This window comes from Cricetulus griseus, chromosome 4, assembly GCF_003668045.3.
Source record: "Cricetulus griseus strain 17A/GY chromosome 4, alternate assembly CriGri-PICRH-1.0, whole genome shotgun sequence".
Lineage (NCBI taxonomy): Eukaryota > Metazoa > Chordata > Mammalia > Rodentia > Cricetidae > Cricetulus > Cricetulus griseus.
In genome coordinates this window covers 194,151,412-194,223,500 of record NC_048597.1, presented here as the reverse complement: position 1 = coordinate 194,223,500, position 72,089 = coordinate 194,151,412, and the positions used below count along the sequence as shown (strand labels likewise).

The 72,089-nt window shown below is 41.0% G+C and overlaps 1 protein-coding gene across 1 annotated transcript; it reads left to right on the top strand.

Moving 5' to 3' along the window:
* Window positions 1–11,877: 11,877 nt before the first annotated feature.
* Elovl4 (ELOVL fatty acid elongase 4) lies at window positions 11,878–40,951 on the top strand. Its single transcript, XM_027411043.2, has 6 exons — window positions 11,878–12,007; window positions 30,050–30,237; window positions 31,967–32,047; window positions 35,014–35,185; window positions 36,390–36,517; window positions 38,814–40,951. The coding sequence occupies exons 1-6, from the start codon at window positions 11,908–11,910 to the stop codon at window positions 39,087–39,089; spliced, it is 945 nt and encodes a 314-aa protein (XP_027266844.1). The 5' UTR covers window positions 11,878–11,907; the 3' UTR covers window positions 39,090–40,951.
* Window positions 40,952–72,089: the final 31,138 nt, after the last annotated feature.

The window sequence follows — 72,089 nt, the reverse complement described above, 5'->3', positions numbered from 1 at the left end:
GCCCAGGCTCTCACAGATGTGGGTGTTTTTATTTAAAAAGACATAGGACAGGATTTTGAAAGAGTTATTTCTTGGGTCCCAAGTTGGGCTATCCATGAAAGTTCCTATTTAGTTATTTCAGGCATCACTGTGTACAAATGAGCATCAGCTACTCAATAGTGGTGATCAAGCATGCATGGTAATTTATGGGTTGGCATGTTTGTGTAAGTCGTGGCCCTGAGTGGCACCTTCACAGGTATGAGGGAGGATCTGGATCAGGGTAGCCCTAAGACTAGTGAGATTTTCTAGGAGCACATTAGGACAGGAAATGACTAAGATGAGCCAGGCCTCTCAAGACTATGCTTAGAGGAAAGTAGATGGGCTGGAGCTGGTCTTTGAATCTCTGCATGGAAAGAGATTCAAAGTATTCCAAGAATGAAATAAATGGCAAGGCAAGGTGGAAGAGCCTGCCTAATTGGGCATCGTTAGCAAACGATGGAACGCACATGATTCATTAACTACTGTTGACCTAGTTTTTTCATGGTAGTCAAATACCTAAGTAAAGATACAAATTATCCCAGTGGCTACTTACATGTTATAACTTACACATCAGTTCATTCCTTTATTCAACATTTGTCATCTGTATAGAGCATTTATTTATTAATAGGACCACAGTACAAGGGTGACTAGGATGCCTTTGCTACCCATCAGTAACTCTTGCCATTGTGTAGTAATCAACTTCATTTTGGTTAGAGGTGGGTTTCAACACACACAAAAATATATCATAGAATACTTGGATGATTGTAACTTTCCCTCATGGAAAGAAATAGGTTTTTGTTGTTGTTGCGTGATATTTTGATCGTGTTCTTTTTGCAGGGAGTTACCCTACTCCCTTGGGGGAGGGGATGAGAAGGCATAGCACCAACGACTCGGGCACTGGAGTCAGTCAGTAGCAGAGCATGCTGCAGACTCATTTATTCAAGAAGTTAGGCCTGCCTTTATACGCCCTCCCAAGGTCCCATTGGCTCCGGCGCTGACTCTGCTGTATGTCCTTTCCCATTGGTGTCTCGGGGTCAGGTGTTTCTCCAGCAGCATCTTTGGGTGTTGAGGCAGGTTTGGGGACTTGGCTCAGGGAGGAAGTACTTGCTCTGCACGCACATGCGGGCTGGCCTGGGCACCTGGGACGGGGCGACTGCGGTTTGGGTAGGCTAGCGACAGTTTCTCCTACATGTTCCGAGAAATAAAGCTTGCTCGGAGTAATAGGGTGGAGTTAACTATTAGCCAATCAAAATTAAGCACAGAGGTTTTTGGAAGACTGAGGACAGCTAGGACAGGAAGTAGTAAGGCAGGGAGGAAAGGGATCTGGTGCTTCCTCTGGAGGAAGGAATGGAGCAGGGAGGAAGAACTCGTGGGTGCTCTGCTTCTTTGATCTTTCAGGCTCTTACCCCAGTATCTGACTCCTGAGTTTTTACTGATAAAGAGCAATTAGATTAACGTTTCAGTTTTTAATGACTATTTCCCTTTTTTAAAAAAAATTTTGTACATTTGAAGAACATTTTAGAACAGTGGTTCTTAACCTTCCTAATGCTGTGACCTTTTAATACGCCTCTTCATGTTGTGGTGACCTCCCAACCATAAAATTACTTTTGTTGCTACTTCATAACTGTAATTTTGCTACTGTTATGAATGATAATGTAAAAATCTGATATGCAGAATATCTGATATATGTGACCTGATGTGAAACGGTTGCTCAAACCCCAAGGGTTTGGAACTCGCAGGCTGAGAACCACTGTTTTAGAGCCTTATATGTAGTATTTAATTCAATTATTGATTAAGAGATATGATTGTATCTTAAGACATTTCTGATTTCTATGTAATCGTATGGCGCAGAACTATTTCAGTAGTAAAAATACCATTCTTTAAATAAACTTAAATATTCATCCCACACAACTGTGTGAAGTAGATAGGGAAGGCATTATCTTCATTTATCAGATGGAGAGACTAACTCTATTGACTTGCCTGTTGCCACACATACCAGGTCAGAGACACACAGAACCAAAGTCTCTCCCAACTGCCAAAAAAAGGGTGCTTTCCACCATAACACAGAACCATCTTACCTGCTGATTGTGAAATCTGTGATCTTTGTGCATAATGTTCTAAAATAGAATCCCACGCTTTAAAGTAAAATAAAATGTGTTAGAAACACACTTCTAACTAGGACCCCATAACATGTACTCAAAATGTGTGTCTTTCCATTATTTATTCTAGGTCAGAAAGTTGTAAGTAAGTAAATGCACACCACCAGAAGCTTTCAAGAATACACAATTTGTGATCCAACTTAGGGAAGTGCCTTAAATTATTTTGTACAAAAAATAATTCTAATAATATAGGGAATGTGAATGAATCTAATATTTTTGCAATAAAATTTTGGAAATGTGTTGATGAGTTATCAGCTCTGCTAGATAAACCTGACTATTGATACTTGAGTCGTTTTTCAACAGAATGATTCTCTCAGTAGATAATGAAGACATAGTATTTCTTCCACCTCCTGCTTCAAAGTCATAAGTAGAAAAAAAAGTTTGGGTGTATGCTATGTCATTTTTAAACCACTGCAACTTAATTCTACATATCCTGTGGTAAGGGCAACACAAGTTGTAAGAATTTGTTTTTCTGTCTCCAAAAAATATGCATTAGCTCCAGAGAGGCAATTGAGTGATATCAATTATGTCATAGAAAAGAAAAAGTTGTTGAAGGCAGTTATGTAGCAGAGCTAGTGTTTGGAAAGTTGTCTCTAGCATTTAGGATGGGATGGGCTTGATCTGGTTGCCCTGGAATAGAGAACAGAGATTCATGTAGGAAGCCAAGCAGGTGATGGTGGGTTGTTATACAGTAGTGGAAAAGAGACATGTTATATACTGAAGGTGTAGTTACACTGAGTGATGAGTCAGACTAGCAGGGGCATGCTGGAGCAGTCTCTTGCTAGCTCATAGGTGCCAAGTGTGAGCATCTCCTTCCAGATCTGCATTCACTGATGAAATTGCTGCTTAGCTTAGTAAAGAGAGAGTATTTAATCATAGAAACAAAAAAAATTGCTGCAAATGAAGCCTTTGAACCCTCTTATTCCCAGGCCCAGTTAATTGTTTACTGGTACAACTATGGCAGCAAAAAGAAAAAAATTATAAATATAAATCATCTAAGACATGGTTTCGGTTATGTGGAGTCCTCCTTGTGTGCCCTCATGCTCAGTTCTTCAAATTCTCTTTTTAAAACTCCATTCAAACTGTTCTCTTTTCAACATCCATTGTTGCCGTTTGCAGCCTAATTGTCTCTTTCTTTTATTTTGTTTTTTCTTTTTTTTTTTTCCGAGATAGGGTTTCTCTGTGGCTTTGGAGGCTGCCCTGGAACTCATTCTTCTAGACCAGGCTGGTCTCGAACTCACAGAGATCTGCCTGCCTCTGCCTCCCGAGATCTGGGATTAAAGGTGTGCACTACCACTGCCCGGCTAATTGTCTCTTTCTTACACCACTCAAAACTTTCCCAACTGCTCTGTGGAGAGTGTTGACTGTTGAAGTGTATCTTTTCAAACATCAAATCAAGGATGCTTTCTAAAACAGATACTGAGTGCTGCCATACTTATTATCTTTGATAACGATTGTATACAGAAAAGGCCCACATGTCTCAGCATGATTTCCTAAGGTCTTTTTCTTGGATACTCCTGCCTTGGTCTTAACACCTGGCAACCTTTCAACACTTCTTATTCTATGTAAAGTGTTGTCCAGATAAGCACAAATTTAATTTGTTACTTTTAAACTTTTTTTAAAGAACATTTTGCATTTATTTGCTGAGAATTTATACATATATACAATGTGTCTTAATCATGTCTAACTTTTACTTTCTCTTGCTGAAGATTGGTTCTTAATATCTCCACTGTGTGAAATGTTATTCTATTTTGTGACAGTTCTGTTAATTTGATGATCCTGGAAGAGAGGCTCAACGAAGGTCTAGTTGCAGTTGGTCTGTGATCATGTCTGTGGGGGATTGTCTTAATTACATTAATTGATGGGAGAAAACTCTGCCCACCGTGGGCACCACTGTTCTCTGAGTTTGGGTTCTGGCTGTGGAAGTATACAGAATAGTTGAGCACAAGTAGGTAAGCAGGAATTTAGTTCTCTCTGCTCCTGACTGTAGATACTTCAAGTACCTGTCCTGACTTCCTTGCAATGAATGGTAACCTGGAATTGTAATTTGAATAACCTCCCCACCCCAATCCCACCCCTGCCTTTTTTTTTTTTTTAACAGTGTTTTTCTGTGTAGCATTGGCTGTCCTGGAACTAGTTCTGTAGACCAGGCTGACCCCAAACTCTTAGAGATCTGCCTGCTTCTGCCTCCCTAGGGCTGGGATTAAATGTGTGGGCCACCACTACTATCAAGCTGTTTTTTTTTTTTTTTTTTTTGACAGGGTTTCTCTGTGTAACAGCCCTAGCTATCCTGGAACTTGCCTTGTAGACCTTCTGCCTCTGTCTCCAAGTGCTGGGATTAAAGGCATGCGCCACCACGCCCGGCAGTTTGCCTCTCTTTTGTTGTCATAAAACACTAAAACAACTAGGAAAGGAAAAGTTTGTTTCATCATATTATTCTATCATGGAGGGAAATTGGGGCAGGAACTAGAGACAGGAACCTGGAGGCAGGAACTGGAGCAGAGACCATGGAGAAAGATTGGTAACTGGCTTGCTTTCCATGGCTTGCTCAATTGGCTTTCTCATACATCCCAAGTCCACTTGCCCAGGGGTGGCACCACCTACAGTGGGCTGGGCCCTCCCACATAAATCAGTAATAAAGAAAATGTCCCACAGACATGCCCATACGCCAATCTGATAAAGACAATTCCTCAATTTAGGTTCCTTCTTCCCAGGTGACTCTAGTTTGTGCCAAATTGCCAGAAACTAGCCAGAACAACTGACCCAGATTTCATTCATTACATTTTGGTCACACTCTTTCCCCTCCTCCAACTTCTCCCAGTTCCTCCCTTATCTACCCAACTTAATTCAAAACACAAACACATCACTATTAAAACATACCCGGTTCTTTCTTGTTCATCCCCAAGATCTCATGTTAATCCACAACATAAAGCATAGCATAGTTTAAAAAGTCCCACAATCTGGACTGGGCAGTGGTGGCTCACACCTTTAATCCCAGCACTGGAGCAGCAGAGGCAGGCGTATCTCTATGAGTTGGAGGCCACCCTGGCCTACAGAGTGAGTTCCAGGGCAGCCAGGGCAGTTAACACAGAAAAATCCTGTCTCGAACAATGAAAACAACAACAACAAAATAGTCCCACAATCTTTAAAAATTCAAACACTTTAGAATTTCAAATCTCTTTGAAATATCTGAAGTCTCTAGCTGTGGGTTACTGTAAAATAAAAATTAAGAAGCAAGTTAAGTAATCGTTTACTCCAAAAGGAAAGGACATAGAGAGCCATCACACTTAATTAACCAAGGAGTAGAAGCCTAACTCCAAATCTTGTGGCAGGGTAGGATTCCCTGAAGTGAGTCCAGGAAGCCATTGGTGAAGGAGTGCTTCAACTGTAATGGAAACCTCAGTATATTGAAGACAACAGGACTTTGGGACAAATACCAAGGACAGGTGTGGAGTGGAGCCAGACTGAGCCTGGGAGTCAAGCTGTGTGTTGCAGATGGCAGAGAAATAATTGTTCCATGTGTTGTAGAATAGTCTGCAATTGGAACTTGTCTGCTATTTCTCACATGAATAGAACTTTGAGGAGCAGGACCAAAAGGCAAGTTCATTTTACCACATCAGGGTTCATATCAACATTCTTGTCATGGTTTTAATACTCATCTTTATCATGCATCTAATTGAGGTTATTCACTGTCGGGTTACCTCTTTCCTATTTCAGTTCTGCACTGCTTGGGAAGAAGTCACCATGTATAGAACACACTTGTACAGTGGATATCATTTGGAGTTTTTGCTGCAAAGGTAATTTTTTTTCAATGCTAAGGATAAAAGAGCATCATGCTAAATTCCCAGCCCCACATAACAAATGTTTCTACACACAATCATTAATATCTATATTAATCTCCAGGTAAGTCTGTACTTTTATTCCAAATTCTAACATAGTGTCACATGACCATTCTAGCCAGTTTCTTATGCTTGTTGATGCATTTACTTCTTTATTAAGAAACCTGCCTTCTGCCATGTGATATCAATTTGCTTTATTATTGAGTTCTAGTGTAAATGTACGGCTGTATCAGAATTAGTGATTCATTCTACAGTGGGAAACAGAAGATACTGCCTATATAAAGCCAATTTGCCTTAGGTTTTTTTGTCTTCCCCCCCCCCTCAAGACAGGATTTCTCCGTGTAGCTTTGTAGACTAGGCTGGCCTTGAACTCACAGAGATCTGCCTGCCTCTACCTCCCAAGTGCTGGGATTGTAGGTGTGCACCATCACTACCTGGCTTTTACCTTAGTTTAAAAAAAATTTTTTTTGAGAATTTCATACAATATAATTCAATCTTACCTTTTCCCCTTCCCCAACTCCTCCCAGATCACCCTTTACCTACATATTCTCTATCCCTCTAGCAAAGCAAAACAAAACAAAAAAAACTAAACCAACCACACACACACACACACACACACTCTCTCTCTCTCTCTCTCTCTCTCTCTCTCTCTCTCTCTCTCTCTCTCAATCATGGAGTTCAATATGTGTTGACCAATTACTCCTGAGCATGGGGTCTACCCTGGAATGTGGTTGATATGCCTAGTGTCACTTCATTGAAGAAAACTGATTTTTCCCCTTGCCCATAGGCTGTCAATTACAAATAGCTTCTTGGCTAAGGGTGGGGCTTTGTGCCCACTTCCCCTGCTTCATTGTGGGGGTTTTATCCGGCTTGAACTTGTCCATGTTTTGTGCATGCAGTCATGGACATGTTCGTATGTATGTACATCTGCACTGTTGTGTCTGTAAAACACTATTTTCTTGAAGTTGTCCACCACCTCTGGCTCTTAAAATATTCTTACCTTCCATTCCACATAGCTCCATGAGCCTTGAGGGGAAAGGAATGATAAAGACATCCAATTGAGGACCGAGTGCTCCAATATCTCTCACTCTCTGTGCGTTGTTCATTTGTGGGTCCATCTCTGTGTTAGTTATCATCTATTTCACAAAGAAGTGTTTCTGATGAAGATTCAGCAATGCACTGGTCTCTGAGTGTAGCAATACATCATCAATAGTACTTTTATTGGTGTGTTCATTTAGCAGAAATATTGTAGGATTTCCCTATGGCCCTTGACCTATCTCGACTCAGATTCTTGACCTCATTAACATTTTTAGGTGTGAGTTCTACTACATGAGGAACTTGAAATCCAATAAAAAAAAGTTATTGGTTACCCTAACAACATTTGTGCCATTATTGTATCAATGGGCACATCTTTCAGGCAAGTTGCTATTGTAGCTCACAGATTCATAGCTGAGTGAACTGCTGATTACCTTTCTCCTCTAATATCGTGAATTGCATCTTTTAGCACTATGAATGCTAGCTAGTAAGGGTGTGTGTGTGAATCTTCCAAGTGAATGCTAGCTGGATATATTCATATCCTATGACATTAAGAACATGTTGTCTTCAGCCATAGGGTCTTATCGTCAGCTTGTAGAGGCTAACTGATGACAGTGCCATTTTGCCTTAACCTTATTATTTATTTTGGTCATCAAATTATACTCTGACCCCATTCAGTGAGATTTTTCTGTGGTAAGTAAGACAAGGAGTTGGATATGAGGTAACCAAGAAAGGTTGTATATTGATAACCATGTCTCCTGGTTAGATTAGAAATTAGATGTGGGCCAGATAGTGGTGGTGCACGCCTTTAATCATAGTACTCAGGAGGCAGAGGCAGGCAGATCTCAAGTTTGAGGCTCTCCTGGTCTACAAGAGTGAGTTCCAGGACAGCCAGGAAACCCCATCTCGAAAAACCAAATTAATAAATAAGCAAATGAATAAGTAAGTTAGATGTGAGGGAATTAAAGGAAATTCCAGCTGGATGTAGACAGATGTATCCACTGACAGAATGCCTCATTCTGGCTAAATATCCTTGAATCTGGAACTAGGTTCTTTATTGACATTAAAAACGAAGGCACCAAGGAACTTTCCAAACTGACATGCATGGACTGTTAATGCAGAGTCTGTAAAATAATTATTTACACTGTTGTTTTGACAAGCCTACCTCACTGTGGCATTTCAAGAGAGTTATGGGAAGAATTACCCTAAAAAGGGTAATAATTCACCATGATTTGGGAGGGGAGGAAGGGTCTTCTTACCCCAGTAAATATGCTGCCCACTTCATAAATATTCATACAAAGTACTTCTTAAAATTCTACACTACACTTGAGGTCAGTCTGTTTGTGTGGAGTGTACTATATCCTCTTTGGCCTGTTTTGTTAAATAAGCTCCTGTTGAAACTGTGTCTTCTCTGAATTCTTCCTTTTAAGAACCTGGAGAAATCTTCACTTGATAGCAGTTCTAAGTATTTGGTAACATTACTACACTCTTTTGTGGCAATCTGCATTTACTTATTTACCTATTTTGTCTGCTGTGTGCAGTCATTTTAAGTAAAAGCCGCTACAAATACCTGTACAAATTCTGTATGTTTGAATATTTGAAGGTACACTATCACATGCATTCCGGGTTCAATGGTCTTAGCAGAAATGGTGTTACACCACTAACTCCATGGGAGTTAGTCAATCCTGAGAAAGCTACCTTTCTCCACATTGCTTGCCTTTTGTGTGGTTTGCTGTCAGGAGTCCTGACGCTACGGTGTCATTCTTTGCTTTGGACATATAAGTGCATTTCTTGCTCAAGTGAATTTCACCTGAGAATAAATAGCTTAAACTTTACAAAGAGCTGCGTGCTCTTGTTGGTTTTAAAAAAAAATTACTTGTATCTGGCCAAAACACCCCCCCAAAACAAACAAACAAAAAACCAACCACTGTCCTCCAGACAGACCTAGGCTCCCTTTTTTTCTTTTTTAAGTCCCAGTCCCAGAAGGCCTCTGTGGGATTTGAGATGGAGGAAAGAGCCATAGAACCATATGCAGGTTTTGGGATGGGCATACATTTGTAATTCAGAAGGTTGCTAGGTCTGTCACATCTAACTGAATCCAACTAAAAGCAACTACCCCATCCTTTGATTGGACATTCCTTCCACCCTACGCATATACCAGCTCATTGCACTTAATCTGCCCTCCACACATCCCTAGGCATGGGCAAAATTTTGCCAGTTTCTTTGCTGTCTTGTAATAAGGATGACTTTACAATGCTTTGTTCACATTTCCATCTGAGGTGCCATTAAAATGGCCTATATTGATTGTCTGTATTTCCACTAACATTCTGCTAGTGACCACTTAGGTTATCCTCATGCAGTCTTCTTCCCCCAGTTCTCTCTTCTGCATCACACTGCTCTAAATGTTCCTAGGAAATCTAGATTTCATAGCTAGTCCTCGAAACTCTTCTGGTCTCTGTTACTTTACTCCAAATCCACTTCCACATTCCAGGTATCTGTAATAGCCATAGACCTGCTTCTCATCATTTTCTGTCTTAGTCTGTTTTATGTTGCTTCAAAAGAGTACCAAAGACTAAGTGACTTACAGAGAACACAGGTTTATTTCCTTATCCTTCTGAAAACCAGGACACCCAAGATCAAGACCCTAGATCTGGTGAGTGTTTTCCCCCCTTGCCATTCCATGGTAAAAAGGTAGATAACTAAGAAATATTTATTGTGAGAGACCAAACTCAAAACTTAAAACTCTTTACAACTTACATTAGTCCATGAAGGTGGAGCCTTTATGACCTACACAACTCCCTGTTGGCCTCGACTACCTTGCTGTATTGGGATTAAGTTTTAACGATGAACCTTGAGAGATCTGTTCAAACCACAGCATCAGGCTTTGGTTCTGGACAATCACTGGAGTTTGTAAACTGCTTGTGAATTAAGTAATGGAGTATAATCTTTCACGTCAGGTAGTAGATCTCAAGAGTGGATACAGCCTAAGACTTTGTTTCTTCTTTGAATGCTTAGACAAAGTTCATAAGTATAAATAGAAATGAGTAAGCTCCCAAGTAAGGCAAAGTGATAAAGTACAGTTGCCATTTGCAACTTACCATTGATCACGGCTTGTCTATGATTTCCTTATGTGACAGGCGCCCCCTAGTGAATAAGGAGCTTAAATTGACCTTTACTGTAAAAGAGGGGCGCCAATGAAATATTTGGATGAAGCTGCTTTAACAATTTCACATAATATTAAATAAGCAAAGATGGAGAGCTTTTGTGAGGTGAGGGTAGGAATCTGTTCTCCTTAAAAATACCCAAGACTCCAAGATAACAGAGAGCTAGCAACCAATATTACAAGCAAAGGGAAAAGCAACTCACACTTAGGTTACAGTTAACTAGGATCATAACTAGGAATTGAGACTTGAGAAATTTTTCAGAGAAACTTCAGTTTGGTAGGTAGGGTTGCCAAATTAATAAATCAGCCATATCACATTGCTGCAGTGGCCTGAGTTATACAACAAATCAGTTACTTTTAATTACCATTTTTCTCCCTGAAGCTCTTTGTACTTAAATAAGTCCCATTATGCTCTTAGAGTGGTGTGAGTGATAATTTTGTCACCATAAATATTTATGACATGCTATTTAGAGTACTGAGTTAGGGCTCAGGCAGTACTCACATTAACAGTGTCAGACATTTGACTAGGTTAAAATAAGCATTTTAAGTCAGCAGGTGGAGAAAAGCTGGAGCAAAAGGAGGTGGCACTTCTGAATAAAGTGCCGATGAAATTGTTATTGGACCATTCACAAAAATTTTGCTTTATGTTGAAAGCTATCAAATTTATATATCCTATCTCTTTTGTTACTTTCCACAGGCGTGGCCTCTTCTATTGCCTCCCATCTTATCTGAACTATTTTTCTTTTTCAAAATGGAAAAAGCATTACTTGGCCCTTCTCTCTCGAGTCGACTGTCCTTTGTTTCCTCAGCATCATTCTTTCAGATTGACCAAGCAGACTTTTTAAACCTATTCTTATGACTCCCTCCTCTCTAAACTTCCAATAGCCTAATTCGGCACAATTACATTGCGATGATGGGTCCACGTACGTGGAGTCCAGTGTTCCAGTACATTCGAGGGTTTAACTCTACGCTTATGTATTTATGGGATGACCACGGACTACTGCCACAGCCGCTGCAAGAGAGAAATGACATTCCTTTTAGAGTGAAACCACCTGCATTTCCTTGTCTGGGTGACACGCACGTGCCAAAGGTGAAGACAGCAAAGGTACAAATGAAATGGAGGTGAATGACAGGCAGGGACCAGAAACGCCTCGCCTACTCATGTTAGTCCACAAACTCCCCTTCTTTTCGGTCCGGTTTCCCACGATGCATCCGGCGGAGCAGAGGTAACCGTGGGCAGGCGGGCAGGGAAGGAGGACACAGGCGCGGGGAGGTGGACTGGGTACGAGGTGTCCCCCTCCGGCGCTCTCGACGCCTGGGTGGCGGCCGGGGGCAAGCCTTAGCGCGCCTGCGCAGACCGGCCACCACTCGCGACCGCAGCATCCCCGCGCCCCGGGCGAGAGGAGGCGCCGCTCCGCCCCGCGCGGCCACGTGATGCGGGCGAGGGGATTGGAGCTGCCGCAGCGCGCGGCGACAGAGAGGAGCAGCGCTGGGCGCTCGCGGCGGGTCCTCCTCCTCCTCCTCCGCCCTCCGGTTTCTTCTCGCCGCTGCTCGCCGCTGCTCGCCGCCTGCATCCCCAGCCGCGGCGCCCGGAGGAGGAGGAGACGCCGCTGCCAGCAGGGTCCCCGCCGCAGTCGCCCACCGACCCTCGGGGCCTCTCTTCTCGCCGCGGCTCGCACCTCTCCGCGCCACGATGGGGCTGCTGGACTCAGAGCCGGGCAGCGTCCTGAACGCGGTGTCCACTGCGCTCAATGACACCGTGGAGTTCTACCGCTGGACGTGGTCCATCGCAGGTACAGGCAAGGGGCCTCACCCATCCTCGATGGGTGCTCTGCGGGCTGCGCACGACGCAGACACTAGTCCCCGGCCTCAGCGCCAGGGAAGGAAGGCCCTGCGCTCCCCACATGGCGCCCTAAGGCTGTTGGGGCACCGGGTCCCCACAGATGCGGTCCCCACAGATGCGGCGGCGGCGCGGGCGCCGCGGTTGTGCACTGGTTAATCTGATGCGAACGTTAAGGCGTCCTCCTCCCTCCCCCCACACTTCCATCTCATCAGCTTCGCGGATGCTGGAGCTGACTTACCAGATGCTGCCAGTGCAGCCAAGGAACCACCGCGCCCTGACTGCCCGCATTTCCCGAGCTCGCCTCAGACTTCTCTTATGCACTGACCCTCCTCGTAGAAAAGAGAGGCCTGGAGACGGAGGGCTCCGATTGTACCTGTCTCTGCTACTTCAGCTTCCTTGAAGGCTTTGACAAAATGCTCATATCTTCTTCCAATAAGCTAACCTCTCTGTAGTATAATTTCTACTGAAAAGTACACTAGCCTTATTTAGCTCCCCGAAGAACAACAGTTTTTTGTGGCTCCCCAGTAGCAAATCTGTTAGGCGAGGGACTGTGGTGGCTTTGCGCAGTGCAGTGCCGTCAGGGGGAGGGGAAGGAAGGCAGTCTTTGGGAAGGGGGTCTCCGCAGCAGCACCTAGAGGTTGGCTCAGAAGCCTGCATAAGAACAGCATAGTGAAATTAGCGAACTTTTCCCTTAGCTTGTGGGGCAGGACTGACATTTGGGTACCTTACGTAGTTTTCCTAGGAGAAGTGATTGTGGCATAAATGTTCACGTTCTTACCATTTCTTCATTTGCTTTGTTGCTTTAAAAAGTTCTCAAAATCTTAAATGTCAGGTTTAAAGGATTCTAGGAATGGTTTTATGATGTGGTTTTTGTTGTCGGTTTGCAAGTGTGACTTTGTATCCTAGCAGAAGAGGATGCTAGCAATATAGGTTATGATAGTTGTCTTCTTTAGAAATGAAAAGTTTTTTTTTTGAAGTTTTTGTGTTTGTTGCTAGGGCAAATGAGACAATGTGTTATATAGCATGAATACAGTACAGCGTTTTGAGGTATGTGCTGTGGACAAAATGCTTGCTGGAACTGTTTCTGTATGAGGCAAACTATTTTAGTTTTTGACATGGAGGCTTTGCTGACTTGTTTAGAAAAGCACCATATTTCTTGGGAGATCACAAATTTGAGCTAGGAGAGGCAGTAGTTCCCAAGTATCACAGCTGGAGATGGCTTAAAGGCAGTTTTTCTTTAATGCTATCACACTGATACCTGCAATACCTGGGGAAGAAGCACCCTTCCCTTCATCTCTGTGATACTGCTCTGAACATTGCGTCAGAGCGTTCCCTTACACAATTGTGCAGAGCTGAACATCAGGCATGCTCGCTGGCAGGTGACAACGTGGTTGAGGTCCTCCTGCTGCCTTGCATCCAGAGCCACACCTAGGAAGGAGTTCTCAGTCCCGTCTCTCAGCCCCTTCCCATCCTGGCACGTACTCATCTTCCCAAGCCCCAGAAAGAAAAGTTGAGAGAGAGAAAAGCTAGAACATAGCTTCCGGTAGTGGTTCATTCTATTTGAATGAGTCTGTGAAAAAAAGATCATGGAGTTGGAAGTTTTGTGTGTCCACTCAAGTGAAAGCTTGACCTACGCTGTGAGGGACCTATAAAAGACCACACTTTCGTGGGCCAGGCTTGAGAAATGAGGAGACACAGGGACACTCAAGTGACCTCTTACTAGCAGGTCAGTGGGAAGATATTCATCCATGCTCTTCACTATCCACTTACGAAACCCGAGACCGCTTGGCTGTGTCTGTAATGAGCTGCCTGGTCTGGAGGTACTTCTTAACCCCCCAGAAGCTCAGTGGCTAGAGCCTGTTTGGCATTGCTGCAACATAAGGAAGACCATTGGTCAGGGTTTTGTTTGTTTGTTTGTTTGTTTTTGCCTTCACACACCTGGAGCTCCTGAGCTTCCTTTATACTTCTGTGTGCTTCATGGGAACCAGGGTCACACTGCCCCCTTCCAAGAACATTCATTTCTTCCATGAGTATTTAAAATCTGGCTAAAGGGGCTACAGGGTAGAAGGGGAGGCTTCTCCAGTGTCGTCGGAGAAAAGTGGATGAGTCACATGTTTGGAAAGAGGGAAATAAAAATGGGTGGGAGACAGGGATGCTCTTGAGAAATGGTGTGGAGTGTGATGAAAGGGTGACATTATTCAGGAAGAGCAAGCTGAGCTAGGCGCCATGCCCCGAGTGCCTCACTGTAGGTGTATGCTGCCCTTTTTCCCTTTTGCTAGTTCCTTGTGTTTTTCCCTTCTTGAAGCTCTTACACGAGCACAAGTAAAGTTGTTCTGTTTCTCATTGTTGTAATATGAAGGTTACAGGTTTGTAGCACATATTTGACAGCCTAAGACATTTTTGTTGAGAGCAAATAGCTTCTGGTAAAATATAACTTCGAACTCTTCTATCAAATGGTGCTATTTAATATTAATAAAACACAGTCAAAGAGAGAGTCTACAAAGTGGGCTTTTCTAACAGCGTGTATCTAGCAAACAGTGAGTTTCTGTGCTGACAGGAACAATATCACTTTTCTTGTATCATTAACAGTTTATATTTTGAAATTTAAGATTTAACAAAACTGTACTTTTAGAAAAAAGGTACAAATAGATTTGAATTTCCCAAACCAAGCATTTCGATGCATGCAGCAAGGCAGCTACTGTTGTTTATATTGGAGGAAAACGTGGACCGAGGTGAAACTTCCTTCCAGTTGCCCATCTTGGAGTTAAAGCTCTGGCCCCCTGGCATTTGGTTTTTTCCTTCTTCGATTTGACTTTGTATGTGTGAGAATGATTAGACTCAAAAAGCATAACTAATTAAACTCATAAAGAAACATTTAAACGGACACATCTACATGGTCTCCCTCTCTGTTAAGTGCTGCTTTATCCCTTCCTGCCCTTTTCCTTCTGGCTGCTCAGTTGCTTCATACATGGGTCCTTGTTTATGTCTCATTGAAGTTAGAACATAAGCAGCCGAGTTCTTGAATTCACTTTGGAAGAGGCAGAAAGGAGTGGCATAGAATGGAGGGTGTTTCCCATAAGACAATGAGAAACTTCAGAAGCCAGGCTGCATTGTATAAGTAAATGCACTTAGGTCATGTATAGTTCTTTATTCCACATGTGTTTGCCATGGAGAATACAGGTCAGGGATAGAGAGGCCACTAGGTCCCAAACTTCTGAAGTCTAGGGGAATCACTGCTATTCTGCCCCCTTGAAATCCTGCTCCGAGTGCCCCGGGACAATCAGAAGAGTCCTTCTCTCCTGTTATCTCAGTGTTCCCACCCTATGTGTCAGTCACGAGTGGCGAAAGCAGCAGGCTAACTGGCTGTGTTTTCTGAGCATTTTATCTATTTCCCGCAGGCTCCAGCAGTGAGTGAGCCGATGGGAACAGTCAGAAAATGTCTGAGTAGGTAGACTAGGGCAAAGGCGCCAGAGGCAAAGGGCCCAGGGGCTGAACTGGGGCCTGAACCAGGGAAACCAGGACTGCAAAAGGACCAGTGAGTCATTTAAACCTGCTGTGGGAGGGGACGCTTAATTCAGCTGTAACAAACTGGAGTCAGAGAGGTTGAGCCTATGGCTTGCCAGGCCGCAGAGGAGGAATGCAGGCTTTAAATGTTGTATAGCATGTTGACAATTCATTTAATTTGACATAGTTAATGTGTAGTTTTCATCTGTGTTACTTTCTAAAGTAGGTTTTCTGTTTGGATTAGTCTGGGAAATATTAATATGTATATATATATATATATATATATACAGATATATACACACATACACATATATTAGAACAGACATTTTAAGTTCTGGGCATCTGATACAAAGCAAATTCATTCTCTCTCTCTCTCTCTTTCTCTCTCTCTTTCTTTCTCTCTTTCTGCCTCGTCTCTGTCTCTGCAAGGGGTTGGGTTTGAGGAAGGGTCTCGATGTGTGAACCAGGCCAGCTCTGAACTCACAGTGTAGCCAAGGCTAGCCTCAAGATCTTTATGCCTTCACCTGCCAAGTGCCACTTGCATACTTGCATGAAAACGAACGTGTGGAGTATGGCCACCTACTTGATTCTCCTCTGGTCAGTGTTCTTGAAGTTTTGTCTCATAGCCTCCCTGACACTCCTGGGAGGCCCAGACAGCTTTAGGGGGTTTGATTAGGTTGCTATTTTTCCTTTACCACAGTCTGACTTGATATATTACACCCTTCGACTTAAAGACTGTTCCTCCTGTACTCTCTCCATCCACAGCATATAGCCAAACACACCTCATGGATAGGTCCCAGAGGAGCAAAGAGTGGTACCTTATAAGACCTGTCACCCTAATTGAAAGCCTCTAACCACATGGCTTTTCATTTGAGCCACTACTTTTTGAGTAAAATATATGTTTCTGCACAGGTAAGAGTTATTTAATGAATTGTGTCATTCCTCACTTTCAATGTCTCTTTTTTCAAGATAGTACAACATTCCATCTATAAGCCAAGATTTTTACTCTATCTGAGTCTATTGCTTTAAAGTCATATGGATTCTGACACTTAGAAACGGAAAGGAGGGAAAAACATAGCTTCCACAATCAGCTTCTGGGTTAGCTTTGTGTTGTGATTAGGCAGTATTCCTCTACCCATAGGCCTCAGCTCTAGCCAGCTTGGTTAAAGTCCCTGGTCTTCCAGTAAAAGGAAAACCTGCCCACCTCTCTTTCTGCTTACCTCTCCAGATACCATATAGCTCTGCTTCCCAAACCATTACCTACATGGTATGCTGGAGCAACTGTGGGTCCTCGGACATGAAACCTTGTCTTTAGCAATTATTTGTGTTACCTGGAGCAATTTTTTATGACTTTAGTCCTGAATTATATAAACCATCCCTAAGATCTGCTTCCCCATTTTATGGTTTCCCCCTTGACAAGCTCTAGAGAATCTTTCTCTTGCTCTTACACAAGTGGCAAGAGACGATCTCCTTAATCTAGCTTTATTTTTCATTTTCGAAAGAGAGTCTCACTGCTGTTGTTAGTGAGGGAGGTCTGGCTGATGGGGAGGTCCTTCTGTATGCTGTGAATATATGTTTCTCTTGTTGGTCAATGAATAAAGCTGTTTTGGCCAATGGACAGGCAGGACATAGCCAGGCAGGAGGTATAGGATGGGCTACCAGACTAGGAGAAGGCTGGGAAATGAGAGGTAGAGAGGAGCCAAAAGGGAGATGCCATGTAGCTGCTGAGGGAGCAAGAGGTCTGGGCATTCTCAGTAAACCAAGACAATGTGGAGATACATAGGTTAATAGAAATGGGTTAATAAGAGAGAGCTAGCCAGTAAGAAGCCTGAGCCATAGGCCAAACAGTTTATAGTTAATATATTTGGGACTAAACGGTTGTAGGACCAGGAGGGACAGAAATTCTATCTACATCTGTCAATCTCACATGAATTTGATTGATGAAATGTGGTAATACAGTTTTAGAAGACACTAGATTGCAGAAAGGTGCCCACCCACCCGTGTGTGTGTGTGTGTGTGTGTGTGTGTGTGTGTGTGTGGTGTCTGGAATTAAACTTTAGACCTCATACATGCTAAGCAAGCATTCTACCATTGAGTTTTATTTCCAGCCCTGCAGAAAGTTACCTTTTATAATTATCTTTATCAATCATAATTTTCGTTGATGTTCACTAAATCTAGTGAATCAACTATCAAATCATTTAGTAGCACATAACAGAGATACATAGCCAGATAGTCACTCATTTCTTCCCATCATACTTGCATTGTGATGTGGGAGTGGGAGTTGAGGATAGCATAACCCTATGAGTGGAGAGACTTAGGTCATGAGGCTACTGCTACTGAGTGTAAGAGTTCAGACAAGTCCCTTTCACCCAACCCTCAACACTTTTCATCTGTAAATTCCAAGGATTAAATTAGGTAATAATATTTTAGGATCTTCCTGGACCCATAGTTCTCTTACACTAGGTTGGCCTCTACCTCACATAGATCCGCCTGCCTCTACCTCCTGAGTCCTAGAATTAAAGGTGTGCGCCACCATGCCCAGCTGGATCCATAGTTCTGTATAGATGCTACTTTTCTGTTCTTTGAATAGACAGAGCAATTTCAAAGACATTTATGTCAAATATTAACCTGAAAACCTTATGATTTAATTGTTTTCCAAAACCTTTTTAGTACCTCCCTATTAGTAAAAAGAATAGATTTGTAATTAGTCATTTTTGCTTAGTCTTGCCTGTTCTGCAAGAGCCAAGTAGAGGAACAGGGAAAGGATAAAGACGCTGGGTACCTAACTACCTGGGACAGCGCTGTGTGTCACCACATCATCATAGCTATTTAATTATCTCAGTATTCCTTGAATAAGCATGAATGAGCTAATTTGCTAAAAACAGGAGCAGTAACAAACATGCAAAAAAGTGAATTATGTAGTCATTTTATCATGTGATATGCAACTTTGAATGATGGCTTCTTATGTATTCTTGGCAAGTAGCATTATTTCTTTGTGTCTCTTTTCTTAAGGATTTAATTTATTTTTATTTATGAGCATGTGTGCCTCTCCCCCCCCGCCCCGTGTGTGTGTGTGTGTGTGTGTGTGTGTGTGTGTGTGTGTGTGTGTGTGTGTGTACACCTTTAGGATCCAGAAGAGGGAATCAGAGCCCTTGGAGCTGGAGTTACAGGTGGTTGTGAGCTACCCATGTAGGTCTAACTCAGATTCTCTACAAGAGCAGTAAGTGCTCCTGGCCACTGCCATCTGTTCAGCCCCAGGTCTCTTCTTGCTACCTCTACCATATGAAAATTGAATTATAGAGTACATGGCATCTATTATCATATCTTCTGTGTAATCCATTTTTTAAATCAAATTTTCATCTTTTCTAGAACAATAACTTTAATATAAGTCCAAACTCAATATTTTCAGCCTCGTTTTTCTTTAGAAAATACCAAATTTTGTGATTCTGAACTGGAACATTTGAAGGAGTCAGCATTTCTGTTTTCATGTTTTATTTATCAAGTATAAACTCAGGCACACATATGTGTGCTCATGCATTTCACATCTTGGTCACTCCTTGTTGATGGTTGCACTGCACTATACGGAGATAGGAGCAACTGGAATATGCCTACTGGTGAATGAGCTGATGATAAAAGAATATTTTACGATGGGCGTTGGTGGCACACACCTTTAATCCCAGCACTAGGGAGGCAGAGGCAGGCGGATCTCTGTGAGTTCCAGGCCAGCCTGGTCTACAGAGCGAGTGCCAGGACAACCTTCAAAGCTACACAGAGAAACCCTGTCTTGAAAAAACCAAATATATATATTATATATAATATATATATATATATATATATATTTTTTACATGTGGATGTATCTAAGGAACATTGAACTCCAACACAGCAGGACAAAGATGTGTCATCCCACTCACATGAGCTTTCTAAAATAATTAATAGAAACAGAAATGAAAACAGTGCTTGCCCTTGCCAGGGACTGGAAAGAGAAGACACTGTCTGGGGATTGGTGCTTAAGAGGCATGGAGTTTCCATTTTGCAATGTGAAACTAGTTGTGGAGATTGGCTGTACAATATTATGACTATGCTTGCTAACACCAGCACGTACTTAACACAATTACAAGAAAATCCATTGGGACACTAAAGAGAGAGAGAGAGAGAGAGAGAGAGAGAGAGAGAGAGAGAGACATTATGAAAGTGGATGGGGCATCTGTGGAAGCGAGAAGAGTAGGGGCGAGAAAGGGAATGGGGGACTGCCATTAAAGAATAGCATACACACGTATAAAAGCATCAAATGAAACCCATTATTATGTATAATTATTATAGGCTAATAAAACATGGGCAAGAATTCCACATACTATAAAATGAATATAATGGCATTCCTAAACTTCAGCTTTCTTCAGTATTGGATGGTGAAACAAATGATTTTTTTTATTTTTTTCAGCTTAATGTAAAATGGCTTTTGTAAAGGGAACACAAGGGTGTTGACTGACTTGAAGAAGTACCTGCTTGGCTAACACACAGCCAACAAGGAAGCAGAAAGATTGGCTTTGCATTTTGCTTTAGCTTTACAACCACCCTGGAAGACTGGCCTGAAACATTTTATTTCTTTCCATATGCTTACTAGTCCCTAAGGTTCCTGGAAATGAGATAATGTGTTGTTACATTAGCACATAGCCTGATGATGCTCTTATTATCACATCAGCCAAGAAAGAAGTTTTTGTGCCTCTTACCTATGCCTCATTTTAATGTATCTTCTTCTTTCTTTCTTTTTTTTTTTTTGTTACTACTTTACTTACACAGCATCACTGAATTTGTATTCCTGTAAGATACTAAATCTGACCAAAATCACAGATGATGGCAACAACATCAAAAACAGCTAGAATGCTCAAAGTTACTATTAGGTCTAGGAACTGGAGATGCTCATCAGTTAAAAGGGCTGAGGTTCAATTCCTAGCACCTACATGGCAGCTCACAGCCATCCATAATTCCAGTTCCAGGGTACCCAATGCCTGCTTCTAATCTCTGTAGGCACCTCATGCCTGCGGTATATAGAAAACATGTAGGCAAAACACGCATTAAAAAAGAAACTAAGAAGTGCCGGGCGTTGGTGGCACACGCCTTTATTCCCAGCACTCGGGAGGCAGAGGCAGGCGGATCTCTGTGAGTTCAAGGCCAGCCTGGTCTCCAGAGCGAGTGCCAGGATAGGCTCCAAAGCCACACAGAGAAACCCTGTCTCAAAAAACCAAAATAAATAAATAAATAAATAAATAAACAAACTAAGAAGTGATATTTTCTTAGAAACATCTACATGCTGACACTACATATGGGAATGTGTATTTAAGAAATAAGAGATGTATTCTGAGATGAAGTTGCCTTCCATAAGATGGAGTAGTTAGAGTTGTTAAAAATTATATTCAAAGTGATGATGGACTTTTTTGCCAAATGGCGGGAGATAAGAGCTACCAACTACGGTTGGTGAAAATTCAGGATGGATAGATAGTATTTTGCCCAGTGGATATTTAATTTATAGAACGGTTAAAGCCAAAGTGCCCTATCCCACGCGCACATACCTTTCATATGCAGACACATGTGCACACACAGATGCAAATGCTTCGAGCCCCTTAACAAGTGGGCAGCATCGTTGAGATTTTCTCAAAGCTTTGAGATGATTGGCAGCGCTGATTGTCGTTTGGACCCATAACCCCCGGACTAAGAGTTCATGAAACAGGGAAAGGGGGGAACTGCTGCCTTCTGCTCTTGACGTCTAGGATATGCAACATCATTTCTTTTTCAGATCTCTCTGTGGATATAAATGTTTTTCCGGCTGCACGTTTCCCTTTTTTCTTGAACTGGCTATAATGGCTGTGGTAGCCTTTAAACTGAGTCAGGCATCCCCAGCAAACAATGAAGCTCACGCCGTCTGTGGAGTTTGAGGGGCTGCAGTAGTGCTTCATAATCCCCGTATGTCCGGTCTTCCCAGCATCCCCTTGCGTTGGTTATTGTTTAACCGTCTAGAGATGAAGAAAGTTTAGAACCACACGACTAGAGTCACAGAACGGGGGTAGAAGGAGTTTCTCGTTGCTATGAGAGTTTCATTGTTATAACACAGCACTGCCCGCCTCTTCATTTTCTGAGTGATTATTGCCTGCTTTCTGAGCGCCAGGCACTGTTGCCAGTGCTTTGACTTTATTAACACACTCAATACTTAACGTTCTACCGGTTGGGTTCCATTGTTATCCTCATCTCAGGGAGGAAACTGACTTTCCCTGGACTTCAAATACTTAACCCTCCCAAGTTAAAACTCAGTCTGAGGAGCTGTTAGCTTTTATCTCACAAGGATCCCCGCCCTCTCCTTAGCCTTTTGTTTTGTTTTTCCTTTGTAGTTTCCAGAGCCAACCTCTTCTGCTTGCTGCAGGAAACTGCGTGCTCTTTTCCCTTTTCTCTTTTATTACCATCGCTGTTTAGACTCACAACCAAAATACTTTTCCCTCTGCTTTTTGGCTTCTTTCTCCATCCCCCCATCCCCCTCGGGTGACTGTCATACAACTGAGTTAGTTAACCAGCCTGAGCTACTCTGAGGCCACCTGCTCCCTCTTGCCATCAGATACTCAACCTACCCATCTCTTGCTGGCAGAGGCTCCCTTCCTCTCGGCCTGCCAATTGCACTGCCATCCTGCCGTGTGTCCCAGCCTAGGTCTGAGTCTACCACTGTTTTTGTGAAAGCTGCTTTCCCCTGACTATTGATCCAAATGCTGTATTTCCTCTCCCCACTCCTGAGATCTTGAGGATTTAGGGTTAAGGTTAGGGGCCTGTGATTCTGTATACTGAATGTAGCCTTTGTTTTGTGTAAAGAGAAATAGGCAGTTAGTGTTACCACTTAGAATGTTAGTGGAAATAGATTTTTTTTTTTTTTTAAACAGGAGCTCAGCCAAGAGTGTAGCATACACCTAGAACCCAAGTGCTCTGCAGGCAGAGACAAGCTGAGGTCCCACAGTCTGAAACCAGCCTGGTCCATATGGTGAGCTCATTTGCAGCTATCGGTTTTAGTTACTGAAGAAGGATGGAGTGTTTTGAGAGTCCCATTGAGGGCATGTTCTGACTCCCAAAGCTAGTCTGGTTAGTGGTCATTAGACATGTGTTTTTCTTTTGATGATGGCAGATTACACAGATGTAGATGCTGTTAGAAGAAAAGAGAAGTGGCTGATTTTTCCAGGTAGACTCAAGGGCCAAATCAAACAGTTCTGGGATGGTGTTTGGCATGGAGAGGATTCTGAGTTAATGCTCCTGGCTAAGGCATGAGATTCTGTTTCCTACCAGGTCTAGGTGATGACATTTGACTGGTATATGGACCACACTTAACTAGAAAAGGAATAGAGTATTGCTACTTTCCTCTGCAGTCTCACACTGTCAAGTACTGTGGGAAAAGTAGAAGCATTAAATGAGCCTAAATTATTCATTTGAAAATTAAATAAATGGGGGTGCATGCCTGTAATCCAGCACTCCCCCATTCCACCCCTCTAGATCTTTCTATGTTGCTACCCAGGTTGGGAATGAGTTTTTTTTTTTTTTTTTTTTTTTTTTTTTTTTTGCCTCAGTGTCTTGATTAGCTTGGACTATGGGTGTGTGCCACACCCTGGGATCCAGTTCTTCTTGATGTAAGTCACATCTTTTACCCCAGTATTGTGCTCATCTGTTCTGTGAGCCTGCCCAAGACATCACCCTTTCCTCCCTGCTACATTGATTGGCTCCATCTATCCTAAGAATCTGGATATTCTAAAAATGTTTAATTTTATTAATTTTTTCCTGGGATGTATAGTAGAATTTTACTAGAAAGTAAGTTCATTTTGGCTAGTGGAAATCCTGAGCCACAAAAAAAAAAAAAAAAGAGAGAGAGAGAGAAAAGAAAGGAAAAGAAAAAGTAGACCTGTTAGAGGTTCCTGAGGAGTCATTGTAGTTACTTGTTTATAAGCAGAGGTTACTTGAGCTACTTAAAATCATTGGATCCCTGTATTTTATTCCGTATTAAATTTTGTTGTATGTTATCATTTAAAAAGATTTTGAGCCGGGCGTTGGTGGTGCACGCCTTTAATCTCAGCACTCGGGAGGCAGAGGCAGGCAGATCTCTGTGAGTTCGAGCCAGCCTGGTCTACAGAGCGAGTGCCAGGACAACCTTCAAAGCTACAGAGAGAAATCCTGTCTTGAAAAACAAACAAAAAAAGATTTTGAAAATAGCCTTTCAGCATAATTTGAAAACTAAGCTAGTGAGGACTGGCAGGATGGCTCAGCAAGTAAAGGGGCTTGCTGTTCAGGCCTGGCAACCCGAGTTCAATCCCCAGAACTCGAATATAAAGGCAGAAGGGGGGAATTGACTCGGAGGTTGCCCTTTGACTTCCACACACATGGCATGACACATGTGCATGCTGACACTCACACACACATCATATATTCACAAGAGCAAGTACGTAACGTCTAAAAATGTTCACTTAGCGAGAACAAGAGTGAACTATAGGATACTTTCTCTTCTCAGTATACCTTGCCTTCTCAGTGCAAACTCTTTCTGATTTAATTAACATTGTTCATTCTTCTTGAATGTGGTTTAATTCTAATGTTGTAAGGGAGGAAAACAGTGGTTATTGTCAGTATTATCTACAGTGCTGACAACACCGTGTCAGACACTACCCATATATAATCTATATCTATATCTATATCTATATCTATATCATCTATATCTATATATCTTAACTTTTCCCAATGCTATGATCCCCATGAGGCTGGGGAGTCTCTCAGCTGGCTGGTGAGTAAGGAATCTAACGCTGGTAATCTGGTGAGCTAGAGGACTCTGGGAAGCAGACAAAAAGCCATAGAAAATCCCAAAGACTTGTAAGGGGAGAGACTCACATTGCTTTGATGTCAGGCAACCCTATGAAGATTTGTAGGGGAGAGAGCAGGTACACTGGAAAGGAAGGAGGGACGTTGTGGAATCCTTATAGGCTGGGAACACTTTAGTTTGTTGGACCCTCCCATGTCAATCCTTGAGGTACTGGGTTCCTCAAAGAAGGGAAAGAGGGAGGACACAGTTGATTCCCAATGTCTGGCTATTTTCTCGCCCCTGTCTCCCTGCCTGATTTGCTGCCATTTCACCCTCTCTCCCTGGGTGACTCCAGGCACAGACCTCTTTTGGTTCTTTTTCTCATTCTCTGTGCACTTGCTTGTGACCTTAAGCTCTGGTGTAATTTCCATGGTCATTGACTCCTGCCCTGGAAATTCCTCTGCAACCCCAGGACCTCCTGGCAGCTCCACCAAGGGACCTCACACAGGGATGTACATTACACAGGGATGCACCTCACACAGGGATGTACATTACACAGGGATGTTTGGCATTTCCTGCTCACTTCCTCCCAGACCTGCTCTTCTTGCTGGTGTAGTCTACACTGTCCTGACTTTCTCAGCTGCCACCTGGCCATAAATACGGCAGGAATCCCAAGCTTTCCCCTCTGACATCTATAACTTTCCCCAGATCTATAGAAGTTGCCCCGTGACCTTCCTGTTGTCTCCTGTCCAGAGCTATGCCTGGAGCCTGGGATTCCAACGCCTCCTGCATTGTAGAGCCATGTCAGAAGCCATGGAAGCACTGTAGTCAGAGCTGGGCCCCAGCTGCAAAGTTGTCAGTTCAAAACCTATAGGATGGACCTGGGGATCAATAGATTAAACAGCACTTGCTCCTTTATCTCCAGTGGAGGTAGAGCTGGCATGGTTTCCATGCCTTCTGAGCATCCCTTTCCCCTATAGTCCGTCCTGCACTGCTACCAGGAGGGGTCTTGTCAGTCAACTAAGGGAGCTCTGGGTCAGTTTCTCCAGTTGCCTTCTGTGAAACAGGACCACGCTGCCTACCTGTCTCCCTGGCCTACTTTTGTTCATTGAATAAAAGTTCAGATGTCTGTCGCTGAGCCATGTCTTGGTCCACTTTCCTGTTGCTCAGCTTGGACTCTCATTTTGCCGCAGAGCAGTTGAGTTTTCAAGTCTCCCTTCCTCCAATAAATGATGAACTTCCATAGGTCAGCGACCAAGTGATCTGCACACACACCCCCACCCCACGGGAGCCACAAATAGGGTACAGTTGCCTGGATTATTAAGTGCTTTGTGATCATAAGGTACGGATCAAGTTAGAAATAAAAATGTGTTAGTGGTGTGTTCAGGAAAGCTCATTTTCTGGGCATGGTAGCACACATCTTTAATTCCAGCACTGGGTAGAGGCAGGTGGAACTCTGTGAGTTCAAGGCCATCCTACTCTACATAGGGAGTTCTAGGATAGCTACACAGTGAAACCCTATCCCAATAAATAAATAAATAAATAAATAAATAAATAAATAAATAAATGCCCATTTTAGAAGGACAAAGCCCTTGTTTTTTAATACAGTTAACAACACTTTGAAAGTTTTGACAACATGGCTGAGTAACTATGGGTGACTTTTCAGCATAGGTAAAATTATGTGGTTACTGTCCATACTGATACTTGTAAACAGGTCTGTCCAGCTTGCTGTGAGTCTCATGAAACAGTAAATATGATGTTACAAATGGAAACCATTATACCCTTTAAGGGAGAGGCATGATGACACATGCCCATCATTCCAAACCCAAGAACTTGAGGTAAGAAAATCATGAGTTCCAGGCCAAGCACTAAGGGGCACATTGGAAATAAAGGCAGAGTAGTCATACAGTGTTTTGGAGTAACACCATGAGAATGTGGAGAACTCCAGGCCTCAGCTCAGGCTTCACAGAAAATGCAGTGTCCCGGGAAATGGACTGCGGCACAGACCAAAGCCTCCGTGTGTGTGTCTACTCCTCCTGGAGTTTGTTGTTGTTTTATTAAAGCTGGAGAGTCACTAATCTACTTCACCTTCTCCTGTGTTTATATACATGGGTAGTGTCTTGACACCCTCATGGGTGATCATGGCATTGGAAAGAGTTAAGTCATCTATACAAAAGCCCCAGAAGATACCAAGGACTTGTGAGGCGAGAGGCTCCTCTCTCTCTCTCTCTCTCTCTCTCTCTCTCTCTCTCTCTCTCACACACACACACACACACACACACACACACCTGTAGTATCTGACATGGTGTAGTCAGCTTCAGCACTGTGGATAATACTGACAATAACCACTAAGTTTTATAGACAAAGGAAATGACAGGGGATTGTGCCCTTGAGTCATGTGCACAGTGACAGGGCCAGTGCTGGAGCTCAGTCACCCACCGGCTGCATCCTGTATGCTTCCTATTGTTTCCTATTGTCATCTGGCTTCTCATTTGTGTCTCGGTTTCCCTTAATGTTTGATATTGTAGAACCCTCAGCCTCTCTCTTGTGTCCTCCTCTGCTGCTCCTTGATAGTCCTCTCTAAGTGTCTTTGATGAATGAGAGAATGAGATGGTAACCACACTGCACATCAACATGAGGAAGCAAGCTGGACATGGTGGGACACCTTAGTCCTATCTACTGTTTGACAGGCTGAGGCAGAAAAATCACTTAAACTCACATGTTCAAACCCAGGCTGGACAACAGAGTGAGACCTCCTACCTCTGACTTAAAAAAAAATTGAAGAAATACATTGTCTACTCTTAATTTCTGACTTATTTTGTATCCCAGTTTTCCTTTTCTGGTTTTTCTTTTATATGTGTCTTTGTGTATAAGCTAATGTGTGTATATATATTCATATAGGTGTGTGTGTGTGTGTGTGTGTGTGTGTGTGTGTGTGTGTGTGTGTAAGTGAGTGTGTTGTGTCCATAGATCAACGGTGGACATCTTTTTAATTACTTGGCACCTCATTTTTTGAGACAGGGTCTCTGACTAAATGTGGAGCTCACTGACGGGCCTGGACCAGATGTCCAGCAAGCCTCAGGAGTCCTCTTGTCTGTGCCTTCCTAGCACTTAGATTATAACATGCAGTGCCACTGCCAGCTTTGACGTGATTCTAGGGATCAAATTCAGGCCCTTATACTTGCATGACAAGGACTTTATTGCCCAAGCTGTCCTGCCAGCCTCTGAACTTGGTTTTCTATTTTTTTTTTTCCTTTTTCAATTGCTGCTCAGAACTTTCTTTGAAGTCAGCAGGAATCCCCTGTGTGGTGAGATAAAAGGTGAGACATCCTCCAAGATCTCAGACATTAAGGTCTCTCTAGAAGACTGCATCTTCTTTCCAGGATCTCAGACATTAAGGAGATTTCTCTATAGAAGAGCGCATCTTCTTTCCAGGATTTTAGACGTTAAGGTCTCTATAGAAGAATGCATCCTTTTTCAAATTCATGGTCTCTTTTTCTTTAACTACTGCTGCTGTTGGTGGTGGTGGTGTGTGAATGTATTCCTTCTATGTATGCTTTCAAAACTATTTTGGTATGGGATAACCAATTGGTGTGTTTTTTCCTGAGGAAGACTGTTCTTCCCACTCTCAGCATCCCTTACTTCTCTGTAGTTCCTTGTGTCGGGTCAGGCCTTGTGAGGTTTTGCCCTCTCCATGTTCACATGCCTCTTGGTATCACCCTTTCCTAGCTCATCTTTAGGCAGCCATGTTGGTGAGACTTGATGTGTAGATTCTGACATGTCTAGGAGACATAGCCTCACAACCCTTAGGGTTTTTCTACGCCCTCTTCTGCAGTGATTCCCGAGCCATAGGTGTGGGATTTGTGTTGTAGATGTATCCTTTGGGACTAGGCTCTATATTTTGTATTTTGATCTCTTGTCACTTTCTATAGTGGCCTCTGACTGTTACAAAGAAAAGTTTCCAAAAAAAATTAAAAAAGAAAGAAAAGAAAAGAAAAGTTTCCTTGATAAGGGGTGAGAACTACACGTATCTGGCTAGACCCTAGAGAAGGAAGTTCCCTTCTTTGTTTTGTTGAGACAGGATGCCTCTTATAATTTAGTAGTAATTTGAGCCTCAAGCTCAAAATCCTTCTGCCTGAATGCCCCTGCCCTTGTCACCTTTTATCATTATTATGTTATTTCATTGAAACCATAATTGTGGCTCTTCCTGACTTGGAAAATTATTTCATGAAACTTAATGTTTTCTTGTGTCATATTTCAACCAACAGTCTATAGACATAGATTATTGTGCATTTAAGCAAATGTATAGATATGTGTGCATATGTATGAATACAGAAAGAGAGATCCTCAGCCGGGCGTTGGTGGCACACACCTTTAATCCCAGCACTCGGGAGGCAGAGGCAGGTGGATCTCTGTGAGTTTGAGACCAGCCTGGTTTACAAGAGCTAGTTCCAGGACAGCCTCCAAAGCCACAGAGAAACCCTGTCTCGAAAAACCAAAAAAAAAAAAAAAAAAAAAAAGAAAGAAAGATCCTTTCTCTACCTGTGAGCCACACCCTCAGCCTGATTAGTATATTTTAAAGCAGTATTCTAGTATTTAGTTATCTAATCCAGAACCATTTTACATATATAGTTTTAGTAAACAAGTGAATTTACATAGAAGTTACTGTAATTAACACTACATTAAATTCATTTAGGCTGGATTCTAGGAACTGGCCCAAAGACTTTTACTTTATTTTGTTGAGATAAACTATGCTGAATATAGAATGATAACATGTTTTGTATTGCAAAGCATAAAGTAGACATTTGATTATAAATGAATGAAATACTGTTTAACTCTAGAAATATAAAGTTTAATCTTAACGTACTTTATATATAAATATAATTTTTCTTAATCTGTTATTTCACTATCATTTCTTATTTTACGAATGTTCTCATTTTGAAAATATTAGATTATAAAATTGATTGTTGGTTGCATATTTAAATATTATGGGCAATCAATTTACTTTAAATGAGATCACTTGTTCCACTTTAGGTATTTTGCACATATGTGGATTAAGGGATGTGAAGATACAAATAGGTTTTTCATAGATAGTAAAATTGACACACACTAATCAATGGAAAAGGAGCAAACATATATGGCTACCATTTGTGATAAATTAGAATTGTAAAGAGATTACTGTAATTCTGCAAGTATGATTGCAGGGCAACTCTCATTTCCAAAGCTATCCCGCCTCATGGCTTCCATTGCTCATTACCTCATCAGTCTTCATTTGTGCTTGCTGTAGGGGTGGATATGGAGAGCAGTGCTGTACGGCCTGATACATTTCACATACTTATCACAGAAACTGAGTATTCCCTTAAATCAATTATTTTAAAGCTATGGAGTCTTCACTTTCATTCACTTCAAGCTTATCACCTATATCTTTAAGTGCATTTCTTCTGTTTCTTTGATGTCTTATAAAACATACCATGTAACCCAAGGAAAGAAGTGATTTTCCAACGATACTTGTAGGAGTTGGTGGTGTCTGTATTTGTTTCAGATATCACGTATTTTCACGGGGACAGCGATCTGTACTTACCCCAATTAAGAAATTGGGACATTTTAATTCCTAAGAGTATTTTGTTTTGTAAAACGTGTATTGCTCAGTAAATTTCAGGTTGTTTCCATTCTCTCCGTAGATAAACGCGTAGAAAACTGGCCGCTCATGCAGTCTCCATGGCCGACGCTAAGCATAAGCACACTGTATCTCCTGTTCGTGTGGCTGGGTCCAAAGTGGATGAAAGACCGGGAGCCGTTTCAAATGCGCTTAGTGCTCATAATCTATAATTTTGGCATGGTTTTGCTTAACCTTTTCATCTTCAGAGAGGTAGGTTTATTAATGTCACTCTAACAGTTCCCCAGGATTGTTGGGAATGATGTAAAAATGGGACACTTTGAAACTGCATTGCAGCCTTGCACCGAAGAATGACTGTTAGCTACTCGAAGAGTGTAGTTTTGACCTTTAGAGTTTCTAGGTAGCAGAAGTAGGAAATGGAGTTTGGGGTAGCTGTTTAGATGGGACTTTGAAGCATAGAACGGATTCTCAGCATACTCTTATTTTTGACATTGGGAGTTATCCAGCTGTTATTAGTTTCATCTTTCTCATCTCTCAAATGGGGACATACCTGCCAAGTAAGGAAGGCTGTTGTTAGAGGTGAGAGAGGGGATTTTTCAGGATGCCCGGCACACATTTAGCACTTAGTAAGCCAGAGGAGCTACCTGGAGCACTTCTTTCATCAGTTTCAGGCCCGACACCCAAACTGGTACTTAGAAGTACCAGTTTCACGCTGTCATCTTATGTAACTTACTGTGTTGTGTGTTGGAGCTGAAAGGAGTTGGCTGTCATGCAGGTGTGACTGCTAATCATCACCCTTTTCTGGACATCAGCAAATTCTCCAGGGTATTTTGAAAGAAAATCCTGCAGGCAGGATTGGCACATTTCAAGTTACTAAAGTCTAAGGAATTCGTTCCTACGAGACTTCTTAAAATTCTGTGTGAGCTGATACCAAACTACAGGCACTAAGAAAATTAAGCCTTCTTTAGACAAGCCTCCAACAACAACTGGGCCAATAGGATCTCAGCTTCACAGACACGTTGGTTTGCTTTATTTGGATACCTTCACTTAGTTTGCTGGGCACACGCCACTTTGGATCAAGATGTAAATCAGTTACACCTTGACAGTCAAGACAGGTCTTGACTCAGGATGCAGAGAGTTTATTTCATCTTACACTTCCAGGTAACAATCCAGACAGTCAGGGAAGGAACCCGAAGGCAGGAACTGAAGCAGAAGCCACAGAGGAACACTGCTCACTGGCTTGCTCGGCCTGCTTTCTTATAGCACACAAGACAAACAGCCCAGGGGTGGCGTCACCCATATTGAGCTGGGCCCTCCAGTGTCAACCATCAATCAAGAAAGTGCTCTGCACTTTTGCTCACAGGGCAGTCTGGTGGGGGCATTTTCTGAATTGAACTTCCCTTTTCCCACTTGACTCTAAATTGTGTGAAACTGACATAAAACTAGACAGCACAGTGACTGTAAAAGTTTCTCTTCAATTGAGTTGGCATTGTATAGAATTGGCATCCTTATTGGTCTAGAAACATTGAATGTATTTTCTTATGTTTATAGAAATAGTGCACTGTTAAATATGTAAGGTCTTGCCTAAGCAAGTTTAACGATAGGAACTGATAAATTATTCTTTAAATAATGAATGAATATTATGTATTTGATGGAGTTGATATCTTATGAAAAATAATATGCTTGTTTTTTAATTTGGTCTGTATTAAAATTATAGTAAAAGCTTCCACACAAAGAATTGTTAATATATTACATGTCTATTCAAGGGCTGGGGATGTAGCTCCATTGGTAAAGCATTTGCCCAATGTATGTGAGTCCTGAGTTTGATCCCCCACACCACAAAACAATGAGAAAATAACTTTAAAATGTTTAATGCAGTTGAAAAGTTTTTAAGGAAAATAATTGCTTTCAAAACACTTGTGTTTTGGATTTACTGTTTTCAATGCTGTGTCTACTAAACCTTCACTCATTTTGTTCCCAGCTATTCATGGGATCATACAACGCAGGATACAGCTATATTTGTCAGACAGTGGATTATTCTAATAACGTTAATGAAGTCAGGGTAAGTATATCACTGAATACCACTGATAACTACAAGCAGTTTAACATTATGGGCTCTCAGTATATAAAAATATGTTGTTGTATGGGAGAGAATTGTGTTGAGTGGGGTTGAGAAAGTTCTGTTTTTCTTTAAAACACATCATTGGAAAATCTGTTCTTAGACCTCCAGTGTGCTCTATTTGGTGTTGTAAGGATGAACATCATTGAATTGCTAGTATACAATACTTTAAAAATAGTTCGTTCCATGTTTGATGTAAAGGTATTTTCGATTTTTGCCAGGCACGGTAATGCACTCCTCTAATTCTAGCACTGGAGAAGGTAGATCTCTATGAGTTCAAGGACAACCCAGCTCTATAACAAATCCCAGGCTAGTCAGAGTTATATAGTGAAACCCTATCTCCAATTTTGTTTGTAAAGTTCTGTGTCAAAAATAGAAACTCAGAAAGTAGGCTTAACTTATTTGAGGAAAATATTTTAATTATATAATATTTAGGAAGACACAAGATAATATGTATGGGTATGAAGTTGGTCTTTATTAAATTTGTTAAAAAAAACCACTCCTAGTATAATGCTACATTTTCTTTTTACAGTTACCTATATTAGTAAAATTATCATTTAAGTGGAAGAGAGAAAAAATTATTAAATATTTAATGAACTCTTGTATCTTTGACCATAAAAATTATACTGAAACCCAGTTTACATACAAATGCATGTTCTGTAGAGCCCATGTATCTGTTTTATATATGTGTGCAATATTACTATACATGTGTAATAGCATTCATTGGGAAAAATGTCTTTTTGGCATGAGTTTAGGGAATAGATACATAGACATTTACCAAGAACCATAACTAAAGTATTGTAATATCATTAGTACTTCATGTCCGTGTAATTTCCCTACTAAAAGGCTTGTAGACAGATGAAAAGTCACACCTTTGCTGGTCACATTGGCTTCATTCCACTCAGTGAATGCATGTTGAGTCTGCATTCTTTGTATGTAGTGGCAGGGCCTTGACCACAGAAGCAAGAAGATAGAGTAAGTCTCAACCTGCAAAGCGCTCATATTCTGCTGAGGACTGGGAGGCAGGTTATCAGTGTGTCAAGAAACAGTTAAGAAAATAAAACCCAGGGCGTGGCTGGGAGAATGAGCAAGGTTGCTTCATTCAGATTCATAGGATATGAGAAAGATTTTTTTTTCTGATAACTGTATTGCTAAAGAATATCCTAAGTTGGGAGCTGGCTTCTTGTTAAAGGTGGGAAAAGGGGAGGCGGCGGACTTCCCTTCTCCCAGGAGGACGCTTAGAAAGCCCCTTGGACAAGGCAGTGTGTTCACATTATTAGGGTAAAGCTGCAAAGTCTCCATCCTGCTGTTTTCAAATTCACTCTGCCGACACTCACAGACTTCACCAACTTCAGTGAGTGGATTTCCCACACAGTCAGATTGAGCAGTACTCTTTCAGGAAAAAAAAAAAAAAAACAAAGCAAAACAACAAAAAACAAAACAAAACAAAAAAAACCGAACTATTTCGAAAACTACCTAGAACAAAAAATCTGACAATTGAGTGGATTGCATTTGGAGTCTCATTCTGCCCACCTCTCCATCCGGTCTGAGAGTGAACATGGTGAAATGAGCATTACTCAGTCTTTTTTGGAAGCGTTGCATGCACCACGAGGTGTCAACTCTCATTTTGACGTACCCCATTCAAAGGTAGCCAGTACAGCTCAGTGACTAAGCAGAAATAAACTTACATGTGAACTGGGCTAGCTTAGTGGTCCACGGGGAGGAAAATGAAGACTTTGTCCCACAGTTTACCATGCTAAAATGGGTAGTTACTTCATCTTACAGCAACGGAAGCAGGGGCATTAAGTACAGGATTACTGTGGATAAACTAAACGAAGTCAAGTAGGTTTTCAGCTAGTATCATGGTTTTTTAACAGTATTGCTCAGGTTGAGCAAAGGCTTGTCAGCTGATTAAACATAACTCTTTCTTTTGTTTCTGCTCTTTTTCTCTCTCTTTTTTCTTCCTCCATGTTTTAAAATTGTAATGTTAGGAAATGCTTATTCTAAGTGTTGCGTGATTCTAGAATTAAGAACTTTAAGTTGCCATGAAGCCCTGGTGATGATTCCAGCACTTAAAAAGAATTGTGTTTTCCAAAAGAAAAAAAAAAAACACAAACAAACAAAAACTCATTGTAAGGCATTTGATGCAGGTGTAAATTGAGGAAGGCATCTTAGCCTTCTCTCACGGAAAGATTTGTAAATACACTTCATTTGTGAACTGACTTTCAAAAATTTCTATATATGATATTTATGTGGTGTATGGTATTTAGAAAATATTGACTATGGGAAAGTTACATTTTGTTCATTGTTACAATCAGACCCTTGTAGAACGATTTAAATCATATATAGAGGTCACCTCTTGGTGGAACCTTAATCCCCCAGCACGTCACATAATCTTTTTGTACCATCTGGTGTCTTAATTAGAGCCCCAGAAAAGACTTACTTGTGTAAACAGGATTATATTTGTGACCTAGGAAATAGCTGTTGTTTTAAATTGATCATTTAAAAGATTTTACTAACACAGGCTACAGTGATTAGAAACCCTGTACAATTAAAGGAAATGGGGAGAGATGTTAAGACATGAGCTGCTACACAAACGTAGGCTCTGTAGGAAGCCCTGAACTATATACATGTATGTTGGTTTCTCTACAAGCTGCAAAGCATAGCAGAGTGACTGTGGCTAGGTCTGTGCTCAGCAGCTGGCCACTGCTCCGCTCTAACTAGAGAAAGCTTTGGATTTGTCTTCTGGTGGGCACGTGGTTAGGTAAAAAAAAACCTACTTGGTGGCAGAATGATTGCACACCTTGTACATTTTGTGCGGGTACTGTTCTGCATTTATTAATACCTTGTAGAAGGCCACAATATAGGGAGATTTTGTTTGACAATATTCCTTTCCTTCCCTTTTACAGATAGCTGCTGCCTTGTGGTGGTACTTTGTGTCAAAAGGAGTTGAGTATTTGGATACAGTGTTTTTTATCCTGAGGAAGAAAAACAACCAGGTTTCTTTCCTTCACGTGTACCATCACTGCACCATGTTCACACTGTGGTGGATTGGAATCAAGTGGGTGGCAGGGGGCCAAGGTGAGGAAGCCGCCAGCCTGTCTGAGGTCCCCAAGTAGGGGAAGCATGTTTACCTAGGGGGGTCATTGAACTTGCTTTCATGGGTAATCACCTCCATTCATGTTCATCTCACTTCTTAAAAACGTCAGCTCTTTATCGGTGAAGAACTGAGCACCTAAAGACTTGCCCCCAAGATGAGCATAAACCATTAAGCCGAAATGCCAAAAAACAGTGTTAATTGAGTGGGGAACGGTAATTCTGATTTGATAGAAACTGACACACAATGCCTCATTTTCAGTCCAAGCCCTCAGCTTACAGAACTTCAGTGACCCCACTGCTTCTCATTCAAGTGAACTTTTACATAGTCCATTAATGCTAAAGAGGATACGAAGTCACAGCTGGGTAGAGATTTGCCTCTAGTCTAGTCTTTCAGATGGCTGTCGACTAAGGGTGATATACATGCCAAGTTGGGAACAGCCCACTTTGGACACAGGGTGCCTTTGTTTCACTATTCAAAACCTAGGCATTTCACACTTAAGAATTTCTAGTAAATTTAAAGTGAAACACTGAGTTACGAGGACATTTAGTAAATGTAAATTGATCCCACAGCTCACATCGTGATGAAAGGCATTATACTTAATATTCTAAAGAGAAAGAATTCTGTTGCGTTTGACTGAGTAAGATACGACTAGATCTGCATAAACTAAACAGATTCATCACTCAATGTATGTAATGCTGTCACGTTTAACACTATGTAGAGACCTAAGAAATGGGTATTACTTTGCCGCCGGTGTGCACATTGGTATCTCTAGAGACTATAATGTAATGTATTACAAGTCTCCATAAACACTGAGACAGTATAGCCTCTCTCCAAGGAATTACTGTTAGGTTGGGTTAAAATAGAGGAAAGTAGGAGGCAGCAGCATTTTACATTGTTTGCTGAAGCTCGCTGAGGTATCCCATTTGAAAATTTACCACTTCAAAAACGCTTTGCATTTTAACAATACATGTTTTTAATTATATGTTTTTTTAAAAGAAACCCTCAAAGCTAAATTGTAAAAAAAAAAAAAAATCAAGCTTAATTTGAGAAGTTTTCCCCTTAGTATTACTTAACCTAGATTTGAGATTAAAATGGAAGGTAATGTAGATTTATTCACTTTTTAATCTCAGTGTCGTTCATTGCCTGATAACACTTTTCTTGCAATTGCCTCTTATTTCTCAACAGCATTTTTTGGGGCCCAGATGAATTCTTTCATCCATGTGATCATGTACTCCTACTATGGACTGACTGCATTCGGCCCCTGGATCCAGAAATATCTTTGGTGGAAGCGATACCTTACCATGCTGCAGCTGGTGAGTTGGATGTTTTGAAAAGTTATTTCTGGTTGTAGCCAAAATCAAATACTTAATATACTTGGAGTTTGTTATTTGTCTAGTGCTAAGTTGTTTTAGATTGTTTTCCATCACAAAATCTACTTTATATGCAAGGTGCAGAGTCAAGGCTGGGTTAGTTCTACTTAATCACTCATGGGTGGACTGGCCATAGCCGATTGCTTGACAACACCCTTAAAGATTGGAATTCAGAACCTGTCCCTCTGAAAGTCTGTAAAACTACCCGCAGAAAGGATGGTTAAAATATAAATATGCCACAAAGTACATAGATTCATGGGTCACTAGAAAAATACTGTTTTTTCTCTTCTAAGTTACTATTCCATTTGTTTTTGTTCTTGCTTAAGTTTCCAGTTTCTCCATGTTTTAGTTCTTATTAACAGACCCTATACACATAGCAAAGAAGGCACAAAGCCAAGGAAGGGTACAGGTAGGGGAAGGGATTGAACACAGGATAGAGAAGTTCTTCTAGTTCTGTAAAACTCGCTACTTGAAGTGCAGAGCCAAGGATTTGAACTCCTAGAGTTCCAGGCAGACGGTTCTCAGCAGCTCCTCCTTGTAAGGCTTCTCATTGCACCCCAGTGCATGCATCAAAGCACTGCTGAGAACTTGGGTGTGGCCTTGTAATCAAACTGAAAATGCAAATCCAAGCTGGTAGCTAATCTCCAGGCTTCAGAGTGTATTCTAATATGCTTTAATCATAGTGTACACACAATTTTTATCAGTGGGATCACATTTAGAAATATCCATCTCTGCCTTGAGTTGCTACATAGCTGTCTGACCAAACAGGAACCACAACCTTTGGGGAATGCTGGCTGTGAAGGATTCATTAGTAAAGAAATGCTTCAAGAAACTTCCAGAATTTGTGGAAGTTTGATACAGTTTCTAGAACTCATTCCTCTCAGTGAGAGATAAGTGGTCCCAAGACAATGAAAAGGTGACCCAAATCATATAAATTGTTTAGTCTCTTTTGTTGGGGTTTGCCCCGGGCTCTCTTCCAGCCACAACACACTCAATCACACCCTATACACACCCTATTTCGGTGGTACAAGTTCTAAGAGTCATTGTGAAATCAAAAGTCCTAAAAATTTGGATTTTTGCCATGGGAATTGCTAAGTTTAATATAAACTGATGATGTGTGTGGAACAAATGACCTTAATATTTAATGTAATGAATATATGGGTATGTTGTCTTCCTCAAAGAAACTGTAGTTGCCCATTACAGATAGGATACTGAACTTCAATTTCTGAGTCAGACTTGCTCCAAACTCTTAAATCATATATGGATCTTACCCAAAGGCAGCCCTTGCTAATGCTACAGCACCTGTAACTCTTTGCCTCGGACCATTCAGTGAGTAGCGTGCCAGAATTTCCGTTTATCATTTGAGCATGTCTACCTTCTGAATTTTCTCTTCTTGAGGATTCATAAAATTGAAGGTTTTACTGATTTTACATGTTTTAGGTTTACTGATTTTAGTGGAAATATAAGTTTTGAAAGAATGGTGTTCATTCTGATAAGAACTTGTCGGGCCCTTAGCTGCCAGGGGAAGGCTGTGAGCCAGCCTGATGAGCTCAAGTTCATTTTTTTTTTTTAAGGTGAATGTGCTTCATATGACATGGGAGCAGCAGAAGGAGGAGTATTTAGGAGAAGGAGGCTGAGCCAATTACAGTGATGTACATGTATGACAATGCCAAAGAACCCCATTTTTTTTGAGCGTTCTTGCCTAAAATTTAATAATAGTAAAAAAAAAAAAAACATAGAGTGAATGTATTGGCTTGCTGACAGCTTAGTAGAAAAAAAGAAATCTAAACTGTAGGAATTAAAGAGCCTACAATTACTATTGCTTTACTCTTGTCAGCCATTGCTTTCCTCTCCTCGGCCACCCTTATTCAGATGTCCACATTCTGTGCCAGGGACTCAGGAATGGTCAACAAGCAAGGCAGAGAGAGCCCTGCCTCCCGGAGCTACAGTCTAATGGAGAGTTAGACAGACAGTAGAGAGTCAACAAACACAGGGGCAGCTTCAGATGGCTATCACATCACTTTTAAAAACAAATCCAAAAGCGCTGCGATGGGCAGGAGGTCCGTGGAAATCACTAGAATGCCTTTGCTTAGCAGGTGGTATGGGAACTGTGATCTCAAGGAAGAGACTATTGACCTTTCAAACAGTATAGCGCTGTGTAGGAGACTGTGATACCGGCCCTAGAAGCCTTTTCCTACCCCGATTAAATGTTCCCCGCACCGCTGCTTTTGTTTTCCAGGTTCAGTTCCACGTCACCATTGGGCACACAGCCCTGTCTCTCTACACTGACTGCCCCTTCCCCAAGTGGATGCACTGGGCTCTGATCGCCTACGCAATCAGCTTCATATTCCTCTTTCTCAACTTCTACACTCGGACATACAATGAGCCCAAGCAATCCAAAACCGGAAAGGCAGCCACGAATGGTATTTCAGCCAACGGTGTGAACAAGTCAGAAAAGCAGCTAGTGTTAGAAAACGGGAAACCCCAGAAAAACGGAAAGCCAAAAGGAGAGTAGACTGACGTGGGCCTTCACCGGTTGACAGTGAGGAAACTCCTGTGTCATATAAAATTTCAGGGGCAACAGAAGCAGAGGGTCTGGGGTAGGGAGAGAGGCAGGTGTGTTCCATGCACCTTCAGACTGAGCAAACCTTTCCAAATGGAACCCAGATGTTTTATTTATGAAGTTTTTATTTTTCAACTCTTTTTTTTTTTTTGTTAGCCTCGATGTTGTCCAGACCAAAGCAATCCCAACGTGACCTTGGAGCCCCTCCTCCTGTTCACACCCACCTGCTCAGTGGGTGAAAATGTCACCCATCTTTACATTCACCCCTTCTTCAGTCTGAATTTTAGATAATCACAGAAACGCAGTTTTTTTTTAAATTTTTTTTTTTTTTGGCTAAATCACCAGTTCCCCACTGGTTGCAAATCTGACATTTTCTTGTCCAGAGATAGAGCTGTGGATACATTTGAATTTGGATTCACTTACTGACCCTTGTGGTCAAATCTCTCCACCTCTAGTCGGAATAGTCCCTTTTGGCTGTAATTAAATTTGAAAACTCTGCTAATCTCTGTAGAATCTTAGAGGCTTGATGATGATGATGGTGTTGGTGAAAATAAGAAAGAATAACAGTAAAATCCTGTCTTGTGACCCAAAGGCCACCATGACTTAACGGCGCAAATCACTGTGGGAAACATTTTTTTTTTTTATTTTTATTTTTGTGATGAGGAAGGTAGCCTTTGAATACTCGTATTATTAGCAGAAATGTATTATGAGGATTAAAATTATTGAATGATTGAAACATGAAACAACTCATGTCTTTGTTTAGTAACATCTAAGGTAGTCACAGTTACATGCAGTTAGAACTCTAAGGGTATATTGATTATATCAGGCTTTCCTTGTTTTGATTTGTGGCTGTTGCTGATTTTTTCATATGTGGACATACACCTACCTCTTCTGTGGAAAGAACATTTAAATAAAATAAAATGAAATAAATTTTACTTAAAAAAATCAAGGAGTCCTCTAATGTAAAATTTAATTTTAACTTTCAAACTTACTTTTTTTGTTTATTTTCTTTTATTTACATACAAATAGCACACACCAGACATTTCTGTGATGTTATCCATCTCTTTCAATGTGTCTCATTTTGAGTGATGTTTATTTCCCCTGTGACGACATTGCAAAACCTTCTTTATTAACTAGAAATGAAGTATCAACAACGCATTTTGGTGCAATACCTTGACTCCTTGGTGCTAATGATCGATAAATTCAGTGCTTGCTGGTACAAGGTGTTACTTGTTAATGCAAGATGAGAAAATGTGAGACTGAGTCAGGTCTCGGTGTCAAATTCGGTGTTTACAAAAGACGTATTTCATGTAATAGAAACGAACAACTGTTAAGAAGACGTATTTCATGTAATAGAAACGAACAACTGACAGCTGCAGAAGAGACGTTCCACATTTTTTTTTTAAAGACAGATTAATTTGTTATGGGATGTCACAGAGGGATCATATGGAAAGAGAAAATGTGACAAAAATAGCATGAATATTTCTGAATCTTCCAACTTGTCAAAACTGCATGTGTAGGAGGAGGATGTCTGCTGTTTGTACAGACTTTCCGAATATTTTGTAAACTATATTTATTGTGCATTGAGATTACGTTTTCCCCGGAGGCATGCAGTCATGAACATTGCAGAAAATTAGCAGCACACCCAGTGATAGTGTGGTCTAAAAGGCTCACCACTTTGTTTTTTTCGCCAGTGTGTAATGACTAGAGATGTTGTAAATCTTTGTGAACATTCTGTACTGGCTTCCCAGACCCCTTCATTCCCTGCTGTCAATTTCAGCACAATAAATATACTACTGCCGTGGGAAAAATGATTCTCTTTGTTGATCAGCTTGTTTCTGTTCAAATTTATTTTCTGTTGACCACTTGTTACACAGAAAAGCAATGAAACTAGATCTTGGGTCTCTGAGTTTTTACTTCAAAGTTTGGTTTTTTTTGTATGTATTTATGTATTTGTATGTATTTTTTTGTATGTATTTTGAGGCAGGTTGCTGTTACATAGCTCAGGCTGGCTATGAACTCACTGCCCACTGGTCCCTGCCTCCAGAGTCCTGGGATTACAGGAGTACAAAAAAACTAAAAGACATGTTTTTATGGTAGATTTTTTTTTATTAAATATTAGTTCTATTTGCTTTCAGACATGAAACATATCATTCTAAATAATTCTGAGGAGGCTCAGAATCTCATGTTTAAATCACTCAGTCCTTACTGTAAGTTCATGGAAGATGACTTTAAATGCCAAAATGATGGGGTTTCTTAATAGCTTTGATAATTTCTGAATCATCACAGAATAGTCATATACCCAGTGAACAAGGGTTCCACCTTCTTTATATCCTTTCATGAAATGCCTTTCATGAAAATATCTTCCTAAATAGAAAATAGAGAATTATTAAATATTTGCACATTCACACATTTGACTATAAACTCTGGAAACAGCCACCTTTCCAGTATAGTAAATGGCTGCAGTGTCCCACACTCCAACACCCCACCTTCCAGCACTCGTATCTATGTCCTGACAGACACTGACTGGCCGCTAGTTTCAGCTTCAGCATTACTAATTCATTCATTCTTCCATTCCACACTCCAGGCATCTGAACATTCAAGATGTTCATGTCTTGAAACATGGACTCTCCCAGTGTCAGGGCTCTTGCTAGTGGATTCTATTGTCTGCGACTGAGGGCTGCTGCTCAGCAAGGGACAGGAGCCTCAGTGTCCTCAGAGGGAGTCCCAAAATCCTAGGGCAGGTGGATATTTGTGAAAGACTTGTGGGACTTTCAGTGATTTTCCAGTTTTATCTCCCAAACAAAGAGCAGGAAGAAAGAAAGGAGACAGTATAATCGAGTCATACAGCTGTCCCTTGGGTGGCACTTGGCAACAATGCTTACTCGTGCCCCTGGGTTCCCCAGCTTGAGATAAAAGCCATAGTTAGCAGAGCCATTGGCTTGCTCCTGTAGGCTTCGGCAGGCTGCAGGCTTCCTGCCAGGCTGGTGTCTGTCTGCTGCAGGTTCTCCCGTTTCTGAGGCGACTGTGTAATAAGGTCTACACAGGAGAGATGATGCAAATGGGTGACGGGCAGAGATGGCCTGTCACTTGTGCGACTACATTTCTGTCTGACAGCATAAAGGGATTTTTTTCCTAACAAATGCACCAGAATTCTTACACGTATCTTGGACACAGCTAAGTTGCAGGCTTTTAAAAATAAAAGATAAGGTGGACAGCTATAAAAAAAGAAAACCTTAAATTTACAGATTTGTTCTATATATGTAATTCAAGTACCCCATATATGAGGGGAAAAAAAAAACTCGTGGAAGTAGAAATTATTTTGTTGGGCTGTATGATTGTGGTACCTCACCAGTTGGTGCACTATATATTGACTACTGGGGCAGGATATTTCCTGCTCTCCATCTCATCAGAATGGGCTACCTCTCACACTGAGCTATTTTCTCAGCTCTTTCCTCCTCAGCTATCTGAATTCACCCTTGCCCCCTCCCTCCCTACCCAACCATCCTCCCTTTCCGTTTCAGGGAAGTCAGTTCTTTGTTCCTTTTCTCTATTTAGAATTCTTTTCTTTGTGTTTGTTTGCCAGGGTGGCAAAGGGAAAGCACTAGTTGGAATTCTTTTGTCACCTGCGATACATTAGATTTAACCGAGTCTCTCCTCCCTGTGAGCAAACGATTCCACGAACCAGTCTTTCAAGAATAATGATTACCTAGCTATTTGGAAATGAGGGAGTGGGTAGATGCCATCATCTTGCATGGTATGCAAGCATTATGCTAACAAGTCGAGCCCCACCTTGTGGCTTACCTTACTAATGTCCTTCATCTGGGCATCCTGAACAACATATTCCACAGGCATATTATATAGTTAAGAGCATTAGCTCCTCAGACATAGTTTCATAGATATTTAACATCTATTTTTTTCTCTCTCAGTGACAGGCACTAAACTGAGGCCTCGTGCATACCAGGCACGATTTCTACCCATGAGCTACGTCCCTAGATTTCACGTTTTTCTAATTTCAGTTACAATCAGGAAAAATTTAAAGATGTTTCATGATCACAAAAGAGAAAGTAACCTCAAGTTTGTGTTTAGAAAAAAAAAAAAAAAGCTGTGGTTTTGCTTGAAGAATTATGGCCAGCCCTTCTAAAAGTGAAACCTAATGTTTTCCGCACTAAGAAAATATCCTGGTGATGCAAGGCAAAAAAGCAACCAGATGAGATTTGAAGTTTTCATCCTAGAGGTCTACCCTAAAGATTAGTTATGCCATTATTCCAGCTCCATCGTTTTTAGTGTGCTAGACATTGACTGGCACAATGAATCCATTCCACCTGAAGTGCTCTTTCTGCTTTCCTTCAGCATTGCAGAAACTGAAAAACTAAATTTCCATTTCTCCCATTCCTTTGTGAACTGTGTTTCTCTGACAACTTGCACTTTTACTTTTGTCAACACAAGGCAATCGATTGAAACTTTAAGAAGGCAGAGGACACAGATGCACCTTCTTGCGGTACTACAGGTAAAACAATGGGCTCTTCCAGACAAGTTGGCAACAGCTGGCCTGTATCTTCCACTGTCTGCAGCAGTCATGGCAGATGTAGTCGTACACATTTGAAGTCAAAGCTAAAGGAGGTTTTCTGACCTTCATGTTTCCAAGTTACTAATTGTAAGAGCATTTAATCCCCCCCCTCTCTGTGTGTATGTGTGTGTGTGTTTGTGTTTGAGATAACTTGAATGGTATCTGTTCTATACACTGAACCTTATATATAACTCAGCATGTATACAGCACTAAACATGATCAAGAAATGGCTGTAAAGACTATATAGAATTAGTTGTCTGCCATAGTTGAATTTATAGGGAGCAATAACTTCATGTTCAGTGGGAAATGCAATAATATTTCCATGAGACACATAGCTAAGTTATGACCCATGGTCATCTAGAATGGGATTGTAATTAAAGGCAACCATTTGGCAGGCCCATTGTTTGCCGTTTTATACCGTTATGATGCAAATGAAGAACATGAAGATCAGTGACAAGGCTGCTCCTGATTGCACTACACATCACACAGAGAGTTAGCTCACATCTGAAATTCTTGGTCCAGAGTAGGACAAGGAGCCTCTATGGCTGCTGCAATAGGCTTCCTGGTACTTGATACTTGCAGACCCATATCACCTCCAAACCAGATCCAAAGTTTATTCCTGTGGGTTGAAGAGCTAAAACTTAAGTCTACAACCTCAACAGTTTTCTGTGAAACGTTGCAACATTGGTTGTGAAATGACGGGCATATAAGAACTGCATTGCATTTGAGGAGATTTGGCTGCACCTGAGAACCTGAATCTCTCTATCCCCTTGACCTAGGCCTGACCAAACTTAAAGCAGGCCCTCTTCCTTTATTGGATGACATAGGCCTTCGTTACATGGGAGGCTGGCCCTTCCCATGATGCTTTCCACTCTCTGTGCCATTACATCTAGCACTGTATGGTAGGATTTGGCTGATTTTCATCTGTAGTAACACATAGGAATAGATTCTCAGGAGACTAACCAAAGCAGGATGACACATCTGGAGAATGAACTGAGATTATTGATAGATGTATAATGTACCAGAAATTCTTGATTGAGGCTAACACTCCCTAGGGAGGAGTGGCTTTAATGTTGTCTAACTGAACCTGGACTTATAGCCTACTTAAAATAAGATAGAAATCAGAAAAGCATTGGAATAACATGTTTGTGAGAATCAAAAGGCTTCTGGAGCTAGTAAGGTTGGGGGTTTTGTAGTTTTTGTTTACTCCCTCACTGTTTGATAAAGACCACCGGGTGCTTGAAAAATTGCTTAGTAGCTACTTCCAGTAGGTTGGGGATGATGGGGGAAGAGAAAGCTGTCTCTGAAATGGCCACTTCACTTCAGTCACAGGCTGAAGCTGGAGAGGTACCAAAATGCCAGTGACAGTGTGGCCATAGCTACGTCACAACAGTAGAGTCAGAATGGATATTAGAATGGCTTAGTTTGAGGATATGAGCATAGTTGCTTACAATGTGCCTGGGTCAGAAATAAATGGGCAACTTATTCAAGTCCTATTGATTGGTATAACTGACAAAACCGGGAGAACTCAGGCCTGAGTTGCCACAGTGGAAAGCAATTTACCAATTACTTACCAATTCCCACATCTGATCCAGGGCACAGAACTCACTTCCTCTCCCTCTCCTTTCATTTGAGACAGAGTCTGGCTGTGTTGCCTAGGCTGGTCTTGCATTGTTGGGCTCCAGATTTCCTCTCTCCTGTTTCTGGAGGGCTAGGACTCTACACATGCTCCATGATGTCTGTCTGCAGAGATACCTCAGTGAAGGGAATTCCTCAGGTTGGTGCCATGAGGATAATGGTACCTCTTACCTTTTACCAAGAGAGAAGAGAAACAGTTTGGGGAGATGCTGGAACATGGAACATCTCAACCATCAAGCGCCCAAGTTAATAATAGGGTCCCCAGTCAAAATGGGGGTGGTAAATGGGATTCTGGTCTGAGTCTATCCCACTTGAGCTCACTGATTCTCCATCCTCCCAAGCACACACCTTCCCAGTTACCACATGTACAGCTGAATTAAACACACCATCTTTCTTGGGTCCTACACTGCTTCCCCTCCTCATGGAATAAGGAAAGGAATGGGATGAAAGACCAAGTCAAAGCTAACCGCCCCCCCCCCATTGAAACTGTATACCACAAGCTATGAGCTCTACATTACCTGGTAATGTCAGCTGTTCATGGTGCCCTCCACCATCTGAAAGATTCAAGGTACTGAGTCTTTGTCATGTTCCATTTAACTCTTCCTGTTTTACCTCAACAGAAAAATAGTAGAGTCTCAGAGAGTGACACTTCATTACTAACCAACCAGGCAATGCCACACTGAGCAGCTGTTGTAGATGTAGTCCGTTGATAAGCAAATCAACCAAATCAACATAATTTTGGCAGCTGATCGCTATCAATGCATTAGTCGTTTTCCTTCATTTTCAATAGAGGTGAGTCACTTTTTCACCTGCACCGTAAGCATGCACGTATCTTACACACACCTCTTACATCCACCTTAGCTACCCCTCAGAACAATGCCATCCATGCCTTCTCTGTAAGAGTCAACCACAGCAGCCTTGTTTGTTTCATCCTGATGGACATCACTGTGGCCCACTGTAGATAGCATTACACTGATGTGTTGCCATGAGGAGGGCGTAGCAAATACCACAGATTCTTTGGCAAAGGAAAATGTATGCCTGAAGTGGGAGGGAAAATAAATGGTAAATTCAAGGGTCATGACATTAGTGAAGTGTATGGTACCGACATTCCTTCCAGGGTAAGAAAATTGCTGCTGTCTACCACCAGTCACTATTAAAGAATCACCAGATGGCTGTCATCTTGTTGGCTTTTGTAATAACACACACATTTGGGGGTGTTGCTCTTTCTCATTTATTAAGTAGACCATTAGCCTGCCAGGTCTGAATGGGGTCAAAGGCAAGAAAAGGATTTTCAGGCACCATGAATAGCAGTGTAAGCTGCTCTGCTATTTAAGATTGAGGAGCCAATAGATTAAATGGTGCTTGAAGTGTTTGACAGAAAGTAGTTCTGGGGGTAACATCTGAAAGCCCTTGATTGAGAATCAAGGTGCAATCCTTTAGGGTTTTAGGTAAAAGCCACGGCCCAGTCCCCAAATTATTAAGAAACAGATCCAAGATTATGCTTGGGCTTTGCTATGTGTTTGTGTATCTGACTACAGAGCATGAAATGATTCTGCAAACTGAGCTGCTCACCCTGGGCTGGGTGTTATCTGACCCACCATCTCATAAGCTAGATCAGGCACAGCAGTGGGAGGCCGAGAAGGCACAGGTACATGGCCTGAGCTGCCCTTAGATTCCCACTGTGCCTGCCCTTGCTTCATGCCTCCTCATATCACACATTCCATTTCACAACAGTTCCACTAAGAACTTTATTTAAACAGCAGCTGACAGATCGCACAACTCTGATACATGGTCTGAAATGCTAAACCATATAGACTGCATCATCTCAGCTCCTTCTGTGGCTTCAGTGTGGCCCTCAAATTCATATGTTGGTTGTTGAAATTTAAGTCATGAAGTCATGTGTTAATGGTATTTGGAGGTGTGACCTGTGGGACAGAGGGATTTGCCCCTCATGAATGAATGTAGCATGGCTCAAGGGTGGCTTTGTCAGATAAGTGAACTCTCTGGCTAGCTTGCTGTATTATGTGATACCTTACATCATGCCTTAACCCTGTGGGAAGACCCTCTCCATATGCCAAGCAATCGTCTAAGACCATAATCTTATTAACCCTTTTCTTTGTGAAATATCCAGGGTGTGGAATCTTGCAATAGCCACAGAAAATGGAGAAAGACAGCAAGCTCTCTGGCCAACTGGCCTCCAGCTGATTTCAGTCAACAGGTCGTGGTGACCCAAAGATCCCAGAGTGACAAGGATTCTTCCATGCCCTATCCCTACTTTGGGTTGTCTCTGCAACTCAGCCCCCTGCCTCAAAAACACAGCGAAGCTGCTTCCTCCTCCCGATTCTCACTGAGCTCAAGAGTTTCCCTTCCTGCTCCCGCACTTCCAGAACAGCTCCCAACTCCTGTTCATTTCCCTGAATCTCAGTTCTTCCCTTCTGATCCTTACTCTACTTCTACAGACCACCCTTTCACTAAAGCTTCTTCATGCAGGCCATGTGGGGTAAAATCTGATTTATGCTGTGCCCCTTCTTGAGAAACTGAAAAAGGAAATAATTAAACTTGGGTTACAAATTCTTTTATGTAACATGCAAACACCAGTTGGAAATGGCCTTCGGCAGTGTTATAACTGAGCTGGTAAGTGGCCCGCAAAGAGATGCCTTGGTGGGTAAGATTGAGAAGACATGAATTCAAATGCCCAACACTTACATAAGAAGCTAGGTATGCAACACACACACACACACACACACACACACACACACACACACACACACACACACACACAAGAAATGGCCCCAAAAGATGTGTGGAAAATTTCCTGGGAGAGGACATTAGACTATACATCTGCATGGTGACTTTCCCTACAGGAAGAATGACCAGAATTTCAAATTTGATGATTGGCAAAATGATGAAGGTGTAGGAAAGAGTATCATTGAAGACTGATACATTTTGTTTTCCATGTGGATTCTCATGGAAATTTTTTAACAGAGACTTTTTAACACATGACTTTTTTTAACACATAACAGGTGATCCATCCACTGCTTTCTCTAGACAGCTCATGTTTGTTTTGTGACGCATATAGTTGGCAAGAGATTGATTGTATAGTCACTGAATTGTAGCCTCTGGAGTCTGAAAAAAAGGTATTGTAGATGTGATTAAGAATCTTAAGATGGGGCTAGAGAGATGGCTCAGATATTAAGAACACTTACTGATCTTACAGAGGACCTGGGTTTTTTCTATTCCCAGCACCCACATGGCAGTTCACTTTAACTCCAGTTTCAGGGGATTGCATGCCCTCTTCAGGCCACCATTGACACCAGGCATGCGTGTGGTGCACATACACACGTGTAGGCAAAACACCTATACACAATTTTTAAAAACATTCTTAAAAGAGAGAAATTCTTCCCATGCAAAAAGAAGGTGAGGATGATGGAGATAGACTTGGAGGGATTCAGCTCAGGAATATTGGCCCTCATCAGAAACTAAAAGAGGCAAGGAAAGAATTCTGTCTGTCTGTCTGTCTGTCTGTCTGTCTGTCTGTCAAGACAGGGCTTCTTTGTGTAGCTTTGGAGCCTATCCTGCTGGCACTCACTCTATAGACCAGGCTGGCCTTGAACTCACAGAGATCCCCCTGCCTCTTCCTTCCAAGTGCTGGCCCCTCTTTCTCTTTTTAACATAAGTTTTTATTGATTCTTTGGGAATTTTACAAAATGCACTCCAATCCCACTCATTCCCCAGTCCCTCTGTATTTGCCCTTCATCCTTGTAGCATCCCCCTCCTAAGGAAATGTAAAAAGAAAAAATAAAATACAAATAAAATTAGTAATAAGAATATTAATTAAAGGCAAACAAGACAAAAACAAAACCCCACTTCACTCCTTTGTCTTTCCAGCTGTTCCATCATCTCTTCATTTGTCTTAGTGGCATTGGGAACTGCTGTGTATCAAGCAGAATATCCTTTTGTCCAAACAGCTTTACTTGCAAATGTTCATTGTGTAGTGCATTGTTGGTCAGGTTCAAGGCCTCTGGCTTCCAGCACACCATCAATACTGGACCCTCTCTGAAACTCCTCTGGGATATGCTGCTGTTGCCCTGAGTCAGTATGGGGTAGATGTTGGGGAGTGCCAACTCAAAGCCCTGGATATGTATCTGAGTGGCAGCTGCATTGGTCAGCTCACCCTTAGGTGAGGGGCGGAGCCAGTTCTCCCATGCCCATGGTGAGAGAGCTTTCCTAATGCTGGGGACCAGTTGCCTTCCAGGCTAGCTAATTGGTTCTGATGCCCCAGGGCCAGTTTGGAGTCAGTCTAAGGGTTAGCTTATAGCCTCTATAGATAGCACTACCTTGCCCACTCCTTCACATCATGCTTCTAGGCTCCAGAAACATAAGAGGATAAGGTTTGGAAGTCATTTGCTGCAGGAACAAGGGGGGGGGGGCGGGAACAAGGGCTCGAAAAGGTTGATCTGGTGGGCACGTCTGTGGAGTGAGTGGCAAGCCTCTCACAGCGGAGCCCGATGCTGGTCTTGATATGGGGCCATCCTTGGACTAGACAGCCACTTGATAGTTTCCGTTGCAGAGAACACGGTAGTCCATTATAATTGGGATAACCCACTGTGAACTCAATGGCTTGCCAGTAGTAGCGTTAGTTTGTGAACTTCAGAGCATTGCTTCATATTATTCAGGAATTTCTTTTATAAAAATGATATACTCTCGCTCAAGGCATCTAGTCATCTTTCTGTAGACTACAGTGGCCCACTTGTGATAGCTTTGAATATTTTCTTTAGCTTATGTTGATGCTGATAGACACTAAACAAAATAAAAGCACAACCTCTCTCTTTCCCTATTGTGGATGGTGGAATTTGAAATCTAATTTATAATAAACCAAAGTGGAATTACACATACACTAGAAGTGAACAATCACACTAGCTGGATCTACAGAATAATTTGGGGTCTTTAAATAATTACCAGTTGTAGAAAAGGGTGAGCATTTTTTGATTGTTTGTTTGTTTTTGTTTTTTTGTTACCAGGGATGTCCAAACTTTCGACTTCTGTGGACTGCATGGGACCAAAATGAACTGTCTTAGGCCACATAAAACCTGGAGGGCAAAGATGTCTGTTTATACTTTTCACATAGCTGATGCCACAGATAAGGACAGATGTCTCTAACCACCCTGGTTATATGGGACCCATTCAGTGTCTCAAGTTGTTTCTAATGAAGAGAATGAGCTTAGCAAGTAAAAAAGTTTCATGGATTTTTTTGGTATTTTTATTATAAAAACAAAAGAAAAAAAGGCAACATAAACTAGTGGGATATTTGACGTTGACCCTTTAATACAGTTATCTTTTTGTGACCCCCCAACCATAAAATTATATTTGTTGTTCTTTCTTTCTTTCTTTCTTTCTTTCTTTCTTTCTTTCTTTCTTTCTTTCATTATTTCTTTATTTCTTTATTTCCTTCTTTCTTTTTGGTTTTTCAAGACAGGGTTTCTCTGTGGCTTTGGAAGCTGTCCTGGAATTCACTCTGTAGACCAGGCTGGTCTCAAACTCCCAGAGATCTTCCTGCCTCTGCCTCCTGAGTGCTGGGTTTAAAGGTGTGCACCACCACTGTCTGGCTTTGTTGCTATTTCTTAACTGTAATTTTGCTACTGTTATAAATCATGATATAAACATCTGTGTTTTCCAGTGGTCTTAGGCAATCCCTGTAAAAGGGTCATTCAATCCCCAAAGAGGTCCTGACCCACAGACTGAAAACTGCTAAACTAATACGTTAGTGTTTGGTTCAATGGAAGTAGTTGAGCCTCCTATGGTGCTCATGGGTGCTTGGTTCTGATTCTACTCTCAGCTTTCCTCTTGAAAACAGCTGCTCACAAACAGACGCTGCCAGAGAGTGATGACATGAATAAGGCAAGATTGTAATCAAAAGAAGGGAAGGGCGTCTGTCTCTGGGAAGACAGGACCCATAAAACCTAGTAAAAAGACGCAATAAAATTTGTCTTTAAGTCAAATGCCAGATTGAAACTACAGGCATTCCATCTGAAAATTGGCAAGAAACATATTTATGTCGATTGAAAATGGGGTTGCAAATGCAACAAAATACCGATTATTTTCCAAGAGGCCTTAAACTCTGTTTTTTTAAGCTTCATATCAAATTGAAACCAGTTACATACTTTTCATTGTTCGTAGGACTGTGTTTAGCCAACCTGTCAAAATGCACAGAATCATTGGCCTTAATTTGAGCTTGTCATGATTTTAGTTTCATTCATTTGAACTGTATTGCTAACTTGGTTTTCACCTTAAAGACACACATTTATCTCATTTAAGTATTTAATTCACTAAAAGTGCTAAATCTCAACACCAGTTCATATATATATGTATGTATATATATTATTTAAATTAGAAACAACCTTATTTTACATATCAATCCCAGTTCCCTCTCCCTCCCATCCTCCCATCCCCCCACGGATCCCCCCATTCTATCCCCCCCATCCACTCCCCAGGGAGGACGAGGCCTTCCATGGGGGATCATCAAAGTCTGTTACATTATTTGGAGCAGGGTCTAGGCCCTCCCCTGTGTATCTAGGCTGAGAGGGTACCCCTCCATAGGGATTGGGCTACCAAATTCCATTTGTACACTAGGGATAAATACTAGTTCCACTGTCAGAGGCCCCACAGACTGCCCAGGCCTCCTAACTGACACCCACAATTTAGGAGGATTGGTTCAGTCCAATGTTGGTTCCCCAGCTTTACCACTGGGGTCCGTGAGCTCCCACTTGGTCAGAAAAGCTGTTTCGGTGGTATGCCAGCTCTTATTGTTAACTTCTGATGCAAACATTGTTTTGATACCATAAAGGACTTGATAACATGTTGCAAATAATAAAATCTCAATATCTGCCCTCAACGACTAAGTCACCTTCCTTCTGGTAATAAATGATGCTGCCCCAGTCAGTGTCAACATTTTTAGGAATTCCTGGATTTGGTAGTGATTTAATCCCTTGGCCTTTGTGAAATTCACAGTCTCAATGACAATTTGCATATTGTTACTCATTTTTATACTTTTGTACGTACATTTTCCTGAAACACGGTACAATGATACTTCCTTAAATGTGAGCTTGGGACAGGATCTGCATCGACACCCATCAAATTTATAGTAAGTTCCTCTCTCTTCCTTATCATCAATGGGCACCACCAATAATTCTACTAACTATATTGACAACAGACAAAGAAAATTAAATTGCTTTCATATACTTTTCACTCACTGTTACATATAAGTCTTTTTAGCTGTATCTTTTAATGGCATCAAATAAGCCATTTATTCAGTATGATGCTATTCATCATTATTGCCTCTAGTGGCCAGGGTGATAGAACAATCAGTAAAATGCTCGCCATAGGAGCAATGAAAACTCAAGTTCAACCAAGCATCCATGTAAAAACCTGTGTGTGGTAGCATGTTTCTATTACTGTAGTACTGGAGGTATGGGGTGGGGGTAATAGGACAATGTCTGGAGGTTTCTGGATAGCAGCCTAGTCTAGTGGGAGAGCTTCTGGCTAAATGAAAGATCCTGTCTCCAAAAAAAAAAAAAAAAAAAAAAAAAAAAAAAAAAACAAAAAAAACCAACAAAACAAAACAACAAAACAACAATAACAAACCAAAGTAGATGTCTGCTGAGAAAGAACGCCTGCTGGTGACCTCTGGCTTTCACAGCACACATGCAGGTGCATACTTGCACACACAATGCACACTCACACACATGAACCTTCCCCATATAATCTAACCCCACAGGCAAAGTGGCAAATTAGTCACATTTGTAGTATGAGCGCTGTCACTCATTGACAAGGCATAAAAGTAAAATTAGTGGCTTTACTCTCTCAACTCTTTTGGATAGATTCCTCCAGTTTCTTAGCTCCTCTGGCTGGTTGGAGACAAGTTGATTTTAGAAGAATTCTCATTTCTTTTTTTCAGAGCATATTGCCCCTGCAGTTCTCTCTGTCCATCGTTTAGTGAATTCACCATTTGGAAAATGGTTTTGGTGTTTCTTGCTATTAAATATATTACAACACAACAAGAGAATTTTTATGAGCTTTTAAAAAACAATTTTTATGAGCAGACAGATTTTTTTCTATTCTGCTGCTTGATTCTCCTGGCACAATCCCTGATACAAACTAAATTTGGCAGCATGCTTTTGTATACCTTTTCAAATTACAGCCTTTGAAAATGGGCACAAATTCCCTACAAATTAAGCAGAATGCCATTGGTGCATCGAACAATCTTCCTTCGTGTGTAACTTTCCCTTCTTGGGCTTCTGTTTTCTTTTGAGACATTATAGAAGCCGTGTTTCAATAAAAAATATATAAGGAATTATTTTAATGTTTAAAAATATTTTTAACTCTGTGTATGTGTGTCTGTGTCTGGGTGTGGGCACATGTGCACAGGGCGGCACCTTCAGAGGTCAGAAGAGGAGGTCAGATCCCCCGGGAGAATGTGAGCTGCCTGATATGGGTGCTAGGAACTGAAGTTGGATTCTCTGTGGAGCAGTACTGGCTCCTAATAGCTGGACCCTCTCTCTATCCCAAGGACTATTTCTTCTACGTAGAAAGCAAGGTTTGGGTTCTTTCCTATCCAGCTGCTGAGGCAGCAGAAGAAAGTGGATGGTAAAACTGGCAGGCAGTGACTGAAAGGCACCAAGATGTGAAGGTGCCCTTAATAACCAAAAGAGAATACTTACGGTTCCAAATGTCTTCACTAAATGTCTACTGTTTGCATTGGAGGGTTAAAACACTGTTGGTGAGTTCTGTTTTGTCTACTGAGTCAACACAAACACATGTAGCATCTATTGGTATCAATTCTACAGTGCACTTGGAAAAGAAAAAACCATGATAGAAGCAGCATACCACAGTAAAACTGAAGCCATGCGAGTGAACATACCTCGGCAGTGTGCATGTTTCCGTTGTGTAACAAGTGTGAGTTGTTCTCTACAAAGTTCATGTTTAAGAACCACACATTTGAGTCATAAGTTATAGCACAACACTCATGTTTAAAATAGTCTTTTTTATTTTGTGCTGGGTGGGCCCCATTCATGGTTATCCTGGATTGCGTGTGGGCAGTGGGCCGAGACTTTGACACACCCGGTTTATGTGAGAGTCAGCCATACTATGCAAATTTGAACACCATGTGTTGATTTTGCTCTGGTTTTTGTTTGGAAGATAAACCCTGGAGAAGACCATGGATGGTAGGTAGATTGTGTGGGATATTGTTTATTGACTCTGGCATCCCTTCCAGCTCTCTCCTTCCACTCTTCTTAATTCATCGAGTGCAAGGGTAGTGCTCAACAAACTCATTCCCAGGAGTACTTGAGGCCAGAGTTCTGGGTCTTCAATATTCTCCTTCTGTCAGCAAAAGATGAAAGAGTGGGATTTGGGGAGGGAAAGGGTACCATGACAGCAGAGACTGGGTCCCCTGTTTTCTCACACATCATCCACTCCTTTAACGTGCAGTTCTTCCTGGCCTCTCTGGGCCCAGCCAATGGGCACCATCACCATGGACAAGAAAGTGGAGTGAGGGGCTCTTTACTTCTGTCCATCCAGCCGAATGCCTTTAGGCACACAATCTCCTCTGTTAAACCCTTTCTGCTTAAAAACTCCAGAATCTGTTCTTTGTATTGAATGCCGAACATTATAGGTGAATACAAAAACCCAATAAGCACTTAAACTGGGTGCAATATGATGTAAATTGATTCCACTCTCAGGTTGCAACAGCCATGAAAAGTTGAACGGTTATAGCATTTGAAAATGAACTTTCTTACCTTTTAATTTCATTTTTTGGTGTTTGCTATATGAGTGTATGACATGTTTGCGTATGCACATGCATGTGTGCTTACAGGTGTGCATACATGTCTGTACACATGTGTGTGGAGACTAGAGGCTGACTTTGAGTGTCTTCCTCTGTCGCTTTTCTCCCCAATTGTTTATTTTTGTTCTTTCTCTTCTTTTCCAGTGTATGTGTGTTCAAATGTGTGCACATGCATGTAGAAACCTGACATTGATGTCAGGAATATTCTTCTATCTTTCTTCTACCTTATTCATTGAGGCAGGATCCCTCAATAGAGCTTAAAGTTCATTGATATGGCTAGTCTCATAACCAGCATGCTTGGGAGATCTCTAATTTCTGTGTTTCCAGCTGGAATTCCAGGCAAGCCTCCCAGCCCACCTGAAATTTCATGAGTTCTGGGGATCCGAACTCTGCTTACACTGCTTACACTCTTCCTTACACTGACAAGAATTTTAACTGAGAAGCCATATCCCCAGCTTTAGTTCCACCTAATTTATTTTTTGAGACAAAGTCTCTCATTGTATCTGGAACTTAGTGATTCAGCTAGGCTGCCTAGCTAGGTATCTCCAGAGATCTGCCTGTCTCTGTCCTCTTAGTGATGGGGTTACAAATAAGCAATGCTGTGCTTGGCTTTTTATGTGGTTTCTAAAGACCCACACTTGGGTTTGCACAGAAAATATTTTACCAACTAAGCCATCACCCCAGCTTCATCGATATTCTCTCTCTCTCCTCTCTCTCTCTCTCTTTCTCTCTCTCTCTCTCTTCCTTTCTTTCTATTGTCTATCTCTCTATCTGTCTGCTGTCTGTCTTTTTTCATATTTTTAATTAAAATATAATCACACAATTTTACCTTCCTTTTTCTTCCTCCAGCCTTTTCCATATCCTGTCCCTCCATCCCCTCCTATGTTTCCCCCATTACTCCCTGTCTGATTGAGGACCATTTTTAAAATTATTATTGTTACATATGTATGTGTACACATGAATATATTAATACAACCCCCTTTTTATTTGTTTTGTGTGCGTGTGTGCTTGGGCATGTGTCATGATGAATGAGTGAAGCTTAGAGAAGCTTAGAGTTGGTTCCCTCCTTCTACTATGTGTGTCTCAGGGATTAAACTCGTATTGTCAGGCTCAGTGGAATGGACTTTTATCAGCTGAGCCATCTTGCCTGCCCTCTTTGGATAGCCTCTTTCTTTCTTCTTTCCTCTTTTTTCTCCTTTCTTTCTTTCTTTCTTTCTTTCTTTCTTTCTTTCTTTCTTTCTTCCTTTCTTCCTATCACATCATTTCCTTGAATGTACCCCAGTACTTTCTACACTACAGAAATGGTCCTTAAAATCTGGAGCCACATTAAATAACTGTTCTCCTGTGAGTACCCATATCAAAGCATAGCCTTGGTTCTAGACTTTGTGTGTCTTTTTTGTTTTGAGATCATCTCACCCAGGTTAGCCTTAAACCTGGGATTCTTCCACTTTGGCCTCCCAAATGTTGTGGTTTTGAGCACAGACCTCTTTGCCTCATCATTTTTTTTCTTTTTTCTTTTTTAATTTCTAGAAATTGAACCCAAGGCTTCATACATAATAGGAAAACACACTTCATTGATTCACATTCCCAGCCTTTTTTCTTTTGAATTTTTTTAAATTTTGTTTTACTTTTATTTATTTACTTTTTTTTTGAGACAGTGTCTACTTATGTAGCTCTGGCTGGCCTAGACTTCATTTATGTAGACCATGTTGATGGAGAATTCACATCAACCTGCCAGTGTCTGCCTCTGCTAGGTTTAAAGGTGTGCATCACCACTCCTGGCCTCTCTTTTCTTTCCTTTTCCAAAGCATTATTTATTTTTTTTGATGCAGGATCTTACATGCTGGTTTTGAACTCACATGCTTGCAATCATCCAATCTCAACTTTCTTAGTAGCTGGGATTACAGGCATGTACCAACCAGATTTGATTATTTTTAATATTTGTTTTTGCATGTGTAGTATGCATTCCTTCATGTGTGTCAGCATATGTGCTCATGTGTGTGTGTGTGTGTGTGTGTGTGTGTGTGTGTGTGTGTGTTTGTGCACACATGTGCATACATGTGGGTGTGAAGGCCTGAAATTGATGCCAGGAGTCTTCCTTGACTCCTCCAGTACGAGGCATGGTCTTGCACTGAACCTAGAACTCACCATTCTATTTCGTTTGCAGTCCAGTTTGCTATAAGAGTCTCTGTTTCCCCAGAGCTGGGATCATAAGTGGCTTCTACAACCGCCTGGCTTCTATGTGGTTTCTAAGAATCTGAACTTCAGTCCTCATCTTGCACACCAAAACCTTTACCCACTGAGCCTTCTCCCTGGCCCAGGTGTTTTCTAACATTTTTATTTGGAGAATTTTTCAAAACTTGTTTTGTTCCTTTAGTTGCCTTTGTTTCTTCTAGGGTCAGATAGTTGGTGTATGTATTCTGTTCTTTCTATCTCAGAGCTGTGTAACTCATACCTGATGTTCCTGTTTGATTATGACACAAGACAAAGACTGAAGTCATGCAGGGTGTGCTGGCTGTTAGCATGCCCTTCATGTGAGTGGGCCAGGCTGCCACCCTGAGGGCTTCCCAGTGCCAGAAAGAAGAGACACCCCATCTATATGATATTAGTTAATATTCTATCACTGTGGCAAAACACCATGACCAAGGCAACTTACAGAAGAAAGTCTAATTGATCTTACGTTTTCAGAGGGTGAGAGTCCACTATGGAAGAGCAATCTGAGAGCTCACACCATGAACTGCAAACACAAAGCTGAGAAGAGTGAACTCAAACTGTGGAAGTCTTCAAACCCTCAAAGTCCACCTCCAGCGACACACCTCCAAACAAGTCTACAGCTCCTAAACCTTCCCAGACATTGTCACAAACTGGGGACAGAGTGTTCAAATGACCAAGACTATCGGACACACTTCATTTAAACTCCCACAAATACCAACCCTCATTCTCAACATGATTCTTTTAAAAGAGTTTGGAAAAGTGGAAGTGAATTGATGTCATGAATTTTATGGCTGAGGGTAGTAACCAGGAAGTGGTGGTTGAGCTGTCTCAGTATAAACTTTCCTAAGTCCATTTATTTTTTTTTCAGACCTACTTCTCACTTCTGTCAGCCCATGGATCTTGTGTGTGGGAGCTGTGGAAAAAAAGCTCAATGCTTCTTTCACTGCAGCTCTCTTGGAGCAATTTTTGTGGTGGTTCAATAACTAAGCACTTGTGTGTGTCTTATCAAATGTTATTGAAATGTATCTGTTTCGATTCCTTTATATTCTTCCCAATAATGTGGGTTTTGACATTTTGCTCATCTCTACTATGTATTTAACAGAGCTATCAGAAGATAGAAAATCAAGTGTGAGCTTTTCCTGTTATCTGAAATCAGAAAACTCATTGATATTTCTCAAAACAAAACTGAAAGTGCTGAAAATGTTTTTTGATCTGAGAGAGACTAAAATCTGAGCTTTGTCACTTTGGTGTGACCTGCAACAAAACAAGATACTCAATCTTTCTGGGTCTGTTTCTTTATATGTAAAATGTAGTTAGTGATTCTTCAGTTCGTACCTAACTCAGAGTTGTACAGAAAGTTCTACTCATCCTCCATTTGCTAAGATAGTCTTATTATTATTTCTTAATTTGTTTTCTGGAGAAAGTTTGGTGTTTTGCATGGTTATTATTCTTTCCACAGCAATAAAAATAAAGTGAATTATAGGCTATTTTCTAGTAAATTATCCACAAGCTGACCTTTAAGTTCATTTCCAAAATTGTTATATTACCTAGTTACATCAAGAAACTAACTACTCATTGCGTATTTAAGTTGATATCAGGATATATTTCCTTGTCTTCTCTTCATGGCTTAAAGCATACTTCTGAAGTAGTTTTGCTATATTGAGAAAGTGATAGATCTTTTATAGTGAATTGATCTAGTAAAATAATTATTAGTATTTAAAAGCGAACATATGCATCATGCATATTAATTACTCCTTAGAAGATTGTTTGCATTGTTGTTTGTATAACATAGTACATTATGACATCACCAAGTAGTTACTATGATTTGATGCCTCCTAAGAAAACACACACACAAGCTGGGCGTTGGTGGCACACACCTTTAATCCCAGCACTCGGGATGCAGAGGCAGGTGGATCTCTGTGAGTTCGAGACCAGCCTGGTCTACAAGAGCTAGTTCCAGGACAGCCTCTAAAGCCACAGAGAAACCCTGTCTCGAAAAACCAAAAAAGAAAGAAAGAAAGAAAGAAAGAAAGAAAGAAAGAAAGAAAGGAAGGAAGGAAGGAAGAAAGAAAGAAAACACACACACACAAACACACACAGAGCAAATACAAAATTTGCTTTGCAGATAGAAACTTTCCAGTTAAGGAGTAATTGGGATATCAATTGTACCCCTGAAGTTATGATACCATTGACTGAAGATTGAAGGACTATAATTTAGATTTTGACAACATCACTATAGAGAAAAAATAATTACTTATGCACTTAAGTTTATTTAATAGCAAAATAAACCTAAATAACTTTCTGTATTAGGTCTTACCACTTTATCGAAGGAATTAATGTGCACTTGTTGTGAGGTGGGGGTAGAATAGCAGAAAAGATAATCAGATTAAGGGTTCATTGTCAGACACTGTGACAATAATAGAAATTAATGACTATAAATCCTAAGGGGCCTGCCATAGATCCCTGGCTTAAAGAACATTGCTAATACCATGCCCTTAGCTCTATGCATCTCTTCAGACCTCTTACAGTTTCAGTATTAGGACCTCAAAAACACTTATTAGCTGGACATAGAACTGTGTGCCTCAGCTGCTTGGGAAACAGAGGCACTTGAGTACAGGACTTCAAGATCAGCCTTGAGACTCTGCCTCATTTATTTTGTCATTAACTGGGGAGAAGTGCAGATACCTCAGTGTTTAAGACTCAGGTTGGGTTACCAACTCACAGCTGCCTGTAACCATATGAGTTCATGCACTCACATGCACATATTCAGACACAGTTATGCACATGTACATGCATTAAAAGTAAAACAAATCTTTAAAAGGGTTAATAATCATCAAAACAAAATTATACTACTGGTGTTCAGTTTCTTTGAAGTGACATGTAGAAAATTTCATTATAGTAAAAATGGCAATCTTGCCAAAAGCAATCTACAGATCCAATGCAATCCCCATCAAAATCTCAGCACAATTCTTCACAGACCTTGAAAAAACAATTCTCAAATTCATATGGAAAAACAAAAGAGCCAGGATAGCCAAAACAACCCTGTACAATAAAAGAACTTCCAGAGGCATCACCATCCCTGATTTCAAGCTCTATTATAGAGCTATAGTCCTGAAAACAGCTTGGTATTGGCACAAAAATAGACAGGTAGACCAATGGAATAAAGTTGAAAACCCTGATATTAACCCACATCCCTGCGAACACCTAATTTTTTGACATAGAAGCTAAAGCTATACAATAGAATAAAGAAAGCATCTTCAACAAATGGTGCTGGCATAACTGGATGCTGGCATTTAGAAGACTGCAGATAGATCCATGTCTATCGCCATGCACAAAACTTAAGTCCAAATGGATCAAAGACTTCAACATAAACCCACCCACACTGAACTTATTAGAAGAGAAAGTAGGAAATACCCTTGAACGAATTGGTACAGGAGACTGCTTCCTGTACTTAACACCAGTAGCACAGACACTGAGGTCAACAATTAATAAATGGACCTCCTGAAACTGAGAACTTCTGTAAGGCAAAGGACACAGTCAACAAGACAAAACGACAGCCCATGGATTGGGAAAAGATATTCACCAAACCCACATCTGATAGAGGGCTCATCTCCAAAATTTACAAAGAACTCAAGAAGCTAGTCTCCAAAACACCAAATAATCCAATTAAAAAGTGGGGTACAGAACTAAATAGACAATTCTCAATACAGGAATCTAAAATGGCTGAAAGATACATAAGAAAGTGTTCAACATTATTAGCCATCAGGGAAATGCAAATTAAAACAACTCTGAGATACCATCTTACACCTGTCAGAATGGCCAAAATAAAAAACACCAATGACAGTTTATGCTGGAGAGGATGCGGGGAAAGGGGAACACTTCTCCACTGCTGGTGGGAGTGCCAACTTGTTCAGCCACTTTGGAAATCAGAATAGTGGTACCTCAGGAAAATGGGAAGCAGTCAACCACAAGATCCAGCAATTCCACTCTTAGGCATATGCCCAAGAGAAGCACATTCATACAACAAGGGCATCTGTTCAACGATGTTCATTGCAGCATTATTTGTAATAGCCAGAACCTGGAAACAACCTAGATGCCCCTCAACTGAAGAATGGATACAGAAAATGTGGTATATTTACACAATGGAGTACTACTACTCAGCAGAAAAAACAAAAACAAAGACAAAAAGCAATGGAATCCTGAAATTTGCAGGCAAATGGATGGAACTAGAAGAAACCATTCTAAGCAAGGTAACCCAGTCACAAAAAGACAAACATGGTATGTACTCACTCATATGTGGATTTTAGACATAGAGTAAAGGATTACCAGCCTACAGTCCACACTGCCAGAGAAGCTAGTAAACAAGGAGGACCCTAAGAGAGACATACATGGTCCCCTGGAGAAGGGGAAAGGGACAAGATCTCCTGAGCAAATTGGGAGAATGGGGGGAGGGTAGAGGGAACTAGGAGAATGAGAAGGCAAGAAGAGGAGGGGTGAGGAAGACATGATGGGGCAGGGAGGTTGAGTTGGGGGGAGAACAGAAGAGAGCCAGATAAGAGATAATATAATAGAGGGAGACATTATAGGTTTAAAGAGAAATCAGGCACTAGGGAAATGTCTGGAGAGCTACAAAATGACACCAACTAACAATCTAAGCAACAGAGGAGAGGCTACCTTAAATGCCCCCTCCTGATAATAAGATTGATGACTAATTCATATGCCATCGTATAGCCTTCATCCAGCAGCTGGTGGAAGTAGAAGCAGACACCCACAGCTAAACCTTGAACTGAACTGAAATCCAGTTGCAGAGAAGGAGGACTGATGAGCACAGGGGTCCATACCTATGTTCATATGTCCATCTGTGTTCAGGTTTTTATATGTATATATTTTTTCACATTTTTGGAGTAAATATCAAGAATTATGATTGCTGGTAAAGGTATTATTTAGTTTTGTGAGAACTGCCAAATTTACTCCACAGTGGTGGAATCATTTTGCTATCCCTCACCCTTGGTGCTTCTGGCAGTGTCCCTGGTCTAGATTCTTACCATTCCTGTAGGTCGTATGGCTCCATCTCATTGCTGCTTTAAGTTGTTTTTCCCTGAGGACATGTGATATGAAGCATCTTATGTGTACTTATGTATACTTTTTTAAAAAACAGGTGTTTTTTTCTCTAGGTGAAGAACCTATTGGATATTTTTTGCTTATTTTCAGTTGGGTTGTTAATTCTTCACTTGCTTTTTCAGGGCAGACTTGGACCTTGAACATGCTACTCAAGACTACCACTGAGTCAAATTGCCATCAATCATTAATTGTTTTATCATTGAATTTTAAGAGTTCTCTCTGAGTTTGGAATAATAGGCTATACCATATCGATCTCTTAAAAGTGTTTAATCTATCTACCTTAAGATCCAGCTATACCACTCCTGGGCATACACCCAAAGGATGCTGTACACCACAAGAACACTTGCTCAACTATGTTCATATTGTGAACTTTATTCATAATAGCCATAAACTGGAAACAAACCAGATGTCTCTCAACAAAAGAATGGCTAAAGAAAATGTGATACATTTACACAATGGAGTATGCCTCATGTGTTGAAAACAATGGCATCATGAAATTTGCTAGCAAAGGGATGGAACTAGAAAAGATCATCCTGAGTGAGGTAACCAGACCCAGAAAGACAAAAATGGAATGTGCTCACTTATAGGTAGATATTAGCCAAAGACCCTAAGTAAAAAGTAGGGATTCAAGAGAGGTTACACGAATCTCACTGCCAAGGGGAAACAGAATAAACATCACAGGTGGGTTGGGGAGAGGTATGGGGGGTGGGTGGGCATGGAAACAGGAATGATCAAGGAAAAAGAGGATAGAGGGGAGAGAGTACTGGGAAAGACAACTGGATTCAGGGTCATCTCTGGGATGAGCCAGAAACCTAGTGCACTGAAAACTCCCAGGAATCTATGAGGGTGACCCTAGCTAAGACTTAGCAATAGGGGATACGGAGCCTAAACCAGCCATCTCCTATAACTAGGCAAGACTTCCAGTGGAGGAATAGGGACTCCAACCCAGAAACATAACCTCTGACCTACAATTTCCCTGTCTACAAGATACATTGGGACAAAAGTGGTACAGAAATTATGGGAATGTCCAACCAATGACTGGTTCAGGTTGAAAGCCATACTATGAGAGGGAGCCCACACCTGATAATGCCTGGAGGGTCAGGACCAAGAGGCTGAACAGCCCAGAGACCTAACATGACTGGCAAAAAAAAGAAAAAAAAGAAAAAAGAAAGAAAAAAGAAGTCAATGAAATGATTCCTGATGATATTCTGCTATACTCACAGATCATTGCCTAGTCCAATTGTCATCAAAAAGGCTTCAACTAGCAATAATGGAAACAGATGTAGAGATCCATAGCCAAACATTAGGCAGACCTTTGGAAATCCTGTGGAAGGTAGGGAGGAAGGATTATGGAAGCCCAAGGGACCAAGGACCCCATGGGAAAACACAGAGTCAATTGGCTTGGGCTCATGGGGGCTCAAGAGACTGAGCTGCCAACCAGAGAACTTGCATGGGACTGATCTGGGCCCTCTGCACATTTTACAGTTGCATAGCTCGGTTTTCTTGGGAGACTCCTGGCAGACAGAGGGGCTGTCTCTGACTGTTGTCTGCTCTTGGGACCCTTTATTACTTGCTGGGTTGCTTCATTCAGCCTTAATAGGAAAGGAAGTGTCTAGTCTCGCTGTTACTTGATATCCCAGGGCTGGCTGATACACATGGAAGACCTGCACTTTTCCAAAGGGAAGAGAGAGGGAGTGAGTGGATGTGGAGGAGGCAGGAGATTGGAGAGAGAGACTAGGAGGAGTGGAGGGAGGGGAAACTGTGCTCGGGCTGGAAAAACTAATTAACTGACTAGTTAATAAAAAAACTAAGAAGTGTTTTGTTCCATTCTGTGGCTTGTCATTTGATATGTCATATTTTTCAGTTAAAGTTATATATTATTCTTTAGGATCTACAAACTGGACAGATAGTATTTTAGAATTATTGTATCCTTGCATGTTAGAGGTAAGATGGCCTTATAAATATATTAAGTTACAATAATAATAATAATGCATTTTTGTCAAAGCCATGACACCTGCTTCTTGGAATGATCAGTCACAGGCATTTGGAATTTTAATTATTTATAAATTAAATTATTATTTCTAATTTGTTATTATCACTACAATTTTATGTTTTTCATTTAGACAGTCACTTTTATCTTAAATATTGTTGAGTAAATATTTATCTATTTATTTTGCAATTAGTGTGTTGTAAGTTAGGAGAGGAAGATAAGGAAGTTTTCCACATAAGAAACTCAGGTATCTTAGCTTACTCTCTATTTCCTTTTTGCATTTATAATCATGTCAGTTTGCCTATGTTTCAGTTTTAATTGAATGGTCAGAGGTAAAGTAACTATTGTTTTATTTGTATGATTCCAACTAGTTTTCACTAGAGCCATGAAAAAGTTAATTAAAAATCTTAACATTTTAGCCATCATCTTCATTAGTTACTGTTGTAAGTGAATTACTGAATTATTAAATGCTGGGACCTTGAACCAAGAAAAGTCCTTATGTGACAAATCCTGATGCTCATTAGTGTCCACCATCCCTCTTCTGTCTGGTTGCACACTCCCCACCATCCTATACTGACTGAGGCTGACTTGGAAGTGTAAGAGGAAGAGGCTGGCTCTAGAGTGATTCATGAAAGTCTTCTTCATGGGAATCATTATTCTGTGATTAAGAATGTTGGCATGCCTATAAGGGTGGATCTGGTTTCTGTGTCATCATCTTTGGGACAAAGTTGCCTGTCTTCCTGAACTGAACTGTGATTAGACCATGACAAAAATTTTTATTGTAAAACTTGCTAAGAGCTGGGATTGGCTTTTACAGCAGTTTGTACAAGGTACAAAAGACAAATTATACTGCAGATAAGAGTTGGGAAGTAGACACTGGACTTAAAAATGACAAACAGGTACAACATAATGACTAGTCTTGTAATAGCCATGTTGAGTAATAGAGAAAATGATACTTTCAGTGATTTAGGCAAAAAGAAGATGCTTGTAGAAGACTACAGTATGGAGATTCACCCCAGAAAGAAAGAAAAGCTAGCTGTCACATGCTGATGCACCTTTATGGTAAAAGTGACATTTTTTTTTTCTTATGAAGATACAGATTTTCCTGAAGGAATCAAAGTATATGGAATACAAACCAACTATGTCCAAACTCATAAAACAGTATTCAAAATTAGACTGATTTCAAAAATACAGATGTACAACTGTGGATGGTCACCTGTGGGGCTTCCTGTGGCTTTGGTGGCACCAACCCCTCTCTCCCAGTCATGTGCTCAGGTTTCCTCTTAAATAGGGGAACCGCATGTGATTTTTCTCACATTGTCCAGAGGCTGACCACATGCAGACTTTGATTTGTGAGGAGAAAATAATCCATCATGGAATGTTTCCTGCCTCTGATGGTCAGTAGAATCATGTCACACCTGCTCAGTGACTCTGAACCTGTTGTGGAAGAAGCAACATAGGAAGGCAGTGAACAGAATCCCCTTGAACATTTTTGGAGCTGGCTACTGAGTGGTGAGCAGTGTATCCGCAGGACTCTCGGTGTTGAATGAATACCTTCCTCTTATTTGTGATGCAACCAAGAAGTGTGGATTCTGCGGCCAGTAAGTTGAAGTGTGTAAGACCCCTCTGGGCTATGTCAACTGGGTAGTATCGCTCACCTGGGCCTCATTTCTTAAAGATATGGTGAAGATTCAGTGAGAAGTTGCATGAAAAACAGTCAGTCTTGGGCTTAGCAAATATTAAGTATTCAATAATTAATAAACCCATGTGTGTGTGTGTGTGTGTGTGTGTGTGTGTGTGTACTGCATGCATGTGTTCATGTGGATGTGTGTTTACATGTGTGCAGGTGCATGTGGAGGCCAACACTGGTTGTCTCCCTCAGTCCTTCTCAGCTTTTACGTTTTGAGACAGGGCCTGTCACTGAACCTGTTGCTCATCACTTGGGCTAGGCTGACTGGCTAGTGAATTCTAGAGATTTGCAGCACTGGGGTTACAAGTGAGTGCCCTGTGTCTGTCTTTTTAATTTTCTCTGGAGATTGAAACTCAGGTTCTCATGTTTGCCTGACAGACACTTTATACATTGAGCCATGTCCCCAGGTCCAGAATATTAAATATTATTTATCACAGAGTTTCAATAACATCACTGCCACAACAATAACACAGAGTAGGACTGTCACATAGTAATTATTTTGATTTGTAAATTACCTAGTTTTCATCTACATTCACCAATAGCCACAGGAAGCATACTTTGACAACCATTTCAGTTCAGGGCAAGAATCACTTTCATTATGTACTGGACTGGGAGCTCATTTTAGGCAGTAGCCTACACAAAATTAATAAGTGTAATATATGCAACTAGAGGAAAGGTCTGGTCTTCTGACTCATGACTTATAGAAAATAGTCTAATAAGATTCCCTGTCCTTGTGGGTGTGGAATACTAACCATTTTCTAGTTTAGGGAAAGACATTAGTGGCATGGGAAAAAGTAAAAAAAAATAATGCAGACAAATGGATCATTTAGTATTTTTCTCATATCTTACTAAATATTTATTATAATTTAATGCATTGCTTTAATCTGAGTTAGAGCTCCTGGACCACTTGGACACAGAAGACTGTGGAATTTGGCCAACACCTGAATTTAGGCATCTTTTAAAGATTTGTTTTTGAACAGCTTCAGTGATGCTTAAGATGGCAGTGTTTGTCATTTCACATTTACATCTTTCAAATTCATAGAGACATCCAGGGGGCAGGGGTATAGTTTGGGAAATAAGACAGTTTATGCTTATTCCAGACCCTAGATAACAAAAAGCCCGTCCTATAATTTTGGTGGTAATTATACTTTATACTCTCAGGTTACTGTTGAATACTTTCAGTCAACAAACGTTTAATGAACTTCTTGTATGTGCCAATTATTGTACTAGCCTCAAGAAGATAATGATATATATCACAAACCTTTGAAGAAGCCATTGACTATAGTTGGGCAAAGGCACTAATAATTATATTACAAAAAAGCTGTAATTGAAGACTAGACAAACATGAGTTAGAGCCACTTCATAAAATCTTTCATCTCCTTATAAACAGCTTATACACACATTCAAAGTATATTGTATATTAATTAATATTAATATTAATGTATTATATAGCTATAGTAGAGTTTTCTGCTGGCGAGCACAGATTTATACTTGAGATTTATATAAGCCAATCTGTCTGAGAAGGGCATAAAATGTTAGTGGAATGTGCTTCTTTCATATTCAAGAGTCCATTGACTAAAAAGTGTGTTCATGGAAACATTTAATTTATAGTCATCTAATTTGGGTTATATACAGCAAAAATGATCGGGGACAGACAGTGAGATTCTGAACTAGACTTCACACTTCCTCTTCTACTCTGCACTGTTTCCTTTATAATTAGAAACCAATGGCCTATGTCAATGAAGTAAATAAAATAATATATAGGAAATGTAGCTGTAGTTACTGTAAGAACATAGTGTAATTTTAAAGACCATTTAAAACACAAACAGCGAATATTTACTATTAGTTACAAAGTTCGTATTAAGTAGCTAATAGCTTTATAGCTAGTAGTAAATATTTAATAGTAAGCATTTGTATAATATTTGAGCCTTCTGTTATGACACTTGAGAGTGCACTAAATTTTAATCTGCCTTTTAAATGTGCAATTGTGGTAAAAAATTGTCAAGTGCCAAACATATCATGAGATGAGAACATGTGACTAATTAAGAAAAGTTTTGATATATGAAAAGTCAGAGCTAATTTAGATCAAATAAAGCTGAAATATGCAGGCAATCATTAACTCTGGAGTAGTAACTAACTTGGTGTTTGTTATTTACAGAGAATGATGCCAGAGTTGCCCTGCTAAGCAAGTCTGGATTTGTCACTCCTGGTTTAGACTGATACTATGGAAATGCTCCTAAGGCATCTTGTGATAGTGTACAAGCCATCTAAGATCAATATAGGTAGTCTTCAGTTGTTGTTGGACTGTGTTCCAAAATTTTGTTGCTCATTCATTTGGCCTTCTGGCTGAAGTCATGCTACGTGTGGGTTCAAACTCTGCTTTACCCCACAACATGGTGAACTTAGGGTTCAATGGACACAGGAAAGAGAAATAAAAAGTTAGACTTGGACTTTAGTCACCAAAGAGTCTTCTTCTAGGAAAAGTCCATCAGAGGTCTACGCTGAAGTGTCAATGCCTTAAGTGACATCCACTGGTAACAGGAACCTGCTCAGCTCCAAGCCATGACTTGTAACTCCAGCAGCTTGGATCAGGGCCACCAGAATTTAGGATTGGAATCATGGTAAAGAGAGGTGGTGGGAAAAAAATCCACTTGGAACCTCTTTCTGGGTGGCAAGTTCTTTGAGGGCAGTGACAATGTAATATTTGTCTTTGAACAGAAGGATAAGTGTTCAGAGTTTTTCAAAGATGGGGTTTTTAGGTGGCTGCTGCAAATTGCCAGGTAGTAAAGTTATTAATGCACAATTCATCCCATGAATAAATTAGTAGCATGGACAGCATCCAGGAAAAAAAAGGCAGTACATTTGAGAAATGCTTCTATCAGATATAAAATAGACATCCTCTGAAGTATAATGAAAGCTGGTAAACATGAGTTACCATTATCACTCCTATTGATTGGTTACCTGCTATCACAACACTGTCTTCTTATTTTTTGTTTTTTGAGACAGGGTTTCTCTGTGGCTTTGGAGGCTGTCCTGGAACTAGTTCTTGTAGACCAGGCTGGTCTTGAACTCACAGAGATCCGCCTGTCTCTGCCTCCTGAGTGCTGGGACTAAAGGCATTGCTTGGTTATTTCCAGAAATTTTGAATGATCTCTATAATTAGCAAGCATTTTATTTTCTGAGTATCTCCAATTAATGAAGTCTTCCATCAGAATGACAAATGTTAATTGTATACCTCTTTGGTATGTGATATAATCCTAGGAAGTAAGTATATTCAGCCACTGAGCCTCAAAATTATTGATTTTTATGGAAGTGTTTGGCTACAAGCAACAGAAAACATTGTTCATAGTAGCTTATTAATAAATGAATGCATTTGTTTTTTCCATTCATAATCAGAAGTCTGGAAGCAGAGAGTGAAGGCTTGGTATAGGTGCTCATTTTCGGCAGATTGAAAATGTTACTCATGTAATTTTCCAAACAATTTTCGTCATGTTCCTTCCGTATGTTTGTTTGTCACGGAATTTTTACATCAGCTTTTAATTTTACATCATTCTATTAAAATATTCATCTTGGTTCCTGATTGCTGTTTCTGGTGTCTCTAAAGGTCATGCCTGGGGCACGTTCCCTTAGCCTTTCCCTCTCTGCCTTATCCCCCTTTGGAGCCGTGCTTGTTAAACACATGTGCATTCCCATCCCTAGAACGACTTTTCGGTGCTCTGAAGCTTCACAAAGAGGAAAGATATATCTGAGAAGCAAAGGCCATAATGTTTTGTGCTTTCAGCCACTGGAAATGGAAGGCTCAGGGCCCTGTCTTTTTTTAGCCAGATATCTGTGACTTGGAAGAAGGGATCGCGTGCTACAGGCTCTGTCCTTGGTGCATGTGTCACTCACTAAAATCTGTGAGCCAATCAATTAATGATAAACATCTTCACTTCTAAAATGAAGTTAATATAGTCTTCCCTGCTATCCTTTCAGATGCTCAAAGATCTGATGAGTGGGAAAGACTTTATGAACCATGTCGGCATGAGGAGCTTCGTGAACTATAGGACCTCCATCGAGAAGTTCATCTGGGGACAGAATGAAAACGGAGCAGCAGAGGACCAGCCACTGGATGCCAGTCACAGTCCAGACCAGCCAGGCCACTAAGTGAGACAGGAAGGCTAAGCATTTCACTCAGACAGAGGAGTGGGGAAGACACACACACACACACACACACACACACACACACACACACACACACACACACACATACACGACAGAGAAAGGGGAGTGTCCTTTCTGAGCCTGGGTCAAAGCCGGGCTAACCTGCTCACTGCAGTTAGGATCTCCAGAACTCCACATGTGGGGTACAGTTGGGACAGGTTCTAGAAGAGTGTGCCTAGAATCCAGGGGCCAGGGGGGAGGAAAGAATTCATATCGTTTGTGAGAGAGGAAAAGCAATAGGTGCACAGGCAGAGAGGCAAGCGATGACAAATTGAGATGGTTAGTCTCAGGTGTGGGTAATTTGTACTGAGACTAGTAAAACTGGCGTTTCCAGGCTCCCATGGTTAGGTGTGGCCACACAGATGGCTCTTACTCGACAGGCTCTTACTCGACAGGCAACTGAAAGACCTGGGTTATTCATTCCAGTTGATTTTTGCCTTTGGTATATAGACTTGTTTAACAAAGAGGTGAGTAGGAAAACTGTGATGTAAGGATTAGTCACTAATATTTACAAATAAACTCTGAAATAAACATTTAAGGTAAAAATTTTCACATTAAAGTTATAGGATTGCTACTCAGTTTAGAAACTAAATACTTCATTTTAGGAACGTAAATCCTGTCAGCCCTTAAAAAAAAAATTCAAAAAAACAAACCCTAAAATAATGAAAAGCGCCTTCTTTTAAATTCCCCATCTTGTGAAGCTAAGATGTTGTTAAGCTCCACCCAGTTCCTCCTTGTGGTGTTTGACTCATCCCTAATTATTAGTTCTTCTGTAGAACAACTCACCCTGTAATGGCACAAGAAGGGAGCTTTCTTGATATTATTCTTAAATGAGAAAAAAAAATGAGTACCCAGAGTCAGAGACCCAAGGTTAGTCATGGCATCTTGCCTTACAGCCCACAAAGAGAGGCACAGACATTAAAGATATGGTAAGCGAGGTCTGGAAGAATGGCGTTCTCTGTGTTATCCAGTTCAGTCTGAAAATCTCATTGTTCCTTACAAGTATTTAAAGCATTGTTGAAATTACAGCAGTGTTTTGGAGCTGGCATAAGCACCTTCCATGTTTCCACTGGACTTCATCAGGAAGGTAAAGGAAATCCTAGTAACTCGACTGGTTTAATTATGTGAAGCCTCCAGCAAAAGTATTATAGAACACCTTAAAGTCTGGTGACTCCTTGTGGAAACACTAGGAATCTTCCTCTTTATTCTTAGAAAGGGAAGTGTTGTGACCTACTACCGGGGCCACAAGGCTCCTCTGTGCACAGAGGTCCAAAAGAGGAGTTTGTGCATCATGCTCATTATAACAGAGGAATGTGAATAGGTGAGATTACCACAGAGAGCACACGCATACATGCATACATGTATGTATGCAAGGGCGCAAGCGCGCGTCTGTGCACTCGAACGCACGCACGCACACGATTTTAGCAGTAGAGATGGCCTTCTGTACTAGCAGGCTCTGCATTTGTGGATTCAACTAAATTGTAAATTTAAAAAAAAATACTGCATTTTGAAGAAGGGGAAGTGCTCTGTGCTGTATGTGTGTGGACCTCTGTCTTGTTATCATTCTCCAAATACAGATAATAGCTGCTTACATAGCAGTTATACTGTATTAGGTATCTCTTGTAATCTAGGGATGAGTCAAAGTACACAGAAGGATGTGTGTAGGCTATATGTAAATATGTTGT

What these genes read in the sequence shown, in the direction of transcription:
- Elovl4 (XM_027411043.2), top strand. Translation starts at nt 11,908, where the DNA reads ATGGGGCTGCTGGACTCAGAGCCGGGCAGCGTCCTGAACGCGGTGTCC. An exon ending in CTGGACGTGGTCCATCGCAG is followed by an intron (nt 12,008 to 30,049) that starts GTACAGGCAAGG and finishes TTCTCTCCGTAG; the next exon opens with ATAAACGCGTAGAAAACTGG. An exon ending in ACCTTACCATGCTGCAGCTG is followed by an intron (nt 36,518 to 38,813) that starts GTGAGTTGGATG and finishes TTTGTTTTCCAG; the next exon opens with GTTCAGTTCCACGTCACCAT.